The following is a 72089-nucleotide window of genomic DNA, read 5'->3' on the forward strand; positions in this document are numbered from 1 at the left end:
TCTGTGGGTTGGAACTGCAAAAGATTGTGATTTTCTTTTTTCTGTATCTGGACATGTTGATTTGCAAGGAGCTACATCTGAAATCTCATTTTGATCATCATTTAGAGGTATCCAAAGTTTGTCTTGCTTATGAGAGCAAATTTCTTAGACATTTTAGACCATTGTGAACCTGGAGATGCCAAAGTCTTATATTGACTCTAGAGAGTGCCCTGAAGCATTAAACAAACCAGTCCAGCTGGGGGATGCAAGGTGGTGTAGAAATCCTATTAATTGAAGTAACCAGTGATGATCATTTAAGTGACCGCGATGATTGTCCTTTCTCCGTGTTATCACTCTGATTGCTGTACCTTCCCAAGGAAACATTGTCACACTGTGCTGGGCATAGAAAAGCTCATGTTGGAGTGATCTGCCTGGAGACTGTAACAAGAGAAACAAGACTGGAGACCCATGCCACCCTCTCTATCTGTTTGAAAATGCAACTACACTGCCATTTCACAATGTTACAGCCCTTGACTTTCTCCAGGTCATGCATCCACCAGCCCTGAACTGCAGTGCATTTTTTTGGTTCTACTGCGGCTAAAAAGAACATAATGATCAGAATGAAAGCAATGCATCAAAACTAACTGAAAATTATATATTGTTCTCCTTTATCACGCTCAGATATTTCAGTAAAATAATGTCTTTGTGACTTTTTTTAAATCATCAGCTGGAGCCATCACTAGAATGACATGTCATTTGATATTTTGTCAGACCTGCAAGCTGTTACAGAAGTTAAATTCTTTTTTGGTCCTTAGGGAGCCTTAACATATCTGTGTTAGAGAGGAAGACACTGTGACACAGTTTCAGTTTATTTGCCCACTGACATGTTTTCAGGAACTAAACAAAAAGTAAAAAACCACTATCTAATGTTTCTTCTGCTCTGTGTGTGTCATGTATATCACAGTGACTTTACAGACTCAGTAAAACTCCATCTTGCATGCCATTCTCCAGCAATCAATGTTAATTCCTAACACATCTGCTTGGATTTTGCTTTAATCCTTCTCTGCTTCACCTGTATTTATCAATATCTCAGATATTTTTGTCAGCTAGCTCACACTCTAGCATGTCTGCAGAATTGACTTGATAATCTGAACTTTTAGGAAAAATCGGCAATGAAATAAAGTAACATAAATATATTTAGATCTGACAAATACAATGTGACTAATCCTGCCTGTTGGTATAGCCATGGCATTTTATACCTTAGATTTCCTAGCACTCATTTAGGAAAAAAACACATTATAATGAAAGAAAACTTTCTAAGAAAAATAGTCAAAAATATTAAATTGCAGCAGCATATATTTTTGAAATCTATGACTGCAACATTGCAATGATAGACTAAATCAGTTACTACCCATGGAAGTAGAATAAGCATTCTGCAATGATGTACATATATGTCTATTAACCAAAATTTAGAATCATATTTGGATTTTTATTCAAAAATTTTGATTTATCTCATTTTGTAAAATCCAGTATATTCTTATCATGAAGAAATTGGTAATAAATATTATAATCCACTAAGTTATCATGATGGCAGATTGAAGAAGTGTAAGGAATCACAGTAGTTCTTGTTCAAAGTGAGGTATCATTAGTTATTTGAAAGTGTCAAACAGTCCACAAAGCAAATGGATCACAAAGAAAGACATATTTTCTGAGATGACTGATATAATCTCAGGCTAAATCTTGAGGACAAAGTAGTTTAAATGTCAAATGCACACCACCCTTTACATTTTATAATAACTCTATGATAAATGTTCTCTAATCATTATGAAAGGCCAGTCTTCCAAAGTGTAGCTATCTCAAAAGAGTTCACAGTCAGTATTGAAACAGCAATTAAAACAATTTATATTCACTTATGACTGAGGGTGGATTCACACTTGTGTTCCAGAGATAAAATGGGCTCTGTGCCATTCACAGCACTTTGAACCATCCCACTTCTATTGCAAACAAACTGAAAGAGTGGACAAATATGTATCTGTCAAAGGAAGTATGTGCTGCAACAACTAGCATGTTTCTGAGGTTATGTGAAGACCATACAGGATTAGCAGTTTTTCCATGCTACAGCCTGTTTGTTAAAGGATATAGACTTTTTGAATTGCTAGTAGTACTCAGGACAGAGGGAGTTCCTGCAATTCAAATGTTGCAAAACCTTTTAGAACAAATTTCTGGGCTCACAGGATTTGCAGAGCTGATGCAAGTCTATAAACTTTTCCCTCTCTGGAGCATAAAGATTTCCCCCCCCCCATATACTTTTTAAATTTTCCTAAAGTGCAGTACGTGTTTTATGTTAAGACATGGCAATCCCTCCAAATGCTATGCTGGCAAAGCAGATGTACTGTTACCTCTACACCTTCTTCCCCCTTCCCCTTTAAGTTTGTGCAAGGAAATTTCCTGGGAAATTTATGAGTTAACTACTACCCCATTCACTCAATGTGAAACATTAGCTATGAATATTTCTCCTCTGAATGTTTAAAGTCATGAACCATTGTCTTCTTTTCTGCAGATGAAGTTGGATGTCATAGAAAGACCAACAGGCATTATCCTAGAATGTGAACAGCTTCTCTTAATCAGTTCTGTGGAATTCTTCTCCTTTTTATTTCTCATTCTCTTCCAGGTTTCAGCTGCAGTTGGCATGATTAAAAGATCAATGTTTCAGACCCCTACAGAATATGGAAGACTGAATGTTAGATAGTAGAGTCCTTAAAAAATGTTTGTTGGATAGGTTTTTAAGGATGAAATAAATTTTTTGTGTACAAAGCAATGTTAAAATACCTTAATAAAATAAAGCAGTTAGAGGATTTACACAAGTAAGAGATATAGTCGGAAAGTGGCGGTGGCTTCAAGACATCTCTTTTTTACATTTTTTCAGCATTTGTGTTTATAGTCTTTTGCCTGTTTATGCTATCACAATTAACCTAACATCTATGCTGATTAGTGATAACAAGGGGAGGAATAAGAACTAAGAAACAGTAGTAAGAAAAAATAGCTAGAAATCTGAGCCTTTCTGGTTTTGCTTTTTGTTATTATTGGGTTTGACTTCTTTTCCACAAAGTTTTCCTTAATTTTTTTGCTTTTCTAAAAATTACCCCTCCCAAAGGCTTAACCCACCACAAGTCTTGCTTTTAAAATATCCCCTTAAAAGTTTCTTAGGCTTCTCATCCACATGGAGACAACAGAATGAGAAGGGCAGGCATCTCTGTGAAGCACAGTCCCTCCATCCTGCGATGGGACCCTAATGTACTGCCCTGACTTGGAACATATGCCTGGTGTGACCAAGCCCTTCTTTTCCATGCTCCAAATATGTAGTCATCTGAAATCACATCAGGTCATCCACGGAGCTACAGGAAAAAATATTTTCCAAGTAATTTTCTCTGCTCCATCAACAATGCACAGTAACTGTTTACAAGAATGGGAAGTAATTAGGATTTGAAATTAATGGATTTCCCACCTCAGGGTGGACTTTTGCTTCTAGCCTTTCATAGAACTGCTTTATTATCAAGTTTCTGGCTTCTCAGTATAGTTTCAGTTTCAGATTGGATGCTGGCAGAGACCTATGAGTTCTTTTAATGATTGAATAACTAATGAGAAAATGCTGTAAGACTTGCAGATTTTTAAATAATTCATACTTGCTTTAGAAGACTTCTACCCTCTTTTTCTGATTGCAGACAGAATATACTTCAGCTCAGACATTTTCCTACTGACTTGATTTCTATGTGATATTTTTTATACTGCTGCTGGAAATCAATTACTTGGATGACATAATAGGCCCCCATTAAACTGCATGGAGCACAGTACAATCTGTTTCATTTCAAGCCAAGACGGCCAAATTAAAATAAATCATAGACACATACAGTTTGTTGCTATTTATAAAATTAGTCACCTGCAGCATCATCCTGGATGAAGTCCAGTGGATGAAACAATGTTGGAACAGTGCTATGAGTGCTTAAAATATATAGGACATGGTGTCTCCCTTTTGCATCTGGAAGTTGCACATCTCTTACTTACAGGATGGGAAGTCCCATTCCATTCATTCTGAACCAAATATGAAAAGACAATAAAATAGTTTTAAAAAGGAGATATTTTGTTTCCCTAGCAAAATTTTATATCTCTCTATTCTCTTCAGTTATTAAAAATGACAAAATTGCAGTTAGAAACTTGGAAGATGAATATCAAAATTTTGCAGACCCAAAGGATTTGACAAAAAGCAATTCTGCTTTTTCTTTTGTTGCCCAAAATCTATCTAGCATATCAGGTTATACAAACCTAGAAGTGATGGGATTAATCTAGTATATGACTTATGTTTACCCAGAGTAATCATGACTTATATTTCTATATTGTTCTGTAAGCAAATAACCATTATGACTTTCTCCTACCTAATTTTCTGAGGATAAGAAGATTTTACTGTTTTCTACTACTCATTATGACAATTTCATTAGTAGTTTTTCTCAAGAGGCCACACACAGTGCTATCATGACAAGATCTGTTGTAGCATTAGTAGTAACAAGTCAATGTAAGGCTCAAATAATTCTCATTTGGTGATGTTAAATTTACTTTCACATCTGTGAAAACAGAATTTGTCTGATGTGCTTCTCATGTAACACAGAAGTTCTTTTCTTCTTAGTAGCTGTTAGACCTTATAAGGCAGAAGATGCTTTGTGCCACTAACAGGTGCCACTTTTGCTGCATATGAATCATTTAAACAGTGCAATGATAAAGCTGTTGGTATTAAGAAAGCCTGTCAGCTGGTTTAGTTCAAAGTAATGCAGCTTAAATGTCAAGTGTGTGTACATGTATACGTATATATGCATATATATTTACAACTGCAATTTAGAAAATTAATTGTTTAGAAACAGCTTACTGTAGGCTTGCACAGCACAGAGATGAAAAGTGAACTGATGATGCAGATATCGCTGGATTGGTTGTAATGAAATATTTAATGCATGGATGATTCTCAGTGTCAGAATGTGATTGTAAAAGTCTGGGAAAAAAGCATTGATTTCTGAAATAAAAGGCATTAATTTTCATTTGACTTAGTGTTGCAATTCTCTGTGAATAGGCACTGCCACCTGTCAAGAAAAAAGGGGGTTTTGCTGAAGAAAGTTGCTTTATCATTAATTGTGGTTAATTCACTTATCTCCTAAAAAGTCCTGGATCCGGTAATGGAACAAAACCAGTCAACAAGTGTTCATAGAACTCTGAAATACCATGATAAGCTGACACCATTTTGACTGGGACCCTAATTTATGCACATCTCATTGCTGATCCTTTCTCTGACTGTGGCTGGTACCACTAGTTGGAATCGACTAATCAATGAAATTTAGGTTCATACTTGAGCCAGAAAAAATTAATGGAATGAAAATTCAGGCCAGAGCAAGGTAAAGCAGTATTCTCAGTGGGGGGAAAAAAAAGGAAGCAGCAAAGATCAAAAAAGTATAATTATTTTTCATTTTACATTTGCCTGAAATATTTCAGGCAAAACCTAAATGAACTTAAAATGAAATGCTGTGCACTGTTTTTGGTTTATTCATACCTGAACTAAAAGAAATTCTGAAACAATTAGTTGCATTAAAAATTCAGACCAATTAAACAATGTTCTCTTTGAATAAGCACATATCCAATTGTATTTCAAATCTGCAAATAATTCCAAAGAAATTTTCTGTAAGCAAATTACATGGATTTTTTATTTGTTTTACTCATCTTTATGAATATTCCTAAAAGGGCAGGTACAAAACTGTCTGACCACAGAGGGAGCTTTTTCTTGGCTCGCATTTTCTAAATATTGGTTTACTTGCAGAAATATAAAAAAATTGTCCCTTTGCTTTGTGTCTCTCTCTTTTAAACCTTCGGGTTTTTGACTTTTTGTAGACTCCTCCTCTTTGAGCAGGAGATTGGTCTAGAGATAGAGTGAACTCCCTTCTGATCTTATCAGTGTTATGAATTATGACTCCATCTGTATGATCAGTGTTTGTAAATACCTTTTAAAGTTCTCTTTTTATGGACTATACCATCTTCTTCACTACTGAAGGAATAAGACAGAAGTACTTCCCCCATCCCAATAAACAGTCTTCACAATGCAAATTCTTTACTTACATACAGAACTAGCATATCCTATAGCAGTAGAAATTCGCTTATCAGTGTGCCTGAACTCTGACTTGTCAAGTTACTGTGATGAGCATGAAAATTGTTTGTTTTACTGGTCTGTTTACTCAACCTTAGGCTTATCCAGCAGGGATGCCAGTGTAACTTGAAGATTCACACACTTGAGATAACAACAGCAATTCCAGTAAGAGCCACCAATTTTTGCTATGGGACTCTTCATCTGCATTTCTCAGCATGTCCCTAAAGTAGTTAGCAAAACCCATCTGCGCTACTTAGTGCTGATGAAAGAGAGTGGAAGAGATATCTCATCTGCTTTGTACCCCTCTTAGGAAGAAGGTGTCAGCTTGTCTCCATTGCTCAGGAGAGCCTGCATAGTTACTGTAGCCCAGGCAAGTAACTCTTCCAATGACAAACTTAGGCTGTGTGGATCCCATCTTCAGTTACAGTGAAGATAAAGCTGAAAATCTGGAGTTTCATTTAACATCACCAGAATCTTAGACCCTTTACACTCATAAAGTATTTCTGTGAAATTTCCCTGCTTAAGGCATCTTTGAGACACTTATTCTAATCTAAGACCAGAATCAAAATATCTACTCTAGAATGGTCATAAACATGTGATCTCCAAAGCCTTCCAAATATCTTTAAAGATTTTATTCGTAAAATAACTGAGATGAAATGATAGTATTATAAATCCTCCTTAATCAAAGGATATCAAATACTTTCAGGTTACCACAATTTAAATATTAGTGTGATAGACACTTAGTTTTACTGCTAACTGCATATTTCTTTGTCTGTGAAGACATTAGAGTGCATCTATTGTGACTTTTAGTAAGTAGAGGAAGGTTAGTGTCTGTTCATCCGAAGAGTACAAAAAATGAAAAAAAGAAAAGATGACAGAATTAGATCAATCAACTTAATTTCAATTCACAGAATAAATCTGGAACAGTTTGCATCACCTAGAAAACAACAGGGAGAGAAGCAGAAGCCAACATAGATTTACCACGAACAAATCAGATCAAAAGAAACTCACTCTTTCAGTGACCAAGTAACAGGTGAGAAGATGAAGAACACATGTACCTCTACTTGAGCAAAATTTTTGACACAGTCTTAGTTGATATTCTCATGTCCAAGCTAAGGAAAACATAGCCTTTATTCTGTGGGCACATAACTGATTAGATAACCACACCATCAATAAGCTAACAAAATCTAATAATTCTCAGGGTTCTGTGTGTGGGGGTCTGCCTTGGATCTGCTTCTTTTCAAGGTTTTCATTAGCAAAACAGATGGTGAAATAGTCAGAATGCTCATTAGTTTTGTATCTGACACAGTGCTAGAAAGGACCCCAAATGTGTTGAAGGAAAAGAGTAAAAAAAAAAAAATGGATTGCAAACATAAGATGTAACTCATTCTATATTAGGGATGACAGCAAGGTTAAAAGACAAGGGCGAGATAGTATAGGCAAAATCAAAGATATAAATTCATGATGGTAAATATTAGAAAGCAAGTTCTTCAAAAAGATCTTAAAATTATGGTAGATCACATATTGGGTCTGGATCATCAGTGCTGGATTCTTTTGGAAAGATGAATACTCTGCTTACAATGTACAAACAGAAATATAGATGCATCCTATGCACAAGATGCATCCTATGATCAAAGGTGGTAGAAGCTATGAGGAGGTAAGATTGGAAGAATGGATGCTATCAGGTCTAAAAAAGAGTTGGTTGGCAAGAAATTTTAAGAATCTTAAGCCAGTCCTGTTGCAAAAGGGAAAAAAATACTAGAGTGGGAAAAGAAGCAAGACAGTTAAATGGACACACAAAAAATTAAAGTACCTAGAAATGTTTTCTAATAATAAAGTCAACTGAATATGGGAACATACTAAATGAGGAAGACTGGATACTCTGTCACTGGAAGTCTTTAACGAAAGTTAAGCTATAAATCTTTCTGAAATGACATCAATATTGCTAATCTTTAAAGCACTGTGATGGATCAAATTGGTTTGTGTTTTTGAGTCTGCTGGAAGGACACAGCCTAGTAGGTAAAATAAGAACTATTTTGTTCTCGTGTATATTACTGTAAATACGAATTTTGCTTATCTAGAGAGTCAGTATTGGACATTAGTACATCATTTCAGTAAGGCTGGACACTTAGATTTTATCACATTTGCTTTCAGGAATTCTCCTTTTGCTTAATTGAAATAGAACTGGTAGCAGCCGCTGCCCACCACTACTAGTTCTTGACTCCTCTAAGTGTTTTTCCATAAGCATAGCTATTAGCACTGGTTCATAGTGCTGTGTGTGGTCTATTACGTTTATTCCAATTACATGTGCAGCATCCAAATATGGTGGCCAAAGAACAGGAGTATTTAAAAAATTTAACTGTATGAAGACTGGTGTTTATAGCTATATGTAACTGTAAATATACTGACTAAAAGTTGGGAAGGGCTTTATCTCTATTAGGCTGGAATGTGCACAAGTGAATTTGATGGCCTTAGAGACATTTAGAGGCATTATAATCCCACTCTGTTCTGTATCTGCAGTGTAGCTCTCCCTATAGCAACCTTGTTCCATGGGGTCCAGGACTAATCAAATCATGGGCTTCTGTCTTGTACTTGGTCACGGTTTAAACCAAAGGTTTAAACCAAAGGCTGCAGTGGAAGCTTGTTCTACATCTTTCACTTGGGTGAGGACTCTGACTGAAAGAGTAGGTTCTCAAGAGCCCCATAGGGCACACTGTCTGACTGAGGCTTTCCCAAAGTTGAGATGTCCAGAAAGTTTTCTTCATTTAGGTCACCTTGTGTCTAACAGAGGGCAAAACTCATGCTGCAGCTTTTCTATCAGTGGGTTGATATCTAAACTCTTCCTCAGTCAGAACTTTTCTTGGTGTTTTTTTTCTGTCTTGAAACTCCCAGGGCTGGGTGTGCAAGTCAAGTATATATCAGAATGCGTTAAGGACTTCACTTATTATTATCAAACTGCAAACTTCTCAGCAGTACGATAAACTTAGTTTCCTTCAAACTGTCTATACTACTTTGTCAAAATAAACTCAACACCTCACTCATGTTCCTATATGAGTTTTCAGTTTTCTCTCTTTTCCTCTATTTCTCATTATAACAAAATTTGTTTCTTCCTGTATTCCCTACCTGCATTTGTTTAGCCTAGAGGCTCACCAGGAGACAGTATCTGCTCTGGCTAGCCCAGACCCATGTGCTTGTGAAATGGTGCTGTTCCTGCATGGGTAAATGCCTGGTACTTTTTCGTTAAGGATCTGCAACACAGATCCACGGCCCTGGAAGCTGCCTCAGGAGCTGTGGGGCTCTGACTGCCCAGAGTCACATTTGTGAGTAAATCTTCCTTTCCCAAGTCAGGGCTTGAGAAGCTTTTGGATGGGACTGGTGGATAAACATCCCACTCCTTCAGATTAATTGCAAAAGAAATCTTTTGTTGAGGAAAACAGGCCAATATGTTCCCCTGTCACCTACTCACCTTCTTACACAAAACTATTTAACCTTCTAGCTGTAGCTCCCACAAAGAACCTAGTAGCAACCCTTCTTATTTCCCACACATATTTATATTTGCCATGTCTGTACTGCTATACTTTTCATCAAAGAGGCAGCATGTCTACCTGGTAAGACAAAGAGAAGTCTCCCTCTGCTTACCACAAGCAGCAGCAAAGGAAATATAGAAACAAAATCTATGATTAAAGGAGACAGCAAAAATCACCTCCAAAATTTGATTAAATGGAAGCATCTGAAGGCTGTTAGCAGATTTACCAGATTTAAGATAGGTATTTTTCTACCAACGAGAATAAATTTGAGACCATATTATTTGGTTTAGTTTCAATTTAAAAAAAAGGAAATAAAAGAAAAAATGTCTTTTGTTCATTGTTCCCCTGATGTCAATTATTTACTGAGTCATAAGCCTTTCATTTATAAACAGAAATGTTCTTAGCATTTGAAAGGCAAAAAAATATTTTGTGCACAACTCCTTTTGGAAGAAATACACTCTTGACTAAAAATATATCCCATGCATTGTCAGAAAAAAAAAAAACTAACCCAGGGCAGAATAATTTGCTCTAGCATTAGCTACAGAGCATCTGCAATTTACATCTCTTGCCACATTAAGCAGGGCGCATTGTGCCATAGAAAATAAAAGGGGTTAGAGTGCCCCTTCTTTTATCTGCAAATTTCTGCCCTCTTATTTGTGACTGTTTCCTGGTCTTTTTTCCCACCTGTATCCCATGAGCTTCTTCTAATTAATGGATGTGTGAGAGGTTGTGCTGTTGTGCTATGTGTGTATTATATTTGGTTCTTGCAAGAGATTAGTCAGGTGCGGGGAGCTCACAGTCATGGTGCTCTAGTTCAGCATAAAATTTTCTGATGGACTTTGGTGTAATCTGAAGTCAATAGAAATTTCTTGTAAACCCATTAATCCCTGAAGCACAAATTGTCTCAAAATATCACTCAGTCTTCACCTAAGAAGGTGAAAACAAATTCCCATAACGTGTCATTTTTACATGCGGAAAGCAATAATCTCAGTCCCATCTTTGAAGCAAAGTAGTTCCCATGAAATGCAGATTGAATCAATCACTTTGCAATATGTATGTTAGGACAAAACAGGGATCTTTGCCCAGATAATACTATGAACAGATAAAAAGCTGAAGTTTTGACTTCCCCCTGAAATTTCTGAAATTTCTCTAGTGGAAACTATTCTAGATATCATCAACTTTAATGATATATAATTAATAATTTAATACTTGGATTTGAAATATTTGCATCTTTTGTTCCTGTGAGAAGAAGGGTTTCTATTTCCTGTCAGGAGCTCTGCATGAGAATTCAAGAACAAGCAGTTCATCCCATGACATTTCCTTATGCTCAAACAGACAAGGTGACACATAAAGCCCAGGGGCAAAGGGAAACCTGATAGCTATGTAGCTGAGCTGCAGTCGGAAGTGGTGAATTCCCTCAACCACAGGGAAAGCTTCCTGTTCTTTGTAGATGAGCCTATTATTGGAATACACTTGCCTGCAGTTAATCTTCAAAGTAATTAAATGGAAAGGAAGCAATTAAATCACTGAAAAGGAATTGCATCTGGTTCAGAGGGAAAATTCCAGGCCTAGGAAGTATTTCAGTGATAGCTGGATGTACTCAATGTAAACAGGTATCTTCCTGTTTGCACAAATGATTAACATTTATATGCTAAGAATATCTTGTGGTAATCAAATGAGAATGAAACGTAGAAGTTATCATTATTGTAGCCTATGAAGTACCAAGCGGAGAAATGTTGATATATATTTTTCCCAGGATGGGATAAAATTGAAACCCATGCCCCTTATATTTGCATATATTAGCTCAGCACCTTGAAAGATGGTAAATCAATGTACATTTACTGCTGTTGAGAATCTAGCTCAGCACTTCAGTAATCACATCCCAAAGAAGGAAGGCCATACAAATGAAAATATGGGGCATGACTCATACAAGTCTCCAAAGAGAAAGAAAGTCGTCTAGAAAGAGTTTGGAGTGAGTCCTTAAAATCAAATGTCAGAGCTATGCAAAACAAGACTGCATTTTAAAGACTGACAGAAATCTTTAAATAAATACAATTTTAAATGTGTTGAAAGAACCATTTGATATATAATTATCTTTTATGCTTGTTGGCTAAATTTATTAATTCCTGCAAGACAGCAAATACCAATGTATGTTTAAGGTACACCTTTTACTCAGAGTGGAACAAGGGATCCCATATATTGCTCCAGTCTACAGTACAATTGCTGGAAAGCCATCAAGAGGATCTTGCGGAGATGTACTCATCAAAGCTCTTATCAACACTGAAAAATGCAGGTAGTTAAACAGGTAGTTAAACAACTGACAGGTAGCTAAAGAGCAATTATATTCATTAAAAATCTGTAGTTGGGAATAGAGGTTCTGTTGTAGGAGCATAAGGAATCATGAGCTTATCTTCTCCTTTTCTTTGTCTTTCTTATGTTTTTTATTTTTCTCTGGACCTCTGGTGTTATACGGTATCTCACTATTTTCACTGTTGCTGTCACCTAAGAAGCTTGCAGTTGGGCTAGCTGACAACGAGAAAGTTGATGTCCCGATAATAAGTGATCAACTATAGGAAAGTTAGGATAAGATGCCTGGGACACACAATGCACAGTGGTAAGTGATGGTTGCTATGATTGAGAAAAAAGAGGTGGTGCAGAAGAGAGAGCTGATATGGTTAAAACAATAGACTCAAACTATATTCATGGAAAAGGAGTAGTGAGAAACAAGTTGGTAGTAGGAACTAGGATCTGAGAGGATGAAGGTATGGATTCGACATGTAGGTATTTAATTGGACAAAAAAGGCCACCACAATGTGACAGGTGATCCAGTGGCAAAGATATAACCTTTTTTACTCAGGTAAAGATAAATTTGAGCTGAAAATTGTGCCTGGATTGTTGACCTGAGACACAGGCATTTGTTCCTGGGACAGGGAGATGGGAGTGAGGGTCTGGAGAGAGAACAACAGTATGGACTGTTTGCCTGCAAATGTTATATGTAACACTCCTAATTACTTAAAGTAGTTCACTAACTGGAAAAAAAAAAAACAAACCAAAACAAAACAACCCAAACCACAAAACATTCTGTGCTACATATGAAGGACCAAACTTTACTTTTGAGTACATGCTGTTGTGCTCCTATTGAATTAGCCCAGTTCCATACAGATCCTTGATGTAGATAGCCCTAGAACCTTTCTGTTTGTCTTCTATCACTTTACCTTGCTTTAGTCTCTCTCCTGCTTTCAGAGAATGTAATACAAGATGTCAGTCAACTACATCATCATTTCCTTCAAGATCAGCCCCTTGAGCTACATCTGTATTACTATAATGCAGATAATACATTACTTGGATGCTTAGTTCCCCATACACTAGTCTACCTGTGTAACACCTTAATAGAAAGGATTCAGATTGCATGACATGGAATTTATTCAAATGGGACATATCAGTATGTTAGACAATTTAGTTGTGTGGTTCTTAGTGTAAAATATTCTTGCATTCTTAGAGACATGCCTTGTAGCACAAGTACAATTGAAGTCTATGTGATACTTCCAGAAAGGTCCAATTTTTGGGACTAACCTAAGAATAGTCATGGCTTGACATTTTTACATTCTACGTTGCCATGGGCTGTTTTATTTTTATGTCTATTCAGATGCTTGCAAAAAGGGGTATGTCTGTGGGAAATCAGGTTCTTCAGCCCATACTGGAAAGGCTCAGCAGCATTTGGCTTTCTTTATGTGAGGCATGGACTAGCTATGGGGTAGCAGGGAACCTTTGTATCAAGAATCTACTTTCCGCTATCTGTGATCCTTGCCAAGCTGGAAGGCATCAGAAAAATTTCTGTTTGTTCAGTAGAGACTACTGAGATTTTAATGAACAAGCCCCCATTCCTCCCCCATGCCATCTGCAGCAACATGCTAGAAATCCACTAAACTGTCAAAAAATTATGCTCCCTGTTTAAATGCAGGTACTGCAGCTGCCTACCATGGCTCATTGAGATGCTGGGCATAAGGAAGAAGAAAGAGAGCTGGGAGAGAGGAAACAGCAGGACTTGGCAGTTAGAAACGAATTGGGAGCATAGAGGAGGAATGGGACCAGAAATAAGGAACATAATTTAAGACTACATCTTCATATACATCCATACATTCGTATATATGTATATATATATATATATATGAAAAACTGACATAAAGTTTATCAGGCAGCCTTAATAGTGTAATTTCTCAGTTCTGATGTCCCTTTCTATACAAGCTTGATGACCTTTTAGACTTAGTTCTGCTTGCCTGTGCTTCATAACTTACTATTATTTGTAATGTTCTGGACTATCTGCAGCGAGCTGACAAATATAATACAAGGGCTGCAGATTTGTACACTGCTGGATCCAGGCAGGATAGCTCAGTGTGTTACACATGGTACTAGATACCTTTGTAAATGTGCATGAATTCGTGTCAGTGAATTTTTTTGGGGGTACATGTTTACAGGGTGCTAAGTGCCAGCTATGTTACTTGAAATAAAAAAGCAAGGTTCTCCCCTTGCACTGAAGTCCATATCTGGCTCTGCTGTCCAGGTCCACATTTCTCAGCCACCCTGGAATGGCAGGCACCCATTATGATTAATTCTTGCTACTGCAATGGATTCAAGGGAACTGCTGGCAAGTAGACACAGACAAATGCTACCTTAAAGTTATTCAAGTTCATGGTGGAACTATTAGCTTGGATCCTGGCTACCTAAGTTTCCTATCTTGTTCACAAATAAGCCTTTGATAGAAAGACCAAAATTGTGCCACAGCATAACATGCTTGATGAATTTATATGAAGAGCAGAATCTGGCAATTAAAACTTTTTTCTATGTATATTCTTGCATGTAGAACCCTTATAAATACAATCTGAATTTACGAGTTCTGAAGTTGTATCAAACTTAGATGTTTATTATATTCTAGTTGTTTATTCATGCACTTTTTTTCCTTTTCAGCTCCTTTGTACTCCTGCATCACTTTAAGTGCATTCACTCCTACCGTAGCTTGACTGTTGCAAACAAATGTCACCAGAACATTTTGAAGCAAGTATGGAGCTGTTCTAGGAGTGTGATACACTGTCTGCAGGGAAAAGAAACACAACCATAAGGAACCCTAAAGGGCTAGCTAAAAGGCTTGTGCTGGGGGAGAATACAGGACTCATGGAAGATTTAGTTCAACTATTTCTCTATTCCAGAAGTGCCACTCTTAGGGATGAAATTGCAGATAATGGTGGGTAGGCCTCAGTGGTGTTAAGCTTCACTTAGTTTGGAATGCTGGCAATAAAAGGCCAATTTAATTTACATTTTTGGCCTTTTCTAACTTACTATAACTGAAGAATGACTTCCCAAAGGCATGTAGAGAGCAGTTATCTCTGCAGGATGCTATTCTGGCTACTGTGAAGAGGGAACGGGAACACATAAACTGCTTATTGATTTGCTGCATATTTGCAGCAAAAGTTTTGATAACTGTAGCATTTGTCTTTATGTCAGGAGATGCTGTGGCCATCCTGCCACTGTGCTGTGTGGAGAAGGGAGAACTTTGTAAATGCTGAAGTTTGGTTGCTTAGTCTCTTTGAGGGAAAATAAAAAAACACAAAAGTGTACTTAAAACTGCCTCAAACTGCAGCAACACTTAAGTAATAGAAGCTGAATCAATAAATATATCAGCGACACTGTAGAATCCCCCCCTCTTGTCTTTGCACCTGGTAATGAATGAAATTCTTGCAACCTGAAAGCATGGAGAACTCATGATTCTAACTTTTTTTTTCCCCCACAAGTGTCATGTAACACTTTGAAGAAGATGGTGCAGGTACTAGACAAGTAGGCTAAAGCTACAGGCCTAGTGAGCACAAGAGTGAATGCATCAAGCAAGTAAAACCAGAAAAGCTACAGTATTTCATACCCTTATAAATCAGAATGATGGCTCAGCCTTTGCTTTGTGCTGTAGGGGAGAATATGATGCATAGCAATGAGCAGATTAATTAATGAAGCTACAATATTTTTGATTATCTACCTATCTATCTATCTATCTATCTATCTATCTATCTATCTATCTATCTATCTATCTATCTATCTATCTATCTATCTATCTATCTATCTTTCGTATTTTATCTCCATCTACAGGAATTTAAAATCAACAAAAATAAGCGGCTCAGTGATGTAATTTGTATAAAAATTTGGCAGTGTGGATGCAGATAAATCTAGGCAATAACAAAGAGATTTTCTGGTACACGAGGTGCATGGTAACCCTACACATAAAGAAGAGTAAGGCACAGCAGGGATATTTTCTGCTTGTTGGAGAAAAATCCTGGGGAAAGATGCAATTTGAAAAAAAATCATTCATACACACACGGTAGATTGAAAAGTTTGCTGAGCAAATATAAGAAAAATTATCCTCCATTCCCAGACTGTCTGGCAAAATTATATACCCCCTCCTGTGGTCCTTTAAGTCCAGGGCTGGTGTGACTGTTGGAGTCACACTGCATGCAGTCAGGCCTGGTGATGACATAACCTGCCAGCTGGAGGGGACTTCCCCGAAGGAGCCCATGTCATCACTTCTTCTCAAAACACTTCAGAGGCTTTCAAAGACTTCTGGAAACTGGATATAACCAAGAGCAGCTGTTGTAACAGGTGTGTTGTTCAGTGATCCTTCAGGGTTAGATCCACAAGGGAGTGAAACCACCACTAACTCCAATTTTTAGGTGCTAGCTTGTGAATCCGTGATCCTCATGTCCTTGTTTTTTTCTTTTTTTTTTTTTCAGCTTTCATCTATCTTTGCATGTGCATAAAGCCCATCAGAGCTGGGTAGGCAGAAGAAGCTGTCAACTCAAGGTCTAAACTAGGATTTCCTTCTTCCTGGTGAAGGCTGCCAGTGACTGGGGTTTGACTCCTGCCTGTCCTTGCCCGTGCAGACATTTCACTGTGCCACGCAGATGAAAACAGCCTCAACATGGGAGATGTCCAGAGCATCTTCTCCTCTCAGGTGGCCTAGAGCAAGATGGACAGCCTCCTCCACCACAAGGCACAGCTTGGTGGCTCTCAGATGAAAGGAGGGAGTCAATCCCAGTTCACGCACAGCAACCACATCATAGATAATGGAGCTACTGACAGAGGCAGGCACAAGATACACCTCCCACCCAGGGGATCACACAGTGGAAGCATGATGCATTAGCTGTGAAATATGTCTTTTGGTGATTCATACTATAAATTAAAGGTTATCCTAATTCTTTTCGGTACAAAATGTACTTTAAAGAATTATTCTTCTGCTATGAATCACCAAACCAGTCTTCCCTTTAAGACAGCAACTGCGACCAAATTGCAACTGGTCAGGAAAAAAGAATATAATTTAACTTCTCCACTCATTTAACTTCTCCACTCATTTAACTTCTCCACTTATTTCGAATTAGGGAATATATTCTTTTTAAGATTATATTTTCAAGGGAACTACACCTTCAAAAACTGAATTCAGGCACCCCTAAGTGCATACTTTTAGGCTATCCAGCATGGATACCTCTTTTGATGGGCAGGTCTTGGTGTTGCCCCAGCCTGCACTGGGGTGCGATGAGGGCACAGCTGGCTGAGTAAGGAACAGCTAACCAGAGGAACTGTGGGCTCAATCACCTCTCAGAGCCATTGCCAGGGGGAGTGAGGAGGAAGTGGAAGTCTCACTGTTGCATGAAGATATCAGATGGGCAATTTGGGGAAAATATGGAGGGGCATTCAGAGCCTAGAAGTTTATGGCATACAGCTGGTGCTCTCAGGGAAGCAGGCAGGGAGAGGCAGAGAGGTGGGTGAGTGGGTCAATATTCTCTTGGTCAAAAACTTTGACTAAACTGCATATTCCTGCAAAAAACCTGAATATGCAGCTTTTTCCAAGGGAAATACTTCAACTAGTCTTCTTTAATTTCTTGATTTTTAATTCCTAGAGTCTTAGAGCCTTAAATGCAACAGTAGATTTTGTTTACAGGTATGATCTTCGGCCCATTGACAGATCTAGCAGTGTGCTATTTCTGAATGTTCAGATTAGATTTGAGGTTTGGGCATGGGGACAGAGCAAGATGTCTTGATTTGAACTTGAAAGCAAAGGATAAGAGGAGTAGTGGGGAGAAGAACCACCCCCACACTAAACTGAGTGTGAATGGTATAGTTATGCACCAGAGCTGTTTTGAACAGCAAGGTCTTCTGAACTGTACAAAAGTAGCTGCAGTCCATCCCTGCACAGTTCAACTCCTTCAGAAGGATTTGACTCTCGCTGCTGCATTGTGTTACAGAACCACATATTCATCAGCTATTCTCAAATCTTCATTCAGAAAGCCTAGCTGTGATGATATTGTGATTATTTCCCCCAGATTTTTCTTGAATGCAAAAGCATGGCCTCTGTGTCTTTCAGTTTTGTTGTGCTATGGATCTGCACACCTGCTGTGAAACACAGGCACATTTTCCTACTTTCAGAGAGGATTAGAATTTATATAGAACCATCTGACAACCTCATAATTCTCTTAGAAATGATTGGGTTAGAACTTTGTTTTACATTTTTTATTAGTATCCCTTAAAAGAGCAGGATAGATTTCTTGGCAAGACTGTAGCAGGTTCATCAGTAGAGATCTCCTAGAACTTGCTAGATAAACATCTATTTCAAGCATCATAAACTAAATTAATCCTACTTTTGGTCAGAGTGATGAATTAGATAGCCCCTAGCACCACTTCCAATCCCATGATTAGATCATGTTTCTTGAAAAAGAGCATATAATATGATTTCTGGTTCTGAATCAGTCCGTAGATTGACCCTGTTGACCAGATGGCCACTTTACAGAAGAATCAGAGGGTGTGTGGAAAAAAAAAAGGCAAGGGTATTCATAAGAGGATGCTGAATAGAACCTCATGGAGAATATGATGAATAGCAGCAGCAGAGTGTAAAATGTTCTATCATCTGAGAATCTAGGAACTAACTCTTTAGCCGAGCATGTAGCCCCAGATGCTTCACAGAGATCAAAAAATGCAGAAAGAACAAATTTTAACTCCTCTTTGGAGTGGAATGAGAGAAATTTTAAGAGTGTAGAAACATAATTTTTGCCATTCTTCTCCGTAGTTTGAAGAGGAAAACAGACACATGGTATTTACCATAGTGCTAAGGTTTTAGAACTGAAAAATAATGATTATCAGACAAGATCTGGAAAATTTGTTAGAACATTTGTTTTTCACCCATTCTCTGTTAGCCTGTGAACACTGAGAATTCCACATTTCATAAGTTCAAAATCCTTTATATGGAGTAGAAATTTCTCCAGCGTTACTACAGCAGCATCTGGAGATTCTAAAAGAGTTTTTGCTTTTTCTGGGTAAATACATACCCGCAATGCTCCGAAGCAATACATTTCCTCTAGAATTCAAATTCCAAACAGAAAAGCCAGGAATGACATTCCTAGTTTGTCTGGTGTTTGTTTTTTCTGTCTGTTTGTTTGTGTTTCGGTGATAGAGTACATACATTGCTTGAAAATCATCCAGGAAACCTATATAATACATATCAGAACTGAGTTCATTACTGCCAGATGTCCTTCTGTAGGTATACAATAATTTTAATTACAAGTAGACAGTAATTTTGCAATTAGATCTGCGGGCTGCAAGAGATCATTTGCAGGGGTCCATGATAGGTCATACCTCTGCTCATAAACCATTTAGGAACCATGAAGAATGGTTGTACATATATTTGTACATATACTGTTTGTTTAAATAGACTCCTGTATGCACCTGAAACTGAGCTACTGCTTACACAATATATGGCTGTTTAGTATATTTGTCAGAATAGTATCAACAGTGCTGTTTGTTGATAAGAAAAAAGTGAGTAATTGAAGTAGAAGGCTACTAGAGAGAAATATTTCTTGCAATGCCTTAGTAGATATAGAGGGAAGATTTCTGTATCAAATGTCTTAAGTATAGTCTGTAGATACTTCAGAATATTGAAGGAACTGCATTCCCAGCTTCAGAGGTTTGTCAGGAGAAATTAAAAATCTGCTATCTCATTTTAGAAGGTAATTATTGACGTGAAAAACTTCATCAAATTAAACTGTAAGCACTTGGCCATTCCACGTGATTCCATAATTTATTATTCTACAAGGTTATAGATTACCATGACATCAACAGGTCCCAGAAGACTTAGCTTGGTTGACACAACTGGGAATGACAAAATGACAAAAATTTAAGAATCACAGAATGTTCTTAGTTGGAAGGGACCCACAATGATCATCAAGTTCTTAAGTGAATTGCCTGTATGGGGATCAAACTTGTGACCTTGATGTTATTAGCGCCACGCTCTCACCAGCTGAGCTAAGAAAGAACATATGGAGAACACTGAAAAGCAACAAGACCTGAGATGCTTCCTGTAGCCCCACAACATATCACAAATACTACATGTGGTCAAACCAGCATAATCTGTTGGATGAAGACATATGAAGTAGATGGAATAGGAAAAAGATATTTTGTGATTTACATAAATAATTAAAATTTTTTCACTTCCATTCAGTGTTAGAAATATCAAACAATAAAATCTACAATATATATTAAGTTTGTGGACGAACTGAAAAAGAAATTAAAAAAAATCTATTTTCTTTCATCTGAGGAAGGTTTTAGTTATGTTGAAGGCACTTCTCCTTAAACTGTAATATAAATAAGTTTTACTACCCATTGTCTACCTTGTAAAATATTTTATTTGCAGATAAATGAGTGTCTATATACTCTAAATAGGAATGTTTATTTTTAAGAAATCTAGCTGATCATTACTTAATTATTATGACACTTATTTATGAGAAAATGGCTCCAGTCCTTTAGCATTGTTTATCTAAGGAAATTAGCACAATGAATATAATTTTTAGAAATCTCTACCTGAAGAAAAAAAGTTCCTGCAATTGATTAAAATTACGGGGGAGAGCTTATTTGCTATAATACTTAGCAGTTTTTGTTTATACTAGTGCCTTATAGCACTTCCATAGACAGGGTAGCTTCATCTCTGTCAAAATGTACTTGAGTTTGTTCTATAGGCCCTGCTCCTGCCAGTTGCCAGGCACAGAGGCACAGATAGTTGTGGAAACTGAAGTACTTGTTCACTGGTCAAGTATAGGGTTCCTGAAGCAGATCTGACCTGGACTGAAGCATGGGTCTATTTATATCTTGATGCCTACTGGGTTCCCAGTTCAGCATTCCTGCCTTGCTGCCAATCCATGGGTTACATTTTCCAGCCAGTTTATGCTGTGAGAGACCTTCCCAACTGCTCTGTCAGTTACAGTGGGAATCAGATTACGCAAACATGGCAAAAAGATGAAGTGCAGTGGAGAGGAAGGTGGAAACACTGGCTGTGGAAGGGACACCATCTGTCCAGCTGGGGGGACTCAGGTTTAGCTGGAGGAGCTCAGGTTTAGCAATGGCTGGTTGATGTGGTATAATGGTAAAGAACGATAAAACTTGATTTTGTGCTTAGAGCACAGTGCCTTCACTCTTCTTGGCCTGTGGAAAAAAAATTCCCTGAAAGAGCCTATTTGTAGAGGTATCCCCACCAACTGTTGCTTGCCACCAAAGGCTTCTCTTGGATAAAGTTTACACTGGTGTTTAACCAAGGCAAATGGCAAGGAGACCTAGAAGTCTTACTCATTCCTGTCTCTGAGCAGGAACTCTAAACCAACTGCCAAACATTAGAAAAAAAAAAGCTCAAACTATTGCACATTGGAATATTTTTCAGCTACTGTTACCTATCTTGAAGGTTAAGCAGAAGGAATGTGACAGAATTGAAGAAAAAAAAAAAAGAATAGTACCCCCACGTCATACAATTATAATTACAATTTAGTAATTAGAGTGCCTAGCCTGTAGGCACTCATCTCCTGAAAGAGGACAGAAGCAAGGGGTTTTTTATCTTACCTCTCTCCAGGTGCAGTGTGTACAGGGGGTTGTAAGCCTTGGCATGAAGCTTTTCATTGCAATTGAAGGACATCTTAGGCTACACAGCAGAGAAAGAGCAAGTTATCAAGTGAAACTGAGAAGTCACTGGTTCCCACACAGGGCTGAGAAGCAAGGAGTTCATCCCCGTGATGCCTAGGACCTTGAAAGAGAGGAAGCTGAGACTTGTCTTCCAGAGAAGGCAGTGCACTATGCTCTGAGCAGGGGAGCTGCTATTGCTGTACAATAACATCACGGCATGAAGGAATTGCAATTCAAAAATTTTTGCTTCAGGAAGAGAGCCTTTACCACAGAGCTAGAGACAGGGATTGGCATTGCACATCACTGACACAGATGTGCAATTATGGAATAGTAAATATCTGAGAGGGACAGGAAAGAGAAAAGAAAGAAAGTGGAGTAGTGAGTAGGCTTTCCAGCTAAGCAGAGTGCACTGGCCATGCCAGCACATCTCATGGCAGCTGGGTCATCTGAGGAGGAGAAAGCATGTTTCTCTCCTGTTTTCATGTCTGAACTGCACTGGACAGTGGAGGGAGCATGAGCTTGCACGTGTGGGTTTCCTGACTCTGCCCCAAGGGGCTAGAAGGCCCTGAGATTAGCTCATTTGGTTAGAGCGTGGTGCTAACAATGGCAAGGTTGCAGGTTCAATCCTAGTATAGGCCATTTGCTTAAGACTTGAACTTGATAATCCTTTAGGGTCTCTTCCAATTCAGAATATGCTGTGACCTAAAGAAGTTGGGTGCTTATCCACATCCAAAGCCAAAAAACTTTGGCAGAACCTGTCTTTCATATGAGCTTCACTTTCAGGACTCTCTCTGAGGAGAGAGAGGAAAGTTTAAATTCTATCTTCTTTGATTCAAAATCATATTTTCCATCTCAGAGATAAGTTTCCTGAACACTGAATTGTGAATGGGAGGCGACATCCTTAGCTGAAACATACAGGTGAGTGAAAACTGATGCAAGGTTTACTGGGGGAAAAAGAGGAGATGAAGTGCATCATATAGAGCCTGATTTGAGCGCTCAGGTTCAGCGTCCTTAGTTTAGAAAGGAGGTGTCCTGGGCTACAATATTCTGTGCTAAAGAACAATTTCTGTGTTTTATATTAAGGAAAAACTCATCAAACCCCTTTATACAGTGACACAGGTTGGATAGTGAGAAGAGTCAGAGTCAGAGAATATAATTTTTTCTTTGCAGCAGGGTGTGCTTCCACAGTTGAGACATTATTGTCTCATTATCTCAAGATACAGCTTGTTTGGATCTGAAGACTGAATTGAATTGCAGGTTGTTTTGCCTGGGTGAAAGCCTCCTACCCTCCTACTGTGAGACTATTAAAAGAAAAGGGACGTTTGTTCTGCATCTTGTGCAAGAAAGAGTGTCTCCCACTATTTCTTGGAAGGAATTGTTTCCCATTAGATTGTTTCAGGAACTCTCCAGCTGAGCCTCCCAGAATAGATCTCATGTTAAATAGCACATATTAAGTAGAGGAAGAATGCTAAGTAGAGCAAGGCCCAGTTTCTGAACCTAAACAGGGCTTAGGCATGAGCCACAGAGACCTGGCAAACCTGAGGGTGTTTTAGACCCATATAAATTTTATTCTCCTCCTTCACTTCTCAAAGTAGAGTTATGCACAGTAACATCTTTTAACTTCTTAAATATTTCCAAATGCTGTGATTCTTTGCTCTGTTTTCATGTCCAGATATCTTCTGTTGAACCCTTGAACTCACTTCTGCCTCTAGTTTGTTCTTTATTATTTGCCCTGAGCTGAGATTCAGATTCCTAACTGCCTGCTCAGAAGGAAGGTGAGCCTTTGGCTGCACTTAACCTCACCTTGGCCTGATTTTCCTCAAAAGGCCCTAGGTTAGGCCATATGTGAGTAGGGATTGTCAGGATTGCAATTGTGGCTGCAAGTGACTAAGTCCTTCTTAAAGCCCCTACTCAGCCACTATAAGGTTGAAATCAATAAATTAAAGCCAAGAGGTTCTAAGGCAGATATGAAAAGTATGAGGTAAGGAGTTAAAATAAGTGCCTTATTGGTGGTTCATTTTAATAGGGGAGTAGGAATTCATTCATGCTGGAAACCTTTGTTATGGGAATGTATGAAGTCTTTAATTAAGATGATTAAAATGGTAATTTTGAGCTCTGTTAGTTTAGAATAACAATTTTTTCTTTCCTCACTCCACATCTGAAAACCTTTAAACTACTTCAGTGAACTGCAACCTAAGTAATCCCATTCCTATTTTTAGGGACATAAGCCCTGGCTTCAGCAGGGCCATGGCAGTTAGAATAAGAAGATTTTGCAAGTGTGGAGGATTTGCCTTTGCAGCAGTTGTATGACAAAGCAATATAGTTGCCAGTGATAACAAGGAGGAGGAAAGAATTTATCATTTGTTACATATTCATATTTGCATTTTTTTAACACAGAAATCTGCCAAATTATATGCAAAATTACTTTGAGTTTTGTTTTTTTTTTTTCTTAATTACTCAGAGCTTCCAGTTCCACAAATGTTTCACCTCACTGCAGAGCAGAATAGATGAGTACTGGATGCCAGCACTGTCCTAGAATTGAGAACACTAAGCGTCACACTTTGGGTCCTGTCTAATCCTCTGGTGTGGAGTTAACCTGCTGAGACCTAAAAGCTCCTCTCTTCCTGAGTACTGATCTTTGTAATTAAGAGGAAGGCAGCTAATTAAGTACACAGATGAAGGGACATTTTATTATTCAGGTCTTAGGTATCTGTACTAGCTTTACTCTTCCTCTAAAATCCATGCTCCGGCTGCGCAAGTGAACTAGTGCCCTTAAATTCTATGACATCAGCCCTGCCCTGGTGAAACTGCAAGATGACTAATGAGAGAAATTACTGAAACAGCAAGCCATCAGAGGATAGCACAGAAGGCTCAGGGGTAAACTTGTTATTAAAGCAAAAAACACCAACCTTTACCCCCCCCCCCAAAGCCTCCCCCAAACAAACCACCCCAAACTCAAATCTCTGTTATAGTCCAGCTGGTGAAACACACAGGGTTTCAGAACTAGGATGGATAACACAAGGTCAGAAATGTGTAGCTCTGTATTTTCACTGAGTTAGGACAGATGTCCCCTTTCAGTTGCAGAAATTTTCAGTGTAAATGACAACAGAGACACCAGATATTCTTGGTTACTTTCATTTAAATGTTCATCTGGCCCTGCTTACATCTCCTTGAAGATCACTCTCTGTAGATTTTTCAGAGATCTCTTTTATTGACACAAACATTCACAAACAGATCATTTCAGACTCACATAATTTACAGTTCCTAAGGGACACACCTCTCTTCCTCTTTATGCCACCTTATGGTATGAAGAAGCCATCAATTCAGACCATAGGTACGCTGAGAGAATACCTTATTGCCCAGATACAGTAAGCTGCTGGAATGATTTTGTATCATTTGCCCCTCTTGTGGAGCCTTAGATCTTCTCTCAGGAAGCTGTTGGAGTCTTAAAATCCGGAAGGCTTCTCTAAATTAGGCTAACTGCTAAATTAGGCAGATGCAACAGCCAATCAGAGATTTCTGTAGAGGAAGTCCCAGGCATCCTTCCTTTTCCACACCAATGCTAGCTTCCAGGCCATATAAAAGCATGGCAGAAAGACAGTATTCCAGATGCTTTGTTTATTTCTATGGATATTCTCATGCATTTTTCTGGAAAAAAAGGCACTCTGTGTTTTCAACCCAATAAAAATAGCAAACACAGGTGAATCTTCCTTAGTGAGTCTAACTGGGACTTAGTATGAGCAGTTTTGGTCTTTAATCTTTTTCACTGGGTTCTGGACATTAAAAAAGTTTTCACCCTTTGATACAGATCCATGGTCAAAGTTACAAAGGTATCTTTTGTGATGATATATGTACCTAGCGGGATTTGCAAAGCACCTATGTAGACACCAAATTTCAATTGCTTTAGCAGAATCCTAAAAGAGAGAGCGAGCTACTAAATGACAAAAATGTCTAAAAATCAGTTATGATATCCCCTAAGTTCAAGGTGACAACCCTTATATCCCCTTAAAAGGATCCTGAATCTTAACGGAGGAATCTAAGGTCTCTGCAGACTTCATGGGAGACTCTCATACTTCTCTTTGCTTTATAGCAAGCAACCTGTGAATGCTAGAATTAACTCATCAAAGTTTTAAGAGAAATGTCTGAAATACTGATCATTCTTGTGATTCAGACCTCAGATTCAGGCCTTCATGATGTTTTTATCAATTCTGAAATTAAAGATAAGGTAGATTTTTTTCTTGGTTTTGGATTCGTTGTTTGATTTTTCCCTCCCCACATGCCTCCACCCTATCCCCTCACCCCAAGATTAGAGCCTTCTTCAGTTTCTGCTTCCTTCTTCCTAGATTGCCCTGAGCACCAGAGTACATGATGCTCAGGCAAGGCCAGACTTTAAGCTAGAGTGAAAGTAAGTAATTTGATGTGAATAAATACCAGATAACAGAAACCAGACAGAAGGATTATATCAGAAAATGGGTTTGCGTGCTGAAAATAAGGTGTTCAACTTGAAAAGCAGATTTCTGGTCCCAGCTCCTGCTGTGAAGACTTCCTTAGAGTTTTTAGTCCATTGGCTAATAAGACAGTGAGAAACTGAGAATTACTGCCCAGGATTACCAAAAACCATTACATCTTAATACTCCCTGCTGGATCTTCTTTTCTCCTAAGAATGTCACTCAAGTTTCTTGCAATGCAGTGCAGGAAAGACAGCATGTCTCCAGCTGTCCATCCTGTCAGGATCATGTCAGTCTCTTGGATATGTGGGATGTACTTCCCTCAAGCTAAAGGGTCAGCAGAATTTAGGGCTATGTTTCCTAACTCTTCTGCCACGGAAAACATCTATTTCTGCTGCTTCAACTGTAAACAAATGGAACCCTTCATTACTTTGGAAGTGTGCTCAATACCTCTGCTGGAGTGGGTTCTTCTTGTGTGCTAGCCATTGGTGTACATACAATGGGCACCTAAAAGAACTCTTAATTAGGAGGCATCCAATGAAGTTTAGATGCCTCGAAGTTTAGGTGACAGGAGGAAGGGGGGAGGATGCTGCCTTCTAATTTATGAAAGTTTCAGTTCCTAGAGAAGCACTTATCTGATTCTGTGAAGCCTTGCAAATTTAACTTTGGAGTTCTTCTGCCCTCTGAACCCTAAATAAAGAAATAGAAGCTTTTTGTTTACTTCTGCCTTTACTAACAGCACTCTGGATGGTTCAGTTCATCCTCTATGCTTCACTTACTGTTGTGGCAGTCCAGTCTGACATGTTTTTAAACCTAAGCATCAGCATGACAATGCAGCAGAACATTAGTGATTTAGTTGCAATATAAAATTAAGGAAAAAATATTTCTGGGTAATTTCACATAATGTCAGAGACCCTATTCTGCCACAATTCCATGCCCTCCAGAATATCCTCCCATTAAACTGATTGCAAAGCTTCTATGCACTACAAATTGAAAGGCAATGTGGGTTTCTCACTTAATCTTCAATATTAGTTTTCCCTTTTTTTTTGCATGGGACACTTTAGTCAGGTCTCTTCAGAGATTCTAAAATTTCTTTCCTGGTTTTCCATTTCAGAGTTGTCAGTGGAACAAGCATTTGTCATAGATCGTTTTGACCTCAGATCTCCCCATCAACAATGTACACATTGACCATACTCTAAAATATGTTCAGCTTTCTTTTGAATCTGTCATGACTTTGCTAATCTTCAGCTCACCCTCTATGTCACTCAGAAAAATTATAAGCCTAGAGAGTCTGCAAATGCTGAGCAGCATCTCTCTTTTTTTATTATTTTTCATTGCAGCAGAGATTTGTTTTATGCACAATCATTTTAATTTGTTTATCAGGATATGAGTTAGGCATTTTGAATAAGATAAACACTGAGCTGAACTTTCACCCAAACAGGAGCTAAATTAATCTTGATGTTAAGAAAATAGTCTTTAGAAATACTAAATCTCTGTTTTGCAGAAATGGGGCAATTTCACAAGAAAATGAGAATGAGATATTTACAAAATCATTTATATGACACACTCAGCTGATCTTCAGATTAGAATAGGCTTTTACTTTTTCAAGATTACCCATCACTGATTATATTGGTTCTGGCTTTTTAATGTGCATAAAAAAAATTTCTATAAATCTGGTTCACTGGGTTTTTCACACTATGGTTTATTATATTGCTACCTCTTAGCTAGCTCCTGTTCTGGTGAGGTAAATCTCATGGGAGCTGCATTTAGATCAAACTATGCATACATAATATGCAGCTGACATTTTATATGAAGTGCTAACAGAAATGGCTGATTTTGCTTCTAGTGAAGTTGATAAATGCAGAATAAATCCTGAAATCAGTATTTATGCATGGGCATTATTTTGTTGTACACACATACCCTTATGTGGCAGAAGTTCTAGGGACAGGCAACACTTATAAGAGCTATGAATATGAAGACAGTACAGATTTTAGGAAGAATAACAATTCCTGAAATGTAAGAAGTAATGGTTCCAGCTTCTCAGATTACTTGTGCTAGGATAACACTGCAGTGCTATGGTTAATAGTATACATGTTTGCTCCTAATAATATCTTCCTATTGGAAAATAAAAATTTAATGAAAGCAGAAGGGGTTAGATGGATTTGCTAATTTCACTTAAATGTTGGTGAGGGGATGGGAGGATGATTTTTATATAAAATAATTTCATGCCTTAAAAATATTCTCCTTCCTGATCTGTAATATTTTGGGGGCTTTTTCATTATTAAATGTCTTTTGAATTTTAAAAATGCATAAAATCAAAGACTTACAGAAAAATTCATGTTGTAAGGAACTTAGTCCAGTCTCCTCCTCATAATAGGCTCAACACTATACTCAGGTCAGATTACAGTGTAAAAAACTGTAGGAAAAATAAAATGTGAGACAAAACATTGTGTTTAATCATAAACCAAGGAAAAAGAATAAATGATGCTTTCAAGACAATTTGAAATTGTCTGCTTTCTTTCTGGTAGGTTACAGTCCAATATTGAAAAGATGAGTTTCCCAGGATGCAGAAGCTCTTTTATAACTAATTCACAACTTCAGTTGACAGCATCACGATGTACCGAAGCCAATACAATAATACAAGAATCAGATTCAGCAACTGGATACCTCATGTGTGAAAATTACAGCTAGTCAAAGGGCTACATTGTTGTAAATGTTATGGTTGATTTACTCAGAGTGAATGTTGACTTTCTGTATAGACCAGAATAAGTTTCTATTGTAGAAGAATAGCAATCCAACTTGCATGCTCAGCTCAAGCACAAATAATATATCATTTCAGTATCAAATGGAAAAGTATATTCCAAATAGTCAGGTTACCCAAACTCTTCTCTTTGAATTTCTCTGCAGCAGTATTTTAAGGCAGAGCTGAAATTCTGGAATCAGTGCTCCTGGTTCCCCCAACATGCTAAATCCCCGTCATTCATCTGGTTCTCACACTCCTGGCATCTCTTCTTGCAACAAATAAAAAATTAAAAATGATCCAAGGATTCACTGCTATCCTGAAAAATATAAAATGAAACCAAATGAGCCTTTCCATGTCCCTCTTCCCCACATAGTTGATACTGCAATTTGGGAAAGGAACATTGTCTTTAAAAAATCAACCTTCATGTATAAAAGGGGTGGATCTAGTTTAAGCACCTAATACAATCCAAAATGCTTCCTTTTAGTGTTTTGTCACTTTGATCAAACTACTGCAAGCAACTTCATACAATATTTTAATGAAAGTATGCTATGAACAAAAAATTCCTGTTGCCGGCATGACAAGAAAAGATAGGAAAGGCAAGAAAGCAGAAAAAAACTCACACACAATAAAGAGTCAGAATAAAGAGGAATAAAATTTAAAAAAATAATAACAATGAAAGTGAATGAAGAAATAAAAAAAAAACAAACAAAGTAAATGGTAATGGAAGGAAATTAGAAGACTCAAAGATGAAAAGTGCAATGAAGCATCAAAATGGGGAATCGACAAAAATAGAAAAGGAAAGCAAATAAAAATGAATTATAGAAATCTATGTGCAATCACACTGCACAGAAATAAAAACAAAGGGGAACATCTAGGGAGATAAGGAAATAATCCAATAATAAAAATATGAATGCAAATTTAAATGTATGCTTTTGGAAGATGGGAACAGAAAACAAATTCTATACTGTAAAGTAAAAATGAAAAGCAATGGGAAGGCCAAGAATTTTGGACGAAATTTCTTGTTGACCTTTTAAAAAATGTTTCAGGCTCACTGATTTTAGGATTTTGTATAACAGCTGAAAAATCTTTCCATGGTAGTAAAAGACCACCACTTCCCCAGCTGCTCTCCCTGTTTTTTTTTTTAACTCTAGTACTGGAAAGACTTGTTGGAAAGTTTCTCCTTGCTGTAGCAATGCTGAGTCTGAAGTACCTGGGCTGAGGTCAAGACACAGCCTCCGCATTCGAAGGTTTGGGTTAGTTCCTCCACCAAAAGCTTTAGGGGGAACCAAGACCAAGAAAAGAATGTTTATCGGATTGCAGCAAAAAGGGTGTTTTCAACAGTAGAAGCAAATACAGGACAAAGGGAAAGTAATCAGACCTGCTGACACTTCTGTTAGATGTTCATCCTTCTTAAATACTTGCAGTAATCTCCTTTGATTACCCGAGGAGGTGCAAGGGAGAACTCAACAAAGTTCTCAGCGGAGGGGAGGGGAGGGGAGGGGATTGAACAACGAAGTTTTACTTGTAAATTTTAGAACATTAAGGTAGAATAAGGTACTTGGCTAATTTTAAAGCAACATTAAATCAAAATAAGGTACTTTCTCAAAACATTGACTTAGCAAACTCCAACCCATCCAACTTTAAGCTACCTAGATTTCGAAAAGAGGAAATTAGGAGAAGAAAAAGAGAGAGAGAGAAAAGAAAGGAACAGAGAAAGATTAATAATCGCCGCTTGAATCCAATGCGATCTCAGCTGCTATAAAATCCAAAACAGTGGGCTATGACCACATGTACCTGTGTGCCACTGGTTTTATCTGATCTGGTCTCCTGAGACCCTTCCAACCCAGGTGGGGTTTTGGGGCTTTTGGTGTGCCAGTGGCTCGATAGCCATTCTGGGCCTGGACTAGAGACTCCAGGGGCGGGTTGTGGAGAAGTGCACCATCTTGCCTCTGCAGAACTTGCCCTGCCCTCCTCCCCTCTACTTTAGTTGTTTTGAGCCATTAATCATTTGCTTCAGTCTCTCACGGGGGGTTCTCCCACCATACTACTCATTTGAGCATCTGAAAACTCTTGTAACATAGAGAATCATCATGATGCCCCAAGAGACTGAAAAACTTGTTCAATATCACTCAGAAACCCTGTGGCTTAGCAGAAAGCTAACACGAATGTATCCTAATTCTGTATCACAGACCACTCGGTTTTTTCATGATTCCCCATGCTTGGTCCCCTAATTTCTTTCACCATCAATAAAGGTTTCCACCTACTTCATCTAGTTGCTGTTTTGGTCTTCCTCCACTTGTCCTTTTTCTTTTGTAAGTGACACACCGGTACCTGTTCCTTAGCAAAGGGGACAACTAGGGAAGGGAGCTTAGGAAAAGCAGCTGGGAGCTGCACAGAGGTAGTCAGTGAAGAAAGCTGGGCTAATTTAGAGCCAGAGCATTGAATAACTGGTGGAGACAAGTGGGGAACTAAAAGCAGTCAATGTGGATAACAGGTATGGTTCAAAAATGCTTTATTGATAAATAAGAGAAAATTAAGTGCCCCAAGGCTGTGTTGGCACTGACTTGCTGTTCCGGAGGCTTTTTTTATATCCTTCCAGAAAATATACATTGAAGCCCTGAGATTCTTAGGAGTGCTACAATCTGCATGTCAACACAGTCACGGTTTTTCTCTCCACACCATGAACTATGGCACCTGCAAAATACGTACGAGCACCTGCAGTGGTAGGAAGTGAAGGCCGTGTATTAATGTGAATTGCCTTAAACAGCAAAGCCTCTGCTCTCCCTGCCTGCCGGTCACTCAGATACTCCATAAGAACAGCAGGTCAAGGACCACTTTTCTCAAACAGATCACAGATTACCTTTTAACTTGCCACAAGCTGCTCATCCCATGCCTTCCTACCAACCTGCTTCCACAACCAAGGAGTCTGGCTCTCTGCATGCAATGGAGCCTGTGGAGCACAGCACATGCTGTGACAAACCTAGTCACTCACCTGGCACATATTTTTAACCAGCGCTAAAGAAAAGCCCACGTGGTAGGTAGTAGGATCAGTAGTGTCTTGTGCCTGCACTAAGATCCCACAAAGATGCTGGTTCTCCTTGGCTTCAGCACAGCAGCAACCATGGATGTAGGGCTTTTGGAAAACAGCTGGTACCCAGTCAGCCAGCACAAATGTAGTAAGCTTCAGCCTGCAAAGGGTCTGTATCTGTATCTCCATTTCCTCCTATCATAGTCTTGCAAAATTGCTTCTTGAATCTTTCTACCATACAGCTATGGTAGAAATCTAAGTGTGTGCACATCAAAATGCAGATTTCAACTGGGTTCCACAGATCCAAATGATGCCGAGAGATAACAGATGAAGGTAACCTGAAACACATCCATGAAGAAGGGTCTATCTCTCCAGCAGAGCACTGTTAGAGCTCCTACAACTCCCAGACTTCAGATCTAGGGGACAATTTCCATCTTCTTTAGTATACATAGATTTCAAAAATATAAGTTAACACTAGCTTACCTTTTTGTTGCATGGTTTTTGGAGGTTTAATCAAATTCACCCATTATATTTTGAGAGACTCTCATTCTGTGTGAATAGCATTTTTGGTCAAAAACTAGCAGGGTTTATTGAGCGAATATACACAAATACGTATGGATATATTTTTTAATCTTATGTTGAAAATTATTGAAAAAGTACCCCAAAGAAATAATAATATGCTGACATCTACTTTTCTTATTCTACCCCCCAAAAAATTGATTAAAACTGTCTATAAATCTAACAGCAGTGAAAAAGTTTTCTTTTTTTCAATGACAATTTTGTCCTATCAGCTAATAGAATGGGAAATTAAACTAAAACATATATTACTTTGCTGCATTGTTCTTTAGGTATGTGAAAATATTAGCTTGTGGGGCTTCATGAAATCTAGGAGCAACAGAAAAGGAGCAATATAATTATCTTTAACCATGTTAAAAGCTAAGGAAAAGAGTGAGAATTTGTTTTATTTAAACTAAACCGTTCTAGCAGCTTATGCCCTAAGCAAGGCCATTTTAGCAAATTCTATCAAATGAAACCCAAGTGGGATGAAGTGCCAAGTATTTTGCTGCCAACTCTGTAAATGCTGGTGACATTATCCTCTTATTTTGCCAGTGTAATAGAGGATCAATTGTAAGATGTTACAGAAGATCAGCTCCATAATCATGAATTATGGTTTCTGTATTAACTACAAAGAAAAAAAATTAGTAAAACCTTTCATAGTTTCAAATGTCAAGTTAAGCCTGTACAAGGGCGATAAATGTACTGAAGGTTCATTGCTGTTGGCATCGTTGTTGATTACAATAACTACAGTGTTGTTACAGTTGGGAAAAAGTAAGGCAAAAGATTGTGAAATATAATAGCATTAAATGATGTATTAAACTTTACTGCAGTGTTCAGGAAAGTGGAACTGTATACTATACAATTAACATGAAAACATCATGACTGTAAAAAAATTTTAAAAAAATTCCAAACACATAGTAATGCTCTAATCCTACATTTGATTATTGAATATAACAGTCCAGATGATCTGAAGGTACATTGATTTGGACAATTTGGATTGCTTACAAACCTATCTGTAAGCAACTGCAACCGGCCTTACTTTATCGGTTGAACAAATAAGTTAGTCCCCTTTGCTACCTAAAACATCCTTTTTGTTAAGTTGGAGAAAGCAGCTTGAAAAGAAAAATCATCAGATCCCTTGAGAACGAAGAGGAAATTTCTCCTTATTAAGAGCTCTCGTGTACAAAATAAGATTGGAACTCCAAGGTAGAGGTAACACAGCAGTGGGGAACTGACATTATTCATCAAGGTTTTACCGTTGCCTTTTTGCTAAGATAAGTCTTGCTTTTGGGCAGAAAGGGAGATTCAGACAAAGCCACAAGTGACCCTGGCTTTGTGCTTTTTATTGCTATATTTATGATGAAAAGACATTTGTGCTTTAGCCTCTGGGGGGTGTACCAAATTCCTTGAAAATATTAGGTCAGCCATTGATTTATAGTTTCATTTCTGAAGTTTTCTGGACAAAGAAAAGTAAACCCAGTAACCCATCTTTTGAAAATGTACATTGCATGTACCTTTCATATACAACATTTCAGTAAAAGAAATAGAGCTCTATGACTTGAGGCAATATTCTCTTTACAGATAGTTTATTTTTAATTATCTTCTGCCTGTAATGCTTACTGTCAGACTATATCCTCCATACACTTACACAGATTGGTAGTGACTGAAACAGAAATAAAATGGTTTGAGTTTTTCTTAAACCCTTGGTTTTTTTAAGGCTTCACACTGCAAATGGAGAATATGGCATTACAACTAAAAAGTTTTGCTATGGAAGGCTGTCGTGGAATCATAACAAGTTTATTGGTGTTTGGAAACTGATGTTTTCCACTTATGGCAATGGCTGATTGTCTGGATTTCTCAGCTGGACAGTCGCTGTGGTTATTTTTCCACCGTAGCTAGCAGAGGATGATACCACTCTCTAAACTACATGTCTCAGTGAAGCCTGATTGCCTTTTCAGAGTTGGCTAGTTTTGCTTTCTTAACATCTGGAGGGAGTGTTATATGATTTGGACTTCAGCATAAATCAGATTAATTGCAATGTGGAAGTAGTAATTTGTATTTATGTACCAAAGTTTAGATTTAGGATATTACACAAAATCCCAGACTGCCTCATTAAATGCTTACACTGTAGTATTTATTAACTGGTTTTCTGCTGACAGCAATTTTATCATACATTCATAAGGAGGAGTTGTACTTCTGGCATATATATGTGTTTGTTATAATAATCACAGAATGTCCCAGAAGGATTATCAAATGTGCCTGTTTCCACAATCTGTTTATGTAATGCTTATTATATGCGCAGCATATATCTACTTTTCAAGGAAATTGCAATAAAATGTGCAAATAGTAATCTCTTTAAGGCAAAGACTTCTTATTCCAAGTGCATTGCCAGCAGTCAACAATAAAAAAATGAAGTAACACATATAGAGTGTTGTCACAAGATACATCAGATGTGATCACTGCTACGAGACTCCTTTACCTAAATGTATTTTTTATTAAGCTGTCCTCAAGAAAGCAAGCCTTTTGAATAGGCTTAGTAATTTTCTCTGCAAGGTCAGGAGATGCGCAAATTAGAAGTTGCTGAAAGTATTTCACAGGCCCCCACAGACTAAGACCTTATACTTGTCTTTAAACGGACAAAAAATCTCAAGTCTAGCAAGTAGACTAGAGACATGTCAAGTGATGAAATTGAATGTGAATGTAAAAGCTTTTCTCTGCTAAAAAAGAACACAGCCTTTAGATTAATATTAGCAAACCCTACTATGTCACATTGCTACAATCACCATCTCTCTGGGAAATAAGAATATATTAGTTCAGGTCAATATCTGCACTCCCATCAGACAAAATTACCTAACTGTCTTTGTCTGATAACGATAATGACATTGTTAGCCTCCAGGGAGTTGACGTCACACAACCAAGCAACTCAGGAAAAGCACTGTGTATAAGTGTATAAGTGAACCAGCAAAGACCTCCACGGGTATGGACTGATTCAGCCGAGGGATGCTATTCCAATGCTGCTGTGCAAAAACTCAAATATACCCCAATCTGCAATTAAAGGAAAACAGGCAAATTGCAAAAGAATGTTTTAGTCACATAAACAGTTGTGAGTGACCCATCGGAAAGGAAAGATTTAAGGAATAGGAGGGGTGCCTGAATCAAATCTACTGTATTCAAATCACACTCAGATGTATACGTGTGTGTTTGCAGTTGTGATGGCTAATATTCCTTTCCCCTGTAAAAAATTGAAATCCTTTCTCTAATCTCTTTCACTGTTTGTATCTATCTACTTTTCTATATGCACCTGCCTGCCTACCTATAAGTACAGCTTCCAAATACAGCTAGGAGAAGGTAACTAAACACCCAAGCCTGTGAATAAGGCTAACTGTAATGTATTATCATCATTGAAGTAAAGGTGGAACATGAAGTCTTTTACCACTACATAAAGAATGACTGTGCACTGTACACTCTGTCTATTTAATAAGAAAGGAACAGTCAGTTTATCAGAGTAATCATGGAGGTTAAGGTAGGAGGATTTTTTTTGGTGTCTGTTCAAGGGTTTACATGAAGCTAATTTTCTCTGTATATTGCATTTATTTGATTAAAAGAGAATTTCAGTCAATATTGCTGTAGAAAAGCTGAGGCATGTCTGAACTCATTAAAACAGGGTTTGTACACTGACGCTGATGAAAGACCTGCTGCTGGTGCTGCTGCAAGTCCATTTAGTTTTTATTTGACATCAAATTGCTTTGCCTGTACTGTCAGAGCTTGTATATGAAGCTGCAGTACCATGAAAAAAGAGCATATCTAACAAGGAGCCAGGGATTTCTCAGATGACACATGGACACTGCCTCATTTGCCTGGTGTGTGGTATAACAGGTCTGGGCTTTCATTCACTTTCTTCCCCATCTCAAAATGGTGCCTATGGTCTCTCCATGGTCTCTTCCAAATAGCTGCATGTGGGAGAAGATACCTGCAATACAGCTTCTCCTACCCTCAATCCACCTCACATATGTTTGAGATGGGAAAAAGAAATGGGGAAGTCACAGGCATCCAAACTTGGCACTTGTGAAAGGAAGTAGCTCTGCTAGAGCTAAATCTTCTTCTGCCAATGGTTTTCAGCCCACTGGGTTGCCAGGAAAATCTGCTGTCAGCGGATGCAGCTTACCTAACCTCATAACTGTGTGGACAGACTTTTTGTAGGGCATTCATGAAGGCTGACTTAGCCTGCTCAGGCTCATGTCACCAGACTGCTTCTATAGCCTGGGCAGGAGCAGTGAAGCATGCAGGACCATTATGGGATCCTGTTTCTCTCTGGTGACTGCAGAGCTGATTAGCCTCACTACACTAAAGTTAGCTTCCATGAAAACATTTTTAGTTGGACTTTTATCAAAATGACTGCTTCAGGGTCGAGTAGATTATATTCCCATAGTTGTATTTTGACATGCTGTTTTGCTTTATTTCTATCTTCATGGTGTTCCTTAAGCACTGTCCAGAATTTTTAGAAGCTTCAGATCTAATCTGATTCATCTGTTTTGAGTAGCCTGGCAACATTAGCCAGAGAAGATCCTTTTTATTCCCTCTTTTATCTGCAAGCTAGGTTTCTAAAAGGATTTGTGCCACTCTGTTCATCTGAAGGTTTCTTCATCAGTTCCCTTTAATGAATTCTGAACACACTGGTCAATTCTGACCCTGTTTGCCAGGGCACAGAAGTCTCAGAAATACTTACTTATTGGAAAAAAAATGCCAAGGAGAGGCTGAAGCATTGGGGCTTGATTAAACTGGAGAGGAATGTCCCCCCTGTACATATAAGAGGGTGGAGACGGACTCTTCGCAGGATTGAAAGGCAGAAGAGACATAAAATGAAACAGAAGAGTTTCATGCTGAATAAAAGGAGAAACTGTTTCTCCAAGCAGTGTCCCAGAGAGGCTCCGCACTTGCATTGGAGGTTTCAAGATCCGGTTGAATGAAGAGCTGAGCAACCTGTTGTGATGTCAGAACTGACCCTGCTCTGAGTAAGGTCTTAAACTAGAGCTCTCCAGAGGTCCCCTTCTTTTCTCCTGGATTATATTGTGATTCTGAGTTTTATCCATAGAGAACCTTAAGCACTGCTGGGTTTAGGCAGAATTGCCTAACTAAACTCAAGGTGACAACTCAGTGGATTTTTTTCATTATACTTAGGAGGAAATATTTAAAGGTTTGTCTGGGGTTTTTTTGAGCAAATAAAATACTTCAAACTCTCTATATTTATATGTATTAACCTGGAAAAGCTGAATTTTTTGCCAGTGAATCTCAGAACTACACATGACAATAATAGTTTGAAACCCATTCTTGTAGCCATATTGTGGGATTCAGGGGCATTGCCTTCAGCACTGTCTCTGTACGATTACTTTCCTGTGACTCTAGCAACAGAAGATTTATATTCCCTCATCAGGAAGCTGCTGAGCTCCACTCTCTAATGAAAAAAATCCCTACCTGTGTATCCAATTTGAAAAAGTCCAAATCCTGCTGCAGGCACTAAGCCAAATGTCAAACCAAAATCTTTACCAAAAGAGGCAGTAGCAACATGATTTTGCAACCAGAATCAGACCCTGCTGCAGTCTCAGCTCTTTTGCTCCTCCCAACTCTTTCAGCAGAGGGCACCTTTGGATGAGAGAGGAATCAGTCATCCTGATTGTGACTTGGAAAATCTTGTCTCCCACACTCCAGTTCTGTAAAGCACAATGGTATCCAGGTGAGCCTAAAATTTTCACTCTCTTGCCCTTCTAGCAAACCTGCTGTCATAGAAATGAAGGTTGCTAGGGCACCTCTAGGGTTGTTCTCTTGGCAATATAATCCAGCACAGTGCCTCTCTGATGGCTAGGCAGCATGTAGGACACAAAATCACTCTGCCCTCTGAGGTTGTTCCCATGCTTTGTGGATATGAGACCTCTTGGAGTGAGATAAGAAGAGATACACAGAGACACTTTCTCAACGTCTAACACAGGTACCTGCTGCAGGCATCCTAAGCAGGTGGACCATCTGCTTATCCTGTCTTTTCTTCCCCAGAAACCTTTTTCCTTAAACTCTCACCAGATTTTTTTGTCTTGATTTGTCTTGACCACCAACTCCCAGGTTCCATCCTCAGAGGCCCATCCCCCTATCACACATTGGCAGAATTTCGTCTTTTTATTCCACTTGGAGAAAATTTGGCAAGCAGAAAGCAGAAGCCCAGCTTTGCCCTTTTTAGTGATGTTTTTAACTTCCATAGAATTTCAGCTAGGCAGCCTACCCAGAGTTTCTGCTTACCTCATGCAAGATAATGCTACTGCAAACATAGTAAACAATTTTTGTTATTTACCTGAAAATTATATTTTGAGGACAAAAAAAAAAAATTAACATGTTGAAAGATTTGCGCTGCAATGTTCTCTGTATTGGTGAATAGCAGCTGTGCCCTGACATAAAGACTGCTTTGCAGGTCCTGAGCATGGACTGCCAGTTAAGGACACTAGACGTGGACATAGATTAAGAACTAATAGGGTTTATAAATATATTCTGCCAGTCAAACAATATTATCTTTAATTCAACCTGTAAATGGTGTTTGCATGCCACACATGTCTGTTTATATTTTGGTAATAAATTAAGCAACAGCTAATTTTGACTCCCCACGTACTCATCCAAAAAATTAATTGGGAAACTTAGGTGCATATTCCTTTCTAACTGCGTTTACATCACAAACTTATTCTTACTTGAAATTCTTGTGGTCACTTGTGATTTTTGAGTGTTAAATATTTTTTTGGTTTTGTTTTTTTTTTTTCCCACCTTAAGAAACTATTGTTTTAGGATTAACAAAAGGAAATTTATATTTTAAAAGATCTGCATTCTTGTGAAATGACTAGGTTTTGGGTTTTTTTTAGACATACTGCTCAGACTTCTTTTGGCAAATATTTGTGCAAATTCATAACAAAAATACTATTCAATATTTGTTTTAATGGAACATCATTTTGGAATGATAATTTGAATGGTTTTCCTGTGGAAGAACTACCTCAAGTAGCAAACACAGTTATGCCATCAGTCTTGAGAGAAATTCAGTGCCCCTCAGGCAAAAATTAAAAAGAAGAATGTTTAAACAAGCAATCTGCATGGTGTTTATCTACACATGGGCTCACATGTCTAACATTCTTACTGACAACCATGTACCTTTCCCCTACTGATTCCTTTCTGGTGCTTCATAGTGATTATCGTTGTTTTCTTTATAATTTTTCCATTTGTATCCAAAATTTATTAAGTGATTTATATCCAAAATCATTGGTCTAAATAATCAGAATGTTGAAAATAATGTTATACTAACATGCAACCAGATACTGAAACATTTCATTGTGTAACAATTCCTTCAGGTCATTAGATTACTGTGGCAGGTGCTGTTTTATTTGCAAATTCCAGCAAAAAAGCTGGTTTACTGCAATATAAGACTGTGAGGATGGGAAAATTACAATGCTTGGAATATTTCTGCAACATATGTCAACTTCTTCATTTCCATGGGTTGGATAAGTGAAGAAGCCGTTACAGCTGACTGTACGGTATTGTGGAGAAGAGAAAGAGTAGAGAAGAGAAAGTGTTTGTGAAGACTTCAGAAGAGTTTGGCATATGCATTCAAATCTAAATACAAGGCTATCTTGATGTAACTCTGAAAGTTAGTAAGATCACTGTTATTGGGGTTAAACTCATCTGTCTGTATGTGTACATGTATGTACTATGCACATCTATATATTTAAGTGGCCAATTTCATCTGGTTTCTATTATCTTTGGTACAAAGACATACATGGTGAGATAGACCTGTTCATGGAAGATGCACTGGCAACATCACATGTGCAAATTCAGAAGAAGTAACAGAACAGAAAAATACCTTTCCAAGTTGACCCCCTGTCCCCATCACTATGACATGTCAATATGTTCATAAAAACACTGATTGTGAAGTCTATTCTCTCTCACACATCTATGCCTCCCTTCTATCCCCATGCAGGAGTTAGGGGATGGAACTGGACGAATTTATAGATGTAATTACTCTAAAATATGCAATACAGTTTTCTTTGTGAGACATATCAAGAAATGGCACCTTTTAATTTGAATGTAGAGTAGCTTAGTTCTTGTGAGAACAGGTCCTGTAATGTTTTAGAGACATAAGGAAACATGAACTGGAAAAAAAATATTTTTTAAAGAAAAGTTTAATCACTGAAATATTGAGAATGACACCGATTAGCACCTCTTCTCCATGTCACACCTTTAGAATCCAAATGAGGCTGGTATGTGTACAAAGTGACAGAGTAGCTGAGCAAATTACAGTAACTTCAGTATCTGAGCATCATTGCTCAGTGCCAGTAGAATGTAGAGTCAATTTGGGGCAGATAGATTTGGCAGTGTCATAACCCTAATGTCATGGCAGCATTAGAGTATGCTCAGCTCCAGAAACAAACTGGGAAGACTGGTAATGTCTCCCTAACTCAATATTAGCCCCACAGGTCTCTCTCTGAAGTGTAGCAAGCTGAAGTACATCTTTTTCCCACATCCCAGATGGCTCTCGTACAATCCCTATAACTTTCAGTCTCTTATTCCCTTCCTGCTTCTCCTTCCAAAATGCCACTGACTATGAATAATTTAATTTGCCTGCCAGAGTTCTCCATCACTTTCTCCAGCCTTAAGAGAGTAACTTTCTAACACTGTATTTCAATGTCTTCTGGCAGAATATTTTCCATCTGCTTTTTAGATTCATGAGTGTGGGAGGGGCAGAGGAGGCTGGGATGACGGGGGTGGTGTCAAGGAATGACGCCAAGACATACTACTCTTGTTGAAATGATCTACTGTTTCCTTTCTGTTTCTACAGAGCTTGGTACACTGCTCTCACTTCCCTTCAGTGTGGCTGCTGTTCCTCACTTTACCCTGAGGTAAGGATAAAAAAGAAAGAGGAAAAGAAAGTCAACTCCTTAATGCATAACTTTCAGAATGTGCTTAGGTTGGAAAAATCCGTGAAATAAAGCTTTTATCCCATTATCCTGGGCTTTTCATCTCAGCTAGGACAGTAGCTTGTATGAGAAGTATTTGAAGTATGAGCACTGATATGAATGGACAGAGGGAGCCTTCTGGGTACCCAGAAGGAAAGGGAACTGAACTCCATCTCTGCCAGCAATCACTCTGGGCATCACTCTGGGAACTGAGAGGAGAAGGAGTTTTCTGATTATCCCAAAAGGAAAATAACATAAAGCTGTAGCTGTTTTCCAAGATGCTATTAATAGGGATAACAACACAAGGTTATTTGCCGTGTGGATTTTAGGTTTTCACTTTTACAGTGAAGATATCCCTACAATGAGTAGTTTTCCTCTCTTTGAGTTGGGACGAGCTGATAAATCCTAGGTCTTCTCTACATCTAGATGTGCCTTTGGAATGGTTTTCTGTGACAATTCATAAATACTGGGAAGCTGTAAGAAACATCCTGAAGCAGTCTTCAGGATTGTATTGAAGTACAGTTGTATAATAAGAAGAAGCAACTTAGATTAGCTCATGAAATTCAAGAAACATGATAGCAGGCATTATGCTTAAAGTGAAACTTATTAATGATTCTGTTCTCCTAAAAGACTACTCAGGCAGTTTGATGCCCGTGGCTGTGCTTGGTGTGTGTGGTGCATCCCATCACATTCAATCACAGATGCTCAGTCTGGCTGTGCAGGGTGTTTATGTAAATGGAGACCTCTTGGAAATTCCACCCACCTTTGCCACAAGCCAAGGAACTGAACTCATTCTGTGGAGCAATATTAGATCATGGAAATGGAATGCAGAAATCTTTGTGCAGTTTTACTGTTGTTGACATGTAACGTGGAAAATGGCTGCTGATTGTTCCATATTCCTCTTGGTCTTGTGCATTTCTTTCTTCTGAGTTCTGCTAAATACAGTTACAATTCATCTAAGTTATATAGCTGCTCAGAGGATAATTGATTATTAAATATAGTAGTGTTTTATCCACATTATGTATTTTCTTTAGTAGACAATTTGAGCATATCTGTGTGACTGACAGGCAATTGGATGAGAATTTCCCATTCTTGAAAGTTGAATGTAAAATTATCTCACTGAGATGTTCATGGGATAAACGCATGACTTTTCCTTTTGTTTCTAAGAATCATTAAAGCTGAAGTATGTTCTTTTATTGCAAAGAAGCAAACTTAGCTACTGGTATCTATTTGTTAATATTATACTACGGATAAATTACCCCTTTTTTCCTCCATAGTTTTAACTGAGTTTGACAGATGAAAATCTATATGCAGCTGAGTAATTAAGTTATACTTTGTCAAAATTAGGAAACAATTTGAATGGCAATTCAGAAGAACCTCATGCAATGCTTAAGTTAGATCATTGCTCCATGTACCTTACAGTGTGTACAAGACAAAGACCGAAATCTACAGCTTTGTTCTGTTTTGTATTAAATTGTAGAGTTCTTTTTTTCTTCTTTTTCTTCTTTTTGAGCATATGCCACCAAGCATGCTAATGAACCAGTCAAAGAATCAGCTGTACTAACAGTTAATGAGAATTCAAAGAGATTTATTTAGCCTAGCATCACCATTTCAGTGAAGATTCAAAGAGGATTAATTTGATTTGTGTCAAAATGGAGGAATCTTTATATAATCTGCAGTCAAACTTTCATAAATATATTTATGCAGACTTGCAAAGTTCTTCAAATTCATGGGTAAAAGGCTATGGGAGAAGAAGACAATATTTATTTATATGTAAATTATTAATTTTGTGCATAAAATCTATTTTAGGTTTCAAATGTGTTTATATCTCTTCTTTGGGAGACTTACAGGATAAAATGCTTCAGAACATACAGGATAAAATGTGGAACTGTTGAAATCAATGAGTTCTATATGTGATTTTAATGGACTCCAATATTTGTTTACAAAATACTGATGGGCAGACACAGATAAGAAAAAACTGTTCAACATAATTCTTAAGGACATCCTAGCATACCTCAAAGCAACATTTTTTCTGGAATACATATCATGAATACAGAATGCATATTAGTGTGCTATCAACATTTCTTCTGCTCTCTTTTGGAGAAGCTGCATGACTCACATCTTTCTCATACCCAAGTAAAGAACTCGTGCTAATAACGTCATTACAATGCACCAAAATTTCATGTACAACTATATTAAGTATGGAAAAGACAGCTGATTCCAACACCAGTAGGATTTGTAAGCACATCACTGTTCCTCAAACCCGATATCATTAGCATTCCCAGAAACTGTGCATGGCATCCTGAAGTGGCTTTTCATATGCCATTTCCATGGCCTTTCATGCACTACTGCTTTCACACAATGACCCCATATCATGCATGATGATACTGTGAGTCACAGATGGCTTTAATACAAAAAGCCTTGTGTTGAGCCATTTTCTTCACACACACGTTGAAATCCAAATTATTCATGAGTAACTGTACTTTTGTTAGACAACTTGGGCTATCTAAGCTGCAAATTCACAAGATTATTTATGCATGGTCAGAAAAGAAAGAAACTATAGCATACACTATCAAATGACTTGTCCAGCTCTTAAAATGCCCTTCTGAATTACTTTATTTATTTATTTTAACTTGTTGTCTAGTGGGGCTTTTTAAACAATGGGGAGAAGTAACACGTGAATTCAATCCGTTGTCTGACTTGTTCTTTTCAAGACTTTAGGTGGACATTTCTAAGGCAGTGGATGTTAATCCAAGACCAACTATGAGAAGGAAAAACATTTTACTTGATCCAAGTAGTTTTTGGTAATTGATATTAACATTCAAATTAAGCAAATCTTCCAGCTGATATGTGTTTAGGCATATAACATGAGGAAAATAGCAGATCCAGTCTTGTTTTTCACCAAAATGTCCCTTTCCCACTAACCTCACAGCACAGACTCTCTTTACTTCAGTATTCTTTAATGCTTAGTAAGGACATTTTTTAAACATTTTCTTTCTAAAGGACCTTTCATGCTGTCTAGCTGTGGCCAGTGTTATCTGTCAGACACCATGTTCAGCACATATTAATAATGTTACACTTCAGTGATAAGAAATTAATGTCGTGTACTGTCCAACCTACTGTATGGACCTTGCACATAACCTTTTAGACACTCAGAATGAAATTTTAGCCTTGGCATTGCCTCAAAAAAGAGGTAGGGAAAATCCATTTTATTCTTAATTTTAAATAGTCACATGTATTTACTTTTTTTACTAACAGAATTAAGATGTGCAGAGTGATGCAGCATTTTTGGCCAGGGAAACCTGAAAAACAAGTAAGTGTGTGGAAAGGATACAAGGCTGGTCCAATGCAGCTCCCATGAGCATCAAGAGGCATTCTACCATTGGCATCCCTTGGAGAAGATTCTGTGGAGCTCTGACCAATTCAAAATCTAGTAAGAAATTAAAAAAAAAATAAAATTAGAAACTTCATTGACAAAAGTAGTAAAATCTGTTCCTCCCTAAACCAAACCTTAATACTAAAAACCATGTTAAAAGATTATGTTAGAACACCAGGATGGAAGAATTCTCATGAATCTCATGAACCTGTATTTTCTGATTTTCATCTCTTACTAACCCACTATTGCATTTTTCCCTCTATATTCTGCTTACTAGTTTCCTTATGTCTTTCTGTAGACCTGAAAGCCTCTTTTCTGATACCTCCCATCCTTCCATGCCCCAGGGTTCCTGAATTAGTGTTTTGCAACTGGTGATCCTTGAGCTACTAGTAGTCCACAGAAATCCAGACGATTTCCAATAAAAACCCTGAAAAAATACCGCAAAACTCTTACATATGTGTAGTGGAACTGGAACTTCAACTGAACAATAATGTAGGGAAGCCAGCAACAGAGATGTAAACAAGTTCGTGACTTGGAATCACATCTCTAGTTAAGCATATTATTTTGTAGATATGATCCTGTAGTGAGTTTCTATGGCTGGGTTTTGGTAGCAGGGAGGGGCTACAGGGGTGGCTTATGTTAGAAGCTGCTAGAGGGTTCCCCTGTCCTGTGGAACCAATGCCAGTCAACTCCAGGACGGGCTTCCTGTCACTGGCCAAGGCCAAGCCAATTAGGAGTGATATCACCTCTGTGATAACATATTTAAGAACAGAAGGTTGTGGTGCAGAAAGAATTCCAGCCAGGGAAGATTGGAGTGGGAACATGTGAACAACAGCATAGACACCAAGGTCAGTGCAGAAGGAGGGGCAGGAGGTGCTCCAGGCACCAGAGCTGAGGCCCCTGCAGCCCCTGGTGCAGACCATGGTGGAACAGTTGTGACCCTGCAGCCCGTGGAGCACCATTGGGGTGCAGAGATCCACCTGCAGCCCACGGAGGAACTCATGCTGGAGCAGGTGGATATCCAAAGGAGGTTGTGACCCCATGGGAGGCCCAAGACGGAGCAGGGTCCTGCTGGAGATAGGACCGTGGAGAAGGACGGGACAGAGACCGTGGTATCCTGTGGAGAGAGGAGCCCATACTGGAGCGGGTTTTTCCCAGGTAGGACTTGTGGTCCCCATGGGGGACCCACATAGGTACAGCTCATTCATGAAGGACTGCACCCCATGGAGGAGTGACCTACGGCACAGCAGTTTGTGAATACCGGCTACCTGAGGGATGGACTCACGCTGGAGAGATCCATCAAGGACTGTCTCCAGTGGGAGGGATCCCACAGGAGCAGGGGAAGGACTCCTCTCCCTGAGCAGCGGCAGAACCAACAACTGACCGCAACCCCCATTCCCCAACCCCCTGCACCGCTAGGGGGAGGAGGGAAAACATGGAAGGATGAAGGGCTGGGGGGAAGGTGTTTTTAAGATTATTTTACTTCTCACTCTTTTTCTCTGACCCTGTAATAAATTCAACTAACATCCATTTGAGTCTATTTTGCCCGTGATGGTGGATCAGTGACCTATCCCATCTCTTATCTCAACTCATGAATCCTTCATTGTTTTTTTCTCTCTCCTCTGTCCAGTTGCATAGGGTAGTGAGACACTGGCTGTAGTAAGTACCTGGCATCCAGCCAGGGTCAACCCACTACAATATGCAAGCAAATGTTCACGCAAAATTGGGTAAACAGAAGCAGTCAACTAAAATTCAGAGCTGACACTAGTTTTAGCTTAGTGATAAAAAAAAAAAAGTAAAAAAATACTCTTTGACTGTCCTGCGCAAGAGGAAGGTATTTTTTTGAAATGGCTAAGAAATCCTTGAAACAAAACTAGCTGAGAAATACTATGCTAGCCATAACAATTTCATGACACATTCTTTGCCTGTCACATTAGGCACCACTTGTTGTGGCATGTTTAGACCTACCTATGAACTGACTGACTTACCTAGTGATAGAAAGCTGACAAGGGCTTCTGCAGGGCAAGTCAATCCCTAAACCGCATTGGCACTGATCTGGGTCCCCCCCTCCTTTCTAGCCACCAGTCTTTACAAAACATACAGGAACATGATATCTCTGAGACCTCTACTGTTGTCATATCTTGTTGTAACTGGCTACCTGATTAGATGGTTATTAGATAGTACTGACAGATGAATTCAAAGACCTCATTTACTAAAAAACCCATCTGAAAATAGAAGGATTGTAGCAATGTCCTAGGTGACAGCTTCAGTAAGATCTTAGTTAAAGAGTCATTTTGGAACATAGATATACAAATAAACAATCAGGTTCTTTTAATGTGTTTTAAAAGGAAAGAAGAACACAATTAATTTCGCTGACACAGGGAAACAAATCTGCATAGAGCAGTTAATAATGATGGTCTAAATATTGTCTGCTACTGCAAAATGAAGGTTCTGTGTTCAGTGAGTTGTGTTATGATAACTCTGTTATGTAAAATCAGGTCATGTGAATGTAATGCCATTTAGTGGGATAGGTTATAAAATCAGCTCTGATCTGAACAAAAATCCATTACAATTTCCCATTCTCGCCTTGACAGGGGATAAAACTTTGGAGTGGCCTACATTATCTGAGCTTTGAACATATGGTGATATTGTATTACGTGTTAAAAGAATGAATTTAATTTTCCTTGGCCCAGAATGTAATTCTAAATAGCATTCACCTATACTGTCTTATGCTGTGATGTGTATATGTTAAAAATATAGCAAAGTTAATTTTAAGCTATACAGCCTGCGATCATTGGGATGGGGCTCAGTACAACTAATCTCTCAGTTATTTACTTTGCTTTTCAGCTTTTAATCTCTAATTGAGCCTAACATTTCCTCTTCACCTGTACCTGAATCAAAACAGTTGATATAATTCTATCTCAGGATAGTTCCTCCTTCATGCGATGCAACAGCATTGTAATCAGTAAAATAAAGGAGAGAAAAAACCTAAAGATTTGTGCCTTATCCTGCTGGAGAGCTGTTAAACATGGAAAATAACACTACTACAAATCACAACATTTAACAAAATTTCCATTTATTCCTGTTATTACCATGTGAAAGAAGTAGCAGGCATAGATGCATGCCATCTATGTTTCCATCTTGTCCTACAAGAAAAAAAGCAAACTTTACATAACTGAGTTCATACCTTCCATGGAGTGACCTAGAAGAATCATTGCAGTTTTCTCTTCACGAGGTAAAGAGAGAAAGAGTAATCATTGCACAGGAAAAGAAACGTTAGACTGTATTAGGGACCTTGGAGTTTTTTGAGGCAATCTACTCAGAGTTTTCCAGACATCAGATGTAGAATGTTTCTCCAGGTCTATGAAAAACAGGTGACCCAAAAATAAGTAATCACAATGAAAACAATGCTCTTAAATCAGCCATGACCTCAAATTTTTTCAGTGTTTGATCACAATAGAATTTTGATTTTTTTCAATTATGTGTAATGAAAGAAGTTATGTCCTTCTTTAAAAATGTATTGTTTTTTATAAAATATATAATGTGATCCTGTGCTATATAAGTAAATTGTAGAAAGAATAATATATTAGTTACTAGGAGAGATCATTACCTACTTAATTAACGTATCTCTTGAACTTCCTCTTAACATATACTGTGGATGGTATCATGTTCTAATGTGTTATATTTATAATCTGTCCTTTTTCTAGAAGTAAAAATGAGACTTCAGTACCATTTTGGATAGAGATTTGCTAAACAAATTAGCTGTAAGGCTTCCCACATAATAATATTCCTTTGACTTTCAGACTGTGGCCTCACTTTTAACATGCATATACTGCACATGGAAATACTTCCTATCACTTTGGAACTGAAATGAAATTATATTTTGAGATTTGAAAATGTCAGGATATTCCCTTCCTGATTCTTCTGTTTCCTAAATTAATGCAAAGGGAAAGATTCACAGCTGCAGTTGTCATAGGGCCAGGACAGTGACTTTTCCCTTTTTTCCTTTTCTAAGTTTAATGGAAAGTATTATAAGATTAAATAGTTTCTGGGAATAGGAAATGAAATTTGTAATATCAGCCTTTAGATACTGGCCAGTTTCTCTAAGGGGACTAGAAAAGACTTTAAATCACAGTTTAACAGCATTGCATTTACAATGGATGCATCACTCAGGACTCCAGGGCTTCTGGTGTTGCCTGTAGGGTTTGGGAAACCACTTATACTCTACTTATATTCCACTCCCACTTCGCTCCATTTACAGCTGGAAAAATTCATCTGAAGAAAGACTGTAATTCATCTGTTACAAGTGGTGTTACAGTCCCTTGTGTCTGCTTGGCATGCTCAGTGATATCCTCACCAATTTAAAAAGACAATATATTCTCCTCATCATGGTTCTTACATCTGGACCAGATCAGAAGGGATGGCATTTATGTGTTTTGCTTTCATCTGAAATTTGTTTTCTAGGATCATTTGAAACCCTATTTAACAAAATTTTCAGGGCCTTTGACGATTGGTGGTGGTGTCACTTACTTTAAGATACTAGCTGTACTAGTGTGTTCAAAAGGTGGTGCCATCTGCTCTGAATCAGAGCAAAAAAGGAAGACACCCCTTGCAAGAAACATCAGTAGTGGTGAAAGATTTATTCCTCAAAATAGACCTTCAGTTTTCACCAACTTAAGTTAGCTATAATTTTTGTTGTTTAGCTTATAAGCAGATGCATTTACAAACATGAAAATCAGTCATTCACTTTCATTCTTTCCACATTTGTTTATTATTTTAAACAGTTTCTAATAATTTCTATGAGAACTACAATTCTTGGTCTCAGCCTTCAGCCAAAGTACAAGTTTCTTAAAGAGTGTTTGTCTGGTGATATTCTTCCTAATAGAAAGTACATTAGGAACATTCAATAAAAAAAAGGTGTTTAAGTTCACATTTGATTATCTGATTATTTAGCAGTCTTTACTTCTGAGATGTTCTTTTTATTATTATTATAATTTTCTTTATTCTTTGCTTTTCAACAAATATATTATCTGGCCTCCTTGTTGTGTTTTTTTTGCCTGAAATAAAAAAAATTTCACATAGCAGAGTCTGTATTTACATTGTTTTGTTAGTCTTCTATGTCACAGTCTATTGTTTCTGTTGCTTTCTAAAAGGTCCCAAATATTGTATTTTTAGAGTTATAATTTTTGCTCACTTTTATGAGTTTATCTTAGATGACCAAAATATTTTTATTCACTTAAAAATATGGTGGTATGTGTGTATACTTAATTTAAAGCAAATAGCAACCATTACTCAAGCATAATGAGTAAACAAAACCCACAAAATCTTTCTCAAATGATACACAGAACATGAAAAAAATGAAATTGAATGATTGGTGTCTATGTTTGCAAATATGGTTGGAAAGATTCAACTACAGTAGCTATAGTTACCACAAAGGAATTCTATAATTCCTTTAAAAAAGCCCCAAAGCAATAACAATATCATTAGGTAGTTTGAATACATTTCTAGCAAAATAGAATATGCTTCAAGTATTGGAATTTTTTTAAATTTTATTTTAAGGTAAGCTTCTCTGAGGCCTAACTTTGAAGATTATCATATTATATTGTAACACTGAATAAACCGATGTAAGATTTATTAAAATTAAAAAAAGTAGGACGCCACATAATACACATGAAGATATTTTGCTTAAACATTTTCCTAAATAATATTTTTATTTTTTTCACCCATTTGGTTCTTTTTGTGTACCCTACTCACTCATATTAATACAGCCATTGATGTCAACCTTGTAATTCCAAGCTTGTTGTCATATCCATATTCATAGTTGTCACTGGTGTAGCTTCTGTAGCTGAAATCTGCATTTAAAACATTGACCTAGAAAGACAAAATAAATTTTCTTTTTAGAAATCACAAAATTTCATGTGTTTTTACAAATTCAGGATACCTATCAGATTGTGCAGCCCTGCTAAATAGAGAAAATGCACTCACAGACTACAAGTGCTATAAAGGAAGTGCTCCTTAACCACATTGTGACAGTGGAAATTTGGAGAGCCAGTGTGCTCCATTTGGGAAGGCCACTGAAATCACTAATACTCAGAACTCTAATGAGTAATAAAAATGCTTCAGATATAAGACATTAAAATTTTATGACTACCCCATATTAGTGTACTGTCTCACAAATGTTCCTCTCTCTATGGAGCGAAGCAGAGAGAGCTCCTTATAGTGTCAAATGTATTTAATAGCTATCTATATATAAACTTATCTAGTTATTTATAAAACTATATAAGGTTTCTAAACTATATTTGTATCTCTTTCTCTCAGCAACCATGCCTTCTGCTATTTTGAGGTGATAGGTGATACCCAAATAATTCCTATTTGCTATATTCAGCTCATCTTTATTTTTGGTCTCTTATAACTAATGGCTGTGGGTCTCATCAGTTTGACCCTGAAAAGACCTTTTATTTGCCACATAGGACAATATAGATATGATATGCTTATGAAAGGGTAACAGAAGTCAGCAGTCATGGACAAAGATGAGTTCAAACTGAAGATTTTGTATTATAAATGAGGCGGAGGAGTGGACAATATGTTACCTGTGATTGGACAAAAAATCAGGACAGTCATATCCTACCTCTTCCACCATCTTCCTGTAGTCTGCAGCTCTGGAAATGGGCTATAGATTTTCATTTTTTGGTGATAAATTGGGACAGAAAATGAAATAATTCTCATCTAACTTTAGACTACTCCAGTGGAGATGCCAGCAAATGAGCTGGTCACCCCAGACCCCCTTTGTAGTCATGTAGACAGAGATACAGTAGGGTGACACTCACATGCTTTGTATGAGATGATTGTTCACTGATTATCCAACTTACAGTTACCCACATGGGTTCAAAGGAATTCTAGTCTTAAAACTCAATGTTCAGGCAGATGTCATCCTCACCATCAGCTGAAGCTGATGGAAGTTGCACACATTTAGCACTACTGAAAACCAGAGTCCATTTCTGACATGTAATTTGCAATGATTTTTCTGTGGTCATGCTGTGAAAAGCACTCTCATCTGTTATCATAAATATGTTACAGAAGGAAGTGATAAAAATGCAGCTTTAGATCTTAACTCAGCTACAAAACAGTTTTAATAGTTGATAAACTGTAATCATCTCATCACTTCAACTGTATTTATGACTTCTGAGAGGTGGTCAGAGTCCATACGGTGATGTGATGCACAGAAGAGTCTACAAATGTTAAGACATAAAATTATGTAGTAAACATAGTCTTTTCAAAAGTGAAATTTATGTTTCCTTTTGTCAAAGCAGTAGATGTCAAGTCTATATGTGGTAGAAAGTACTCTACAAGTGCATACAAGATAGAAAAAAGGCATGGAAACATTTTTGATAAAGGTTTTATGAGAGGCTTAAGAAACAGTTAAAAGAGATCATAAGCTGACTTGAAGGAAGGAGATAAGGAAGAAGTGGAGTCAAGGCAATACCTCAGCTGTGACATGATGTGGTGGAGCATGGCACAGATTGAAGCAAAGGAAAACCATCTCTCGAACCTCTGGCTGATGAGATTATGTTTGAGTGTAACAAGGGCTTCCCGATATCAGAAGAAAACAGATGAGACCTCACTGTCCTTTTGAAGGATGGTTTACAATGGTGATCTGTGGTTAATTCCAACTCCAATGGAAAACAAAACATACTGAGGAGATTGGAATATAGCTTGAGGTCTGAGGTACTAAAATGCCTAGAGAGTTAGAAATGTAAATACCTCAGCTCTGTGTGGACTGACTGCATGATACTGTGCTTTAGAATAAACCATGAAAATTGGAAGTGAAAACTTGTTATTTTTCCTCTGCAAAGCTATGTATGTATTCAGTTTACTCTGTTGGTGCTACAGATGTATGACCTGAAGAGGTTATCCTGGACTAATTCCAACAGACTACATAGTGATGCTAGTAGTATCTGTGTGAATGCGTGGATTTGTGAATATTGAAAGTCAGCTTTTTCCATCATAACAAAAAGTAGCTACTGGCTATTTCAGAAGACAGAAATACTGCTGAAGGCAGTTGCAACATCTCATTATATTGGACCTGAAAAAGCAGACACGTAGTAAAATGGCTGCTTCAGTAGAGGAGATGTTAGTGAGCTGTAAGATCTTTTCCTTTACCTTTTTTTCCCGGAAAACTGTGTAGTGGTATATTTATATTTGACCATGAATTACATGCAAGGAAAAATATTTTAACTGCAAGCATGGTAAAATATTTGAAGTCATGCACAGAATCTCCATCAATGGGAATATTAAAAACTTAGTAAATCTTTGACCAGCCTGGTTTACCTAGACAGCTTCAAGCAGGGGTTGGACTAGATGCCCACCAGATATTCCTTCCAACCTCATTTATTCTATGATTAGAAAGTTGGGAATTGATTGTACACCTAAGGCAAAAAACATCAACTTCGTGATGAAAATCAGATTGAAGAGCAAGACAGATTTCTGCATATATATCACAGAACAAATAGGAAAGCCAATTTTCTAGAAGATTTTTCCAAATAGCTGTGAAAAATAGAGTTAAAAATATCTGCCTTCACATAAAAGTTCATTTTTCTACTTTAAGTTTCAGATGTATTTACTATTCACTTAAAGTTAAAATTGGGACCCCTGGTGGTCTAGTGGTTAGGATGCAGCACTCTCATCGTTGCGGCCCAGGTTCGATTCCCGGTCAGGGTAAAAGTCCCCCGGGCAGATGGAGCTCGTCAGCCCTGTAAGGCAATCCATCTAAGAGAAGGTCACTCTAAACAAACCTACGTTCTGAGGACCTCACTGCCACTGTCCAAGCTTGCTCGGCCCCGGCAGATGAACCTTAGGATTAAAGGGTGGGCTCAGTTCAGCGCACGCTGTGTCTCACCTAAAAAATCCACTGCGCAGGCTCGAAGGGTTAATGACCTTTCCCAAATCTTCGCTCGCGAAGACTGGCCATACATACAAAGTTAAAATTATACTGATAATTAAATAAAAGATGCCTAAGTAGACTCTATGCCTTATCTTTAAGCTAAAGGTAGAGGAGAAAGCACGAGTCTTTACAGTTGCAGGGGTTTTTTTGTGCAGAACAGAAAGATGAAAATGAAAAATGTTGAAGACGTGCATTGTTTCTGGGATACTTTGAGGTTTGAATGCTGACTAAGGCAGAGGTGCAATAAAGACTGGACTTCAGCAAAGCGTTTGACGCTTTTCTGATGCCTTCTCCTGGACAAACTGGCAAGGCACAAATTTGGTGGGTAGTCTGTGAGATGGGTAGGAAATTTGCTCACAGGCTGCATTTATAAGGTGGTGATCAATGGCTTCTACCAGCCTGTCACAAGTGGGATCCCCCAGGGATCAATACTGGACCCCATACTGTTCAACATCTTCCTAAATGGTTTGGATAATGAGACTGAAAGAACCCTTATCAAGTTTGATGATGACACTAAACTGCATGGTAAGGTGGACACGTCAGAAGGGAAAGCCATCTTACAGAGTGACGTGGACAGGCTGAAAGCGCGGATTAGCAAGCACTGTGTGAATTTTAACAAAGACAAGTGTGATGTCCTGAAGGTGGAATTCAAAACTGAAAGAGCCCAGCACAGGCCAGGATCTGTATGGTGGGAGATCAGCCTTGCTGAAAGGGACCTGGGTCAGGTTGGACAGGAGTCAGCAGTACACTGCTGCCACAATGAAGGCAAATCAGATCCTGGGCTGCATCCACAGGGACATTGTTAGCAGGAACAGAGATGGGATCCCACTCTGCTCAGAACTTCTCAGGCCACACTCAGAATGCAATGTGCAACTCTGGTCCCTACAATTTGAAAAAGACATGGACAGACTGGATAGGGCCCAAAGGAGGGCCACAAAGTTGGTAAGAGGGCTGGAGAACCTGCCCTATGAGGAAAGACTGAAGGAACAAGGTCTTTTCTGCCAGCAAGAAAAGGCTCAGAGGAGACTACGTCACAGTACTCCAGTAGTTAAAGGGTAACTGTAAAGAGAATGGAGTCTCTTTCTTCACCAGGAGCAGCTGCTACAAGTTGCGCAGGGACAAGTTTCCTGTCCACATAAGAAAGTATTTTTTTTCCTGGGAGAGCAATTTATCACTGGAACAACCTCCCCAGGGATGTGGTAGAGATCATTGTTGGAGGTTTTCCAACAAACAGTTGGACAAGGTGCTACATAACCTCATCTAGGCTCTCTTTTCCATGAAAGATTGGACCACATGACCTTTCAAGGTCCCATCCAACCTAATTCTGTGACTTTATGAAAGAGGAAGAGATAAAGCATATTTAACATCACTTGGAATGCACTTCTGTGTTAAGGTATTACCTCATCAGGGAGCATGTGGTTAAAAGTTGATTTCAGCAAAGACTTATAAGGATCTGGTATTTGTGACCCCTGCTTATTGCCTATCTTGACTATACTCAATGAGCTCCCGAACTCACTGAACAGCTCTCACACAACTAGCACACACAGCAACAAGCACAAACTCTTCCTTGATCAATTTTCCTTTCAGTTGCTTCCCTGGCACTAAAACTGCAAACAAAAGACCATCAACACTCCTCTTGCTGTTAATCCTCCTAAATAGGTTATGGGAGGAAAGTTTCCCTGGGTCAAGTTTGAAGAGGAGGAAATTAAAGAAAAGAGCGTGGAGCTGGGCTAGAAGAATTGATAATTTGGAAGGAAAGGAGAGGAAAGTTAGTAAATACTGGTCCATATTCCTCTCTGTCTGTTGGGACTGAACACAGTAATCTCAAATCTCTCTTTCTTTTACAGTCCAGAAACTGTACTGCCCATATGCTCCCAGCTATGGCAGAAGCAGAGCTGAACAGGAGATAATTTTTCTTTACTGTTAGTTCCACCCTTAACTCATGATGCCATACTATTAAAAACGTTTGAAGGTCTATAGTATTCCAGTCCTTGTTCTGACGTGTGCTGTTGCAATTGGAAAAGTTAATGACATTTCAACTGTTCCCTAGCAAGAAAAGCTCACTGGAATTGAATGCTATATATCACTTAAGTGCAGACCACCTTCCCATATGAGACTAATAGAGTTGCATTTTGCTGTGAACTTATGATTTTCTTCAGCTATCTTTATATTTCTCTAGGAGAAAGATAGTCTTCATTGTCTGAGAATCTCAACAAATGATTCAAAATGATTGTTGATAGAATCACAGTGTGATATATTGCAATTTCCAGAAATCAGGAAAGGATGCTTTCGGTGTCTATGGTGGCAACTTTCTAGTAACCTTCTCATGTTGCCTGTAGTTAAAAAAAACCAAACAAAATAACAAAAAGCTTCTGGGATTATTTACTTATTATTCTAACAGAGGGCTGAACCATCCTGGAGGGATCCTGCCACCTCCTGAGTGAATTACTTCTGACATCTCAGTTGTAATCTGAAACATGGAACCAAATCTTGTTTCAGGCAAGTTTTACTAACTGGTTTCCTGCACTAAGTATACATTGTATAGAAAAAAAACAAAGGTTGAGGAGGGAAAACCAGGACCTTCTATTGACACGGATGCTTAGCCTTCTGCTAGTCTTTCTTGTTCTTATAGATTGGTAATTGTACACAGGAATCTGGATAGGTTTGTGGGTGACTTCACTTTCAGTTTCAGACATTTAAATTCTTGTGTGAATGAAGTTTGGTGTAGTGACTTAAAGCAGGTCAGAGCTTAGTCCATTTGAACACAGTGGTGTAACAGAGTCCCACCTTCCTGTGCCCTTATGGAAGAGCTGAGGAAAATGTCCCAAGACCTGGAGATACTCAAGACCTGGAGATACTCAATGTCTTCAGGCTTTACAAATGGAAGGTGATTCTCTGATATTGAACTCACTGCACCTCCTGTATAAATCATGCCACGTCTCCACAGTTACCTTGAGGCATTTTAGAATGTAGCTTTTTATTCTTCTTTTATATTTTATTGACCATTATTTTCTTATAAAAAGACTGGATATTTGAGGTCTAATCCCACTACATAAGCCAGGAACAATCAAAAACATATATTGTAATGCTTTCAAATTTTCTTCCTAATTTATGAAGACTGTGTGGGAGAAGACAACAATCTGTACCCAGGAGAAAGGCAGTGAATCAGCCTGTTCCTTATGGTGAAATGTTCTTTTAAGCAGCTGCTGTACCTTGTAGAAAAAAAAACAACCCAAAAAACAAATAAACTCCAGATTCTACTTAAATCAATTTCATTAAAAAAAAAAGCTGTTGTTCTTACAACAAAAATACTGCTCTGCAGTCTCAATGTAATATTTGGTATTGTTTGGAAACTTTGTATAATGCTCCCTCCCTTTCTATTTGGCTGCAAAAGCAATACTTACTAATCACATTAGACTATTATGGAAGTTAGACAAGGGCACAGAGGGGGAATAGTGCAGAGACCTATTGTCCCAGAGAAGAATCTGGGAGGGGTTCTTCCATAAGTGCCCCCACATGCAAACAATGCTGGTTGAGATGCCTTTTTAGGAAATTCAGAGTATTATCTGCATAGCCAGCTGGTCAGCTAAGGTCAGAGAGAAGCAAGCACAGCCCTCACTGCCTTTCTATCCACTGCTGGACAGAATGACTGTCAACAGTCACCATGACTTGTCTTGCTCATCCAGTGTGCAGGGACAGAAGAAATGTTGCACACAGAGTCACCACAAAGAGTCACCTAAATAAGTTAGTGTGAATCTAATTTGATCTGAGTTGGATTATCACTCTTGGTCCCTACTCTGGGAAGTAAAGGACAATATGGAAATGGGCCAGCAAACTCAGGGACAGCGTAGAGTAGTGTCTGTTCCTCTTTTCTGAAACAGAAACTAGCTGAGGATTTAACACAGATATCCTCAACATAAATGTGTTCATTTTTTGGCCTATATTTACTACCATACAAGTGTCATTGTGCTAAGAGCATAAAAACACGAATTTCAGAATTTGATATAAAACCTGAGGAACCTTGGGATTATGTGACTCAGGAGACTATTTGAACGGTCATGTGCTCTAATATCTCTTCTTATTGTACCAGTGTGAGAAACCCCAGGAATAAGGTTGGAAGGTCTCCATTACTAGAAACTATTACCACTGATGTCTTTGCTGGGCACAGTCCTGTATGGTTCATATCTCTTGGAAGGCCTAGTACAATAATATTCGTTTTTGTAATTGCACTTCACCTTCTGGTTGACCAGATACAGCAATGGCCAGAAAAGCTGATAACCTCAATAACAACTGTTCTTGTTCACTGTGGACATCTGCTGCAAGTCTCAAGGGACTTCCAAGGCTTTTGGCAGTGCCTCCATTCCAGATTGTTGTTATGACTACACATATTTGCATTTTAATTTATATGAGGAGGAAGCGTTTTAAGCAGTTTTTCTTAGTGGAAGATCTAGCCTTGGTCACCTTGCCTTACATGGTCATTGCAGCCACACAAGGATTCATCAGTCAAAAATAGCCAGGTCCTACCATCCATATATCAGAGATCATCAAGAACTGCATATTCGTACTCAGGACTCTTTCCTGGTACCCTGGCAACTGTTGAATGAGGTATAAACCACTAATTGCACTAAATAGAAAACGGCCACTCAACATTTCATAGAGTTATACAATCATTTATGTTGGAAAAGATCCTTAAGATCAAGTTGCCATTGGCCTTCTTGTCCACCTGGGCACACTGCTGGCTCATGTTCAGCTGTTGTCGACCAGCATCCCCAAGTCCTTTTCTACTGAGCAGCTTTCCAGCCACTCTTCCCCCAGCCTGTAGCTCCGCATGGAGTTGTTAAGACCCAAGTGCAGGACCTTGAACTTGGCCTTGTTAAATCTCTTAAAATTGGCTTTCGTCCATTGATCCAGCCTGTCCAGATCCCCCTGCAGAGTCTTCCTACTCTCCAGGAAATCAACACTCCCACCCAAGCTGGTGTCATCTGTGAACTTCCTGAGCATGCAGATCATTGATAAACATATAAAGCTGACCCCAATACTGAGCCCTGGAAACCCACTTGTGGCTGATCACCAAGTGAATATAGCACCATTCACCACCACTCTCTGGGGCCTGGCCGTTCAGCCATTTTGCAGACATTCTAAATGTTCTAGTTTACTGCAGTTACGTACACATTTTTCCCATCAGAACAAAATGGTTTATGAATTCAGATTCATGCAGTTGTCTCTACTGCCTGGGTTAAAATGTTTCAGAAAGTTGATCTGAAAAGCAACAGGAATAAAGTGATGATTCACCTACTTATGTTCATAGCTTATTTTACTGAGCCTTGCAGTGCCTTAATTTCTCCCAGCAATACTCAGATATGTTCAAGTGCAGCTGATACTGTGCCGCAGAGAACTTTTGTTATTGTGTTTAAATTCTTATGGGGGGCTCCAGCTGTAAAGTGAAGATCCAGGAAAACCATACTGAGGCCAGAAGTGTTTACATCCCTAGGTTGAGTCTGAGAAACCAAAAAATTGGAATGTGATTTTATTGCAACATTTTACTTCCCTGACATTCAGGGTGGTAGCAGCTGTTAGTGATGGTCTTAATGACTTTGTACCCAAAACGACCCAGCAAGTGACAGATTGTTAATGATTATGTAGGGTAATCATCTTTCAAATGCTTCTAAAGTATCTTTTTATTATTATTGGTATCATTCATTGTCAGTGACCAGATTTCAACCCCATCACTCACAAACAGGCCTCTTCTCAGAAGAAATCAGACTGTTTCCTCTAGGTGGAGCAGCAAATTCCTCACTGAGGGAAAAGAATTAATTCCGTTATTTATGTTAGACATGGAAATATTTTATTTCAGCCATGGAATACAAGGAATAACATAATATTACAAACTCTAATTTCTACATATTTGCTGGTATTCCAATGTGAATAAGACATGACGAATAATGGCCAGAGTGTTGCAAATACTTGTGTGAGTGCTGAATTTTACACATGCACATAGTCCAGTGAAATTAAACAAGGATAGTAGCATGCAAGCAAAAAGTAGTGCTGATATTTAGAGACAAAAAAGCCAAATAAACACTACTGAGTTAATACCCCAGGATGTGGGCTAGTAGTGATGCTGTTGTAAGAACATATTTCCTAGGCATACTTCAGAAGCTGGCCGTCTTTGAGTTGTCTGGAAGAAATCCTACAACAGAGGTATAATACCTTTCTGTGGGATCTATATGCCTCCCTTTTCTCCATGTTTTACTCCCCAGTTTTCATTTGTGAGTTGTGTGTGTGTTGGGAGTGAATTGGGGTCCTGCTAGTGGCAGTGAGTGCTCAAACAAACAACAAGCTCTGCTTAACCCTGCGGCAGAGGGCTGGGGGCGAGTCCAGAAGCTGAGTCAATGTGTTCTAACTGAGAGATTTAGTGGGAATACGTCAGCATCAGAAAAGTGATGGCTGGAAATGCATCTGAGCTCTAGGGTGGGCTATTTTAAGTATGAAGAATTAATTGCATCTGACCTCAGAATTACTCTTGGACGCTCTTGCAATGCGTGACAGGCTTGTCAAGTACTGAGAACAGTAGTCTGATGCATCAGACTAGCAGAGCTGGACTTCAGATACAGTTTCATTTCCTTGGATGCTGGCACCCTATTTGCTTGGCTCTTTCAGAGGACATGAAAGTGAGCAGCAGTATTAGGGGAGGAAGCAAAGCTTTCACTTGCTCCTTTTTTTTTTCCTGAAAAAGTAGAAAGGTCTGAAAGGGCTCAGTTTTATCCCAATATGGAATGGAAAACCGTTTCTCAACTTGAACATATTCCTGATATGGGAATAAATGGTTTACTATTCATTTCTATTCATGGTTCTTCATTCTTTCTATTTAAAGCCATGGATTTCATATTATGGAATCAAAAATTCAAACACCTTTGAACACTGGTCCTCCTAGGAGATGCTTAGTTTAGTTGTTCCTGTGTGAATGAAGATGGAGGGCAATTGCCTTATAAAAAACACTGCTTTCCTTCTTTCATTTCCACAATATTCCTTTGGCCTTCAACTAACACCACCCATTTAGGAGAAGAAAAAAATGATGAAAGCCTGTCATAAATAATTATATAGTCTTTCAGTCCTCTTAGCAATGTTCAGCAGTTATTTTTGAAGCATGCCAGCACTAATACACAATTGTTAAAGTGCTTCAAGTTATTTGGTTTTTATGTAGTGGTTAACTTTTTCCACTGATGTTTTTTATTTGATGAAAACAATACAATTGACTGGGAACCAAGAAGATCTTGTATTCCAATCTGCATGAGACAAGGATTTGACTGAGAGCCTGTCGTCCTAAGTGTGATTGCCCAGTCCAAAATTTAGAAAAAAAAAAAAAAGAAAAAAACCCAAAAGGAAACAATGTTAAAAGCTAGGGAAAAAAATACACAAATGTCCACTTATTGAATAATTGACACCACTGGTGAATGAACTTGGGCAAGATGATTCATAGTATGTTGATTTTATTAGATTAGGGTTATTGCTAATTAAGTAAGCAGCCACTGCAGATAAATGCTTTATCATCTGACCATTTTTCTCTTACTGTTCTCTGGAATTCTGTGTCTATTATTACATTGTTGTATGCAGATCTTGCAACAGTTATCCATGCCTTTTCTACCTTTAAATTAATCTAACATAATATGTTGCATGGGAACCTTCTGCCAAGATGTTTTAGTAAATGTGCTAGTGCAGTGTATAGCTGGCCTCTTAGAGAGCAGCACAGAGTTTTACCTCAGTGCTTCATGATCAGCACCATTGCTTCTTCATTTTCGTGTGATGTTTAAAGTGTTGCTTTTAACCAGTGAAACTGAACAAGGCCTCTTTTGCTTTGTTAACTTAAGAATCTCTCTTGTGCAATGTTATCTCTAGAAAAGACAGAAGCTAAAATACCTAAGTCTCTTATAATTACTATCAAAATGTGACATCTGGTCACATTTGTCTCAACTGGACTCAGCAAATTTTAACGTCAAGGTACAGAAGTTGCAAGAAATACTAAACTGGAAAAAGAGAAGAAAAAAAAGGAAGGGAAAGTCTCTATGATAGTGCATTATTTTTAAACATAGATATAATTTTTAACATTATAGGAATTCAACAGTGCTGTTGAAGAAATTTTGCCAGTTTCTCTGACAAAAAAGTATTAAGAAATACTTATCAGTCTTTGACTATAGTTGCTTGCAAGATGGAGAAAAAGTGCCTAAAATTTTCTTTTCTGTCATCTGGCTGGGAATCAATTGCATTGGTTGTATGTTACCTCTGCAAGAAAATTAAACACTGCAATTAGATTAGCAGAGTGCTCAGTTAAAGCCTCACAAGCCTTGAATTTCCTCACAGAGGAAGATTTCTCTTCAGATGACTTCAGCACTGGTAAAATGAGTCAGAGGACCAGAAAAAGAATTTCTATAAATCTTGAGAAGTATTCTGCATATACCGTATACCACATACCATATACCATACCATATACCTTCTGCATAAATTACAGTTCAGTTCTGATTTTGGCCATGCGAATAATGTGATCAGATGAATGCCTCCAGATAATTGCATCTTCACTCTGTTACCAGAGTCTAAGATGCAGTGAACATTTTAATCTTAGCAGGACAAAACAGTTTGAACTTCATGGTATTCAGCCAGATTGGAGTTCAAGCAGAATGGACATGTAACTGTCGTACCTATCTGTGTAGATGAGTCCTACATTTGTTTACTTGCAAACACTGTGACAAGTGAAATGCAGGTAACATGAGTTTCAAAGCTCAGGTAGGTACGGGAAGTACCATTTTGAGAAAAGGAAGGATCACCATACAAAGGACACAGCTTTTAAGGAAACTTCCCTGTCTGACCATTCATGAGACTTTCTGGTAGTCACACTTCCACTACCAGAGACTTTAATTGCTGGAACTGAAACCCCTTCACAGGAGCTCAGTGACCCAATGGGGGCCCTCCTTGACTCACTTCACGCACTCACACACAGTCAGACCGGGTTTCCTGACTGGTTTGACACCAGGTTTCCAATAGCAGAGTCTCAGATATCTCATTCCTTGAAGCCATTTACTCATCCACACTAGACACAGAAACAGCCAGAGTTGGTGCCTCCGAGGAGAGTCCCCAAAAAAGGAACACCTGAGCTCTTATACCTTCGCAGCCCAAGCATGCAAAACTCTCTCCTGAGTTCTCGGCTCCTACCATGTCTCTCAGTGTCCAGTCATCTGTCTGGACCACAGGTCCCTGTGCCCTTTTTTATGCAAAGGGTCGTCAGTGCACGGCTCTTTACCTGGGACTGTTGCCACCTAGAGATCAACCTGCAGCTCCCATTGCAGCTGCACACCAAGCTACCTGCACTGAATGTATTCCTCAACATAAGGATTCATAGAACAATTACAAATATTTAAAGGCAACTTGCCAGAAATTACCTGCTATAAAAATGAGCACATTTAAACAGACAGAACAGAAATAATATTACTTGAGTCTGAGGGCTATCATGCAGTTTGTACACAAAATTAGGAATAAAATGGAAGCTAAATTTCATTGGTGAAGAATAGACCAGTTCTAGTTAAAATTATTGCAAACAGAAAGATTAGATTGTTGAAGATAACATGTCACATTCAGGGCAGGTATAGGGGAGGGGAATAAAGAATGGAAAAAAAATACCAGAGATCTTACTCAGAGCATCATAAGGATAGAGATTAGCAAGTAGTTAGGGTTGGGCTAGGGTGCTTCTCTCAGGTGCTTCAAACACTGTAAATAATTTCAAATTTGTATTTTATTTTATTTATTTTATTTTACAAGATTGTGTTAAAATTTTGACTGGAGTTTATTTTTTTTTGTTCTCAAATGATTTTTGATCATTATGTGTGAGCAATAAAAAATGTGACTGTGTGGGCTGGCTGTAAATGAAGCTGGGATTTTGTGTCCATTCATCACAAGATGTAACTCTTAAGTGCATCTGTTGTCTATTTCAAGACAATTTTTCTTATGGGTAGCTTTATGGACAATTGAGTTAATGAGGATCTTGGTAGAAAATCATCAGGAAAGAAGGTACATAGAGGTTTCGACATGGTTTCTCTATGGTGGGCTCAGTCATGACAGAAGAATTACAGGAAAATAAGGTTTATTTTATACTGATTGGGTTACAGAAGCTTTAGTTTATGATTTTATACATCATGAGAACCCTCTCAATTAATCCTGCATGGAAATTTGTCTGTTGTCTTCTATTACTCTTATGACATAGAGAACTGGCTTGTGAAGTTGCATATCCCTTTGCAATTAATATACAGATCCAAAATAGTAGCTTAGGTGAGACACTTCCAATGACTGATAGCATAAAACTCACCTTTGGAATACGACAAAAACCTCTCTACTAAAGTTAAAGTCTTGAGAAACCCCCCAAGGAGAGAGAAACCCACAGGTTCTGCAGGGTCCTGGTGGAAGTTGGGTACAGACCTCAGCAGGTACCTGTAACAGTCCGGTCTCAGGCATTAGGATGTCCCTCTTCCCTAGAAAAGGAGCCATGTGGTAGCAAAAGCCTACATGCAAAAAAGCCTGACCTGATCTAAGACTCTCTAGTATTTGTTGCTTATTTATATAATTACAAGGAACTTCAGAACCAATGGAAGCAATGAGCTCCTGACACAAGGGAAGGGAATGGAGGTGGGCATAAGCTTGAACATGGTCACAGGTGTGAGTCAGTGGAGGGTATAGATACTTATATTCATATTCTCTGCGCAAACAGCAGAAGCTGTTAAAGGAAATACCTTCTCAGTTGTTTGCTTACTGAAGGCTACTGTTCCTGTAAGTGTGCTGGTAGACAGGAATGTGAATGAATCAGCAGCTCCCACTCACAGACCTGCATCTTCATGCAAGACCGCTTTTATTATCAGTGTCAGCTAAGATGACACTCCCATCAGGGAGATGTGGGCACGAACCAAATTATTCTATCATGAGGAGGCAGAAGCAAATGGTCAGCAGTGGAAGGTTGTAAATTAATAGTCCAGCATCCACCAGAGATGGTTTCTCAAAGCCCTAAATTTGTGCAGAATTTGACTGTTCATCACCTTCAAAAGCCTCGCAAGTACTGTAATCAGAGGTTTGCTTATGGTAGCGGATACCCTTTGTGCTAGAGGAGGTCTAAAAGTATAAACAAAGATTAAATACCTGATTCCTCTAGACTTTCAGCATAACCTAGGTTATGTTGAAAGTCAAGAGGCTTAGTGTAATGAAGTGTTGCACTCTATCTTTCAAATGTTTCACAGTGGACCTCAATGCACTGTTTTTCAATACATTTCTGAGATGCGTTTAGTCTTCTAGAAATTGCTGCGCTATTTTTGCATATTCAGATCTCTGTATCATTCCAGTTTGGAAAGGCCAACTGTTCTCTCTGTTTCCATATGAAGATAGAATGAATCAGTGTTACTTCCATCCGTATTGCCGTTCCCCCAAATGCTTTCACAGATGTACTAGGAACATGGAGTTCTGCGGTCTGTAACAGTAATACCCTAGACTAGGCTGCTTTCAAAAACCACCCTGCAGGAACCGTGCAATTATAAGTAACTCAAGGCTGGTAGGAGTTATCACATGTTGCATGAGGAAAGATCCCATGAGGCTGCTCAGGTGATAGCAAATCTTTAACAGGAAAAAATTTCACAGAAGCAAAATTTCACTGAAGGTTTCCAGCAATCTGTTTTGCATCCTTAGGAGAAGAAAGTTACTGTGTCTCCAAGAGAGGCCAGCCCAGTACTTACTAGGTGACTATAAGGAAATGTTATTGGTTGGCATATCACCTCTTTTCAATTTCTGGTGTGCATTTTAGCTTGCTGTCAGGAGGCCTGGTACAACTCCATATATTCTCTTCTCCTCAGATATATGGTAGAAATCCAGCATATATTCCTATGTATAAGAAGAGTGCTGATTTTATATCAAGCCTGCTGTGAGAATGAGTTCACATCACGGCATCATTGCACATCACTTGTAATAGCTCAGCACAGGTATCAGTGTGAGCTCAGAATGGAACAACTAATTAAATCTACATTCCTGATGAGAAAATCGGTGAAGGTAAAAAAGTGCTGTGGCCAGATGATGAAGACAGGAGGGAGAGGAAGGTCTTCAGCTGGTAGACCTTCAAACTCAGCCTGGGCATTTTCTTCTTGACACTTCAATAGCAAAAACATCAATAACAGTTAGGAATAAAGTGTAACATAAGAGTTAAGAATAAAATGAACACCACGTAAGCCTTCCGTATCTGTGAGACACTTAGACTCCACCAGCTGTGCTGGCTGGCTTCCTACATCTGGGCTCAAAAATGGGTAACAAGAAAACTCTGAGAGACCTATTTTAAGAACTCTGGCACCAAGCAGAGTGGAGAAAGGGAAAAAAAAAAAAAGAAAAAGAAAGAAAAAATCCCAACTCTCCACTTCTTTACTGAAATCATACTGTTGAAAGCATTTCTGTTTGGCTGCCACAGCTCACCAAGCAGCCTAATGTGCCAGCTATTAGTACCCAGCAGAGAGCATGTTTGCAGCTATTCAGCAAAACTATCACATGTCCTTAGCTAGGAAAGAGGGATCAGCTGCCGAACACTGGAGTTGATGAAGAGCAGAGCTATTAAAGCAAGCAATAAAAAAAAAAACATACAAAAACCCAAAAAACCAAACCAACCTCCCCCAACCCAGAATGGAGAATGATTTTTATTATTATTTTTTTAACCTAATGGATGACATTTATAACTGGAAAGTATGAGTCAGTGTGCTGTGCCAGCATGGGGTCTTTGTGATGTTTTTATCTTGTTTGTTCTTCCTCCTTGGCTAGGACCATTCTGTCTTGTTGATTTGTAAGTTTTAGCTTCCTTGCAGTATTTAGGAGATGGGCATGCATGTGTATTTGTATACCCATCTAAGTAGTGACCTTATCTCAGTGAAATGGAAGACCTAAACCACTCAACTCAGAAAATTTTTAGGGAGTAGTGATACTACTTTACACTGCTGGGACCTCTTAGATAAATTATTGCTGCCAAAGTGTCATTGCTGCCAAATGTGGCAGTGATGTGGATGTGGGAGGCAACCACCCACTTGCTGGTGAGGAAAAAATGAACACGGCTCCCTCTCTGCAACCACTAATCTAACCCAAAAAGCTTTAAAAACAGTGTACTGCTTGTCCACTAGTACCACACGAGCAAATAGAATCCATTTGACAGAGAGCTTCTCTCTAATACCTCATTTCTAGCATGTAACCAAGAAACAAAATTATACTACTTGTTGCAACGGTATTAGAGTCTGGTTACCTCAGAAACAACACACTCAGTTCTAGATTCTGACTCCAGAAAGTTCTCTTTACATTGCAAGATCAACCCTGAAGCATTTCCCAGGATGAATACACCAAGGAATGCCTGGTATCGGAAAGTCCTCTTCTGATATAAAGCCAGCATTATTTTATGGCAGCTTCTCCTACATTGCAATTCCCTTACACAGGATTCAGATTGTGACAAGCAAACTCCTGCTAGCAGAGTAATTCCCAAGACCCATGCAAGGCAATGTCACCTAGCCACAGTTACCTGAGCTGGCACAGCAGCTGGGTCCCCCCACAGATTCCTGAGGACACGGGGAGGTGCGAGGGGCCCACAGAGCCTTTGCCTTCCCTTTCCCACAACTGATATGGGTCATGCTCAGCACAGCTGAAAATTGAGCCCTCAGGCAGGGAGCTGTAATGAATTCACTAGATTAGGCAATGAAAGCCAGTGTGAACAAAACAACCAGCTGGCTCAAGAATATTTTGCGTTAGCATAAAAATGCTATGGGCGGGGAGGCAACAAGCTTTAAAACCATCCCCTTTCATTCCTGTGAAGATCATGCCCATTTTTTCTTTTATACATATTTCTATAATCTACATATAGCTGTGAAAGTGAAAAGAAATAAAGGTATTTTCATCCTCTATGTACTGTTACAGTCATTAAAGATAGTAGACTGTGCCCTCATTTAAGAACATGATGCACCTTGGTAAAAAACTGTTCATGGAGGAATTCTGCTTGAAGCTCTGGGTGTCACTTTTTTCTTCTTTTTTTTTTCTCTTTCATAATGAGTATTGGAATTCAACTCTGTTGTTCAGCACTTTGTAGTTCTTTTTTAATTCTGGACAGTTAAAAGTGTTTCTAAGTATTTATAATCAGTATTTCCAAAAAATCTAAAATAATAAAGTAATATACATAGGGTAATACAATTCCAAAATCAGAAATTGAAAAGGTGTTTCAGCTTTGTTACCGGAAGTGGAACAATAATTTCAGCATAGACTAGCATGACAGACTAGACTAGACTGCAGTTTATTTCTTTGCTTTTGTCCTATGACTAGGATTGTGTTGAAACCTTGTGTTTCAAAATGTTGCTTTTCTTTATCTGAGAGGTGATTTTTCATATGTGAGCCAATCCACCTACACTTTTCCTGTGATTATCCTCAAGAAACAGGAAGAAAATTCCATACAATGTGCATACCCAATAGCATCACAAGCCGAGTTTTTCTTGATTAATAGTTTTCCTTCCTTTCCATTCCCTAAGAAATGTGTATTCTCATGAGGTGCTTTTGGAAAATATATTACTGTACTGGAGGAATCTTTCTCACGGATGCCACTTTTACCACAAAAAGACATTGGTTAAAACAGCCTCACATTTGGCATTTGAAGAAGTGAAAGGCAACACTTAGGAATTCCTGCATGGCATTGCCCTCACAATCTCCTGAGGAAATCCAGCGTAAAATACAGTATGTGCTGAGAACAGACTGTGGCACCTAAATATGGATTGCTTTTGGCTTCAGCTATTCAGAAATCCCCAGAACAGGTGCCAAATTAAGTCACCCTACTAGCTACTTTCCATGGCTGAAGGTCAGCAATAGTTAACACAGAGAGGAATTTGGATGGCACATCTCGCAATTCAAGAGCACTGTGACTGCTCAAACATACCAATGCATTCTTACCTCAGAAAACCTCAAGTGTAGAGCAGCTTCTCTTTCCTTTGACATGGAAGCAGTTTCCATAAATCTGATTTGGAAAAGAGAAATATTCATTCATATATAGCTGACTAATGGCTCTACAGTTGCAATTTCAGAAACATGATTTTTTCAAAGAACTGCTGACAATCCATGTTAAACTTTGAGAATTAGTATGTTTAGCCATACTTTTGCTCCCATTTGAATTCTACTTTGTTGTCAGCTTGTTTCTTATTGTATTCTCTGTTTCTTAGAACACTTGCATTAATAGAGAATTTTTGTTTCTTGAAAGCTTTTTGATCTCCTTTTCATTTCCTACCTAAAATTATAACTCTTTCTGGATGACATCACCCATTAGATGCAGTAAAAAGAATTCTGATAAATGGCTGAATAAGGAATTATTGACATCAAGTGGAAAATAGCCAGCTGGAACTGATAAACTCTCAAAAAGCCTGTTTGCATGCAAGAATCATAAATAAGAATGATTATAATCAGGGAAATATAGAAAAAAACCTGTGCAAATATTCAATGCAAAGTCCATGCTCAGAACTGAAAAACTCATGAAGGTTATTGTAAATGTAAAGTTAAATATTTAACCTGATTAGCTAGGGAATACTCACAAGCATACTCACAGCAACAGTGATATATTATTATACTTTATTTCAGTAAACAATGAATTAACACAGCCCTTGTAATTTCTATTTCTGCTACATCTAATTAAATTCAGACAGGGTGTCCATACTTTTAAGAGTATCCTTCTGTATAGACGAATTTCATTCTCCAGTGAAACACACAGTAGGTGCACGGTAGGCCCATATTCCTATTGGCTTGCTATTTTGCCCTTTTGCTTAGTCTTCAGATTATTAGTTGCATTACATCTAAATCCAAACTCTGAGCAAGTATAAACCAGTATAACTCTCTGAATGTGAGTGGAACTACCTTTAAACTGTGCCAGTCAGGAATCTCCTATTTTTTTCTGAAGCAAGTGCTGGTATATACTACTGTTTTCTTTTTTGTGTAATCTGGAGTCATACTGATCTGAAGCACAGACTTTATTTCTATTTACTACATGGATACAGAATTATGGATTGCAATTATGGACTTCCCTCTTTTAGACATGAAATATACTTTAAAAGTAATTAAATAGCAGTTGTTGTCCCTCAGCTCTGTCTGCTCTCTTCGAGTGCTTCATAATATTCACAATATAAAATTGATGACAGGGAGCATACACCATGAACCAGTAATACTAAATTTGGGCTCTTCTTCTGAAGGAATTAGAACAGAAGAAGTTGTAGAGAGCAATTTCTGTCAGTTTACATTTTTGCCAGAGTGGGCAGTAGAGTTATCTGTCTTAGTTTTGGAACTCTTAGTTTGCTGACTACACACAGTGTGATAGGTAATTCTAGACAATTTTCAGATTTACATGGAGTAGAGTTTAACTCACATTTACAGATTATTATCATTATAGTGCTTTTTTAGAAAAATCTGCTGTGTCTTTCTTGACTGAAGAATAAGATATAAATGGTACTGGACTCCACAGCATGTTGAAAGAACATGGCACATAGAAATTCAATAGTAACCTCTAAAAGAATAACAACAGACATACAGAGTCTTACTGTCACAGTGGGTTTGTGTCCACAATCACAAAGGTATTTCCCATAGGGCTTATATAAGCACTGTTTACTAATAAGAGTGGATAATCTGAGGGCTTTCCATTGTACTTTGAACTTAACACAGCCTATCACATCATAGTAGAGATGGTCCAAATGCATTCTCTGGTTCAAAAGTAGTTCGCCTCTGGAATTACTTAATTGGTGTTCCTACTTCAAATTTAATTATTTCTAGTTATCTTTAAACCTAGTTTTATCTAGAAATCTCTTTCATACACAGGTTATATCTGCTCTAAGTCCATCAGAGCTACTGTGGGTTTATACCATTGCAAAAGAAAAAAAAAAAAGAAAAACAGGCACTGTGTATCCTCTCATCCTCAAGGTTCTCTGACTCTCCCAGTTTGGAATGGCACTTTTGGGAAATCCATGACCTCTGCAGAAGCAACCAAACCAGATTTGGTTTAAAGTAGACTTTTTGAGAGTTCAGGTAGACAGTGTATGTAAGCAAGGCGATGAAAACCACTACTAAGCTATCCCCGGTCTTCTGATGGTCTTAAGCAAAGAGAGAGATGGAAATCAGAAAATGGCTTTAGAAACTCTCTCTGATTCTGACAGATGTGTTTTGCATACGACCCTTTAAAAAGTGTCAGCAACACTGTATTTGCCTAGCTTGATCTTTGACCTTCTGACTGCATAAGACACTAGTAAATATATTTTGCATCCAAAACAAATTCTTTCAAAACTGTCACAAGTGATTTTTTACGTAGATCATCATTTATGTGACATTTACAGTTCCTGGCAAAAGGAGGCACAGACATGCCCAATAGTGCCACTTTTTTGGCTCTGAGAAAGTGAACCTCAGAATGATTCTTTTACCAAAGAAGACAAACAGTTTGTTGCATGGTAGACTTTTATGTCATACATCTTATTTAAAATCATATAGGCAGTCATTAAAGAGAACACTGTGACCTCTTTGACTGCAATCATCAATACAGTGATGTCACTTAGCTCCACTTTTCTTCATATTGTCCAGATGACACAGTTCCTCATTTTTCTTCATGCTGGGTTGAGATCATTGCTTGAGCGAGAGGTAATTACCTGAAGCACATCTGAGAGATGCTAGAAGACTGTCTGAGAGAGGTACCATCTGAGACCAAAAGAGCAATTTCCTTTCTTTTAACCAAGCTTGTGGACCGAGAGTATCTTTTTAGGATCTTTAGGTGCATCTTGATTCCTTTGCAGCAATAGTAGCTTATTTATGAACATATGTCCAAATGCAGATTTTCCAAAATTTTGCCTATACAGAGTGAAGAATTTGAGAGACAGGTTTTCTACTCCATGTTTTTTATGCATTGCTGCTTAATAACTTCAACTTTCATTCTGGATGCACATTGATGACTGCTTTTTTATTTCACTGCATCTGAAGGACACAGTCCCTTACAAGGCAACAGACAAGATCACAAGAGAAATATGTGCTCATGGTCCTCACATTTGGAGTTCTGGATGGATGAACTTCTACCCTGGTGTTACCTTTAATTTTTGGTCTAGAGTGCTGATTATCATCGAATACTACTATATAAGTTATAATAACATAGGATTTTATTTAGAGGAAACTTGTCTAGGTTTTTCTCATTGGGAGGTATTTGAAATTGTGTCAGCTTGATTTAATCAATAAAGTGAGGTTTTGTATATGTATGTGAATGTATACATTCATCCAGAATATTTGATACAATATAAATTGATCAAGTAATTACATAAATTACATAGCTGTTCCAGA

The 72089-nt window shown here is 38.3% G+C and overlaps 1 long non-coding RNA gene across 3 annotated transcripts; it reads right to left on the minus strand.

Moving 5' to 3' along the window:
• Nucleotides 1-42970: 42970 nt before the first annotated feature.
• Nucleotides 42971-60014, minus strand: LOC108492213. 3 transcript variants are annotated; one of them, XR_001873037.1, is made up of 6 exons: nt 59928-60014; nt 59455-59516; nt 50534-50650; nt 47872-47925; nt 44647-44833; nt 42971-43144 (listed from the first exon to the last, which is right to left on the minus strand). It is a non-coding gene; the product is annotated as an uncharacterized LOC108492213 (long non-coding RNA). The 3 variants fall into 3 exon arrangements; XR_001873036.1 differs by lacking the exons at nt 59455-59516; nt 59928-60014 and adding an exon at nt 50931-50966; XR_001873038.1 differs by lacking the exons at nt 42971-43144; nt 44647-44833; nt 59455-59516; nt 59928-60014 and adding exons at nt 45872-45896; nt 50931-50966.
• Nucleotides 60015-72089: the final 12075 nt, after the last annotated feature.

Source organism: Lepidothrix coronata, unplaced genomic scaffold, assembly GCF_001604755.1.
Source record: "Lepidothrix coronata isolate B3197 unplaced genomic scaffold, Lepidothrix_coronata-1.0 Scaffold9, whole genome shotgun sequence".
NCBI lineage: Eukaryota > Metazoa > Chordata > Aves > Passeriformes > Pipridae > Lepidothrix > Lepidothrix coronata.